Source organism: Lemur catta, chromosome 1 (genome assembly GCF_020740605.2).
Source record: "Lemur catta isolate mLemCat1 chromosome 1, mLemCat1.pri, whole genome shotgun sequence".
Classification (NCBI taxonomy): Eukaryota; Metazoa; Chordata; class Mammalia; order Primates; family Lemuridae; genus Lemur; species Lemur catta.
This window is the reverse complement of record NC_059128.1, coordinates 212,007,230-212,079,026: the sequence shown is the minus strand read 5'-3', so window position 1 is coordinate 212,079,026 and position 71,797 is coordinate 212,007,230. Positions and strand designations below refer to the sequence as shown.

The 71,797-nt window shown below is 43.3% G+C and overlaps 1 protein-coding gene across 4 annotated transcripts; it reads left to right on the top strand.

Annotated features, from left to right (window-relative positions):
* The first annotated feature begins 35,960 nt into the window (after window positions 1–35,960).
* On the top strand, window positions 35,961–59,449 carry BCL6 (BCL6 transcription repressor). Of its 4 annotated transcripts, XM_045539900.1 has the most exons (11): window positions 40,993–43,778; window positions 44,060–45,199; window positions 46,368–46,406; window positions 47,253–47,424; window positions 49,010–49,231; window positions 50,924–51,895; window positions 52,717–52,901; window positions 54,332–54,499; window positions 55,573–55,703; window positions 55,820–55,957; window positions 58,234–59,449. In XM_045539900.1, the coding sequence occupies exons 4-11, from the start codon at window positions 47,264–47,266 to the stop codon at window positions 58,375–58,377; spliced, it is 2,121 nt and encodes a 706-aa protein (XP_045395856.1). In that variant the 5' UTR covers window positions 40,993–43,778; window positions 44,060–45,199; window positions 46,368–46,406; window positions 47,253–47,263; the 3' UTR covers window positions 58,378–59,449. The 4 variants fall into 4 exon arrangements, with proteins under 4 accessions (XP_045395857.1, XP_045395860.1, XP_045395856.1 ...); XM_045539901.1 differs by lacking the exons at window positions 40,993–43,778; window positions 44,060–45,199 and adding an exon at window positions 35,961–36,015; XM_045539902.1 differs by lacking the exon at window positions 44,060–45,199.
* Window positions 59,450–71,797: the final 12,348 nt, after the last annotated feature.

The window sequence follows — 71,797 nt, the reverse complement described above, 5'->3', positions numbered from 1 at the left end:
ATGGCATATAGTAGGCATTCGGTAAGTATTTATTGAATGACTATTTAGGGTAAGCCACTTTTTTCATAGTATGACCCATTATTTTTTCCGTGTGTGTCTTTTGTCCATTTTTTAAATTTAGTTTTTATCTGATAAAAATTGCATATATCTCATATGTAATTATTTTATCTTATTTTATTTTAATCAGGCAATGTGTATGCTCTCTGAAGGAATAATCCAAATTAGGAAAAATTTAATTTTTTTCTCAGATGTCAAAACAGTGACCATAAAAACATCAACAGTCCTTCTGAGATCAGCACCAAGCATGGCAAATTTCAGGGCACTGCTGGTGGGTCAACAGAGTGGCTAACTGGACAAAGTCCAGCAGACTTGAGGGCCCAGGAGTCCTCTCCTGTCACCTTCTCACAGAGCCATTTCTGTGAAGTTGTAGAGAAAACAACGACCAATGTTTTTCTTTTCTCCTGAGAAACTTAAAACAATTTTACATGCAGAGGTGCTATGTAACTATGTCATCCAAAACAATGACTATATTGATGTGAAGATTTTTCTTTAGATTTTAAGGCCTTCTGATTATCTTGACTCTCTGAGTGTTAGCAATACCAGATGGATGGGGCTCAGGCAGGCAGTATTCCTGTTTAGCTGCTGAGACATCAGGAGGTATCAGAGATGCACACAGAGTAAGAGCTCTGGGAACTGGGCCCAGAGCCTCAGTGGAAGATTTCAAATCCATGCAGGGTGAGCTCAAGCAAGCCACTTCACTTCCTCAAACCACAGTCCTGTCTTCTACACAATATGAGTCACAACAATTCCTGCTTAACCACCTTATGGTGTAAAGTAACCAGTGTGAGAGTTTCTCCAAGTCTGTAAGACTCCATGCAAATTGCTCAATATATGACTAAAAGCCATTATCTGGGTTCTTAGACTGATTCCTGAAAAGATGAGTGGTCATGTCTGGGTAGACAGTCTCAGCTGAGTCCTTTCACCAAAAGAGTGAAATCAGGGAAGGAAGAATTCCTGTTTTATGACATTTGGTTTTAGTAGTTATTTTTGAAGATTTTTTCATTCATTCAACTACGTATCTACTGAGCACCTACAATGTGCAAGACATTGAACTTCAGATACTACAGGGAGAATAGGCCTGAATGTAACCCAGGTCTTGTCCTCAAAATGCTCACAGAATAGTGGGGAAAACCACACACACACACACACACACACACACACACACAGACACACACATGCCTCTAATACAAGATAGAAGCAGAAGCAGATATGTCAAAAGAAAGATCCCTGGAATGAGGTCAATTAACATGGCCTTTGGCAATTACTTCAGTTCTCTGGGCTTTTGCTTCTTTTTTTGCAATAGTGTAATAATCACAAGGTGATTATGAGGATCAAGATAGGATATTCTTCTTCTTTTTCTGTTTTTAGAGACAGATGGAATCAAGGTGAATAATAACCTTTCTTTTTCTCTTTTTAGAGGCAGAGCCTTGCTATGTTGCCTAGGCAGGAGTGCAGTGGCTATTCACAGGTGTGATCCTGCTACTGATTTACTTGGGAGTTTTGACCTGCTCAGTCCCTGATCTGGGCCAGTTTACCCCTCCTTAGGCAACCCGGTCGTCCCCTGCCAGGACTCTGCCTCTCGGGAGGTCACTATATTGATGCCAGACTTAGTGCAGGCACCTGATTGGCATAGTGAACTCCTGGGCTCAGGTGATCCTCTCACCTCAGCCTCCTCAGTAGCTGGGACTGCAAGCATTCACTGCTTCAGGCAAGACGGGATATTCTTTTGTTTAGGTGCTTTGTAAAGTGTGAATTGCCATTCAAAGTCAGTTTCTTCTTCCCTTTCTTCTCTCCACCTTTGCTTCTACCACTTCCTTCTTTTTTTCCCTCTTGCTCCTCTCCTTTTCTCTACTCTCTTTGCTTTGATAGGAGCCCTGCTGTCTATCAATGAAACATTCTCACAAGTAGCTGATCTAGTCTGATCATTAAAGTGACAGCACAGTTGGAAATCTTTTGATCCAACATGTTTCTTTATTGTAGCACATGATGGCTGAGAGTTGCTGGTAGATCCAACTCTTGCCTGATTTAAGTGACATTTTTTCCAGTCTGTTGCTATACATAGGATGTAGGATGGAATCAAGATGAGTAATAACCTTTATTTCCTAAGGGTTTGCATATAAATAAGGAACAAAGAGTTAGTTAGACACAAAATAAAAAGTACTCTATATTTCAAATCAATTGGTATTTATGAACCAAAATAGACATACCCACAACTTTTGGGTTCAAACTTTCATATTCCAGACAAACCTTGATTTCCTAGAACTTGTGATAGAACATTAAGGCTGAAAGGAATCTTAAAGATCAGATTCTCTGATGTCCATTTTTTTTTCAGGTGATAAACTGAGGCCCAGAAAAGTGTGGGAGATGATGTCACACAACTGAATTAGCAACAATGTGTCTAGAACTAAGATCTCCTGATTCCCGTTCCATTCTCTTCTCCTACTCCATGGTCCAGCCTCCAGGCCCAAGGGGCTGGGCAGCTGCATACTCATTCTTTGTATAAGCCCTCCCCCTTTCTGTTTACATTGGCCTTTCTCCCTTTGGATATTCCCTCTCTCCCGACACACATACCTTCTTTCTGAGTCACACCTCTGACAGCTAAGGCCCTCCAGCCTCAGGGTCATCAAAGCCAAAGCCAGACTTGTGCATAGCCCAGCATACACAAGTGCCTAGTGCTCTACATTTCTGTCGCCACAGTAAGTGCTATCTCGTTTAATCTATACAAAAAGCAATTAGGTGTTATTGCTCTATTTTACAGACTAGTCAACTAAAGTTCAAAGAACTGTATTACTTGCTGCAGATCACACAGCTAGAAAGCAGTAGGGACAGGGTTTAAATCAGATCTGTCTAGTGCCATCACTGGTTATTGCCTTTTTGCCTCTTCAGTATAGCCTTGACCTTGGGAAAGGGAACCCAGTGGTTTAAGGTAATACCAAGGGGTAATTGACTCTTAGCTCTTTTGCTGGGGTAGATGACACTGTGATCCTGGACTCCTGGACATTTCTGCATCCCTTAACTACATACTAGTGGTGAGAACTAACACAAGTCACTTTCTTCCTTCTCAAGTAGGATAAGTGATAATACCTCCCTAGCACAGCTGTGAAAATTAAGGATTAGAATAGATACTGTTTGAGAATGTACCAGGCAGTCTGTAAAGGACTATAGAACTATTAGGTTTCATATATGATTCATGTTTTTCTTAATCCAAATGTTAATTATTAATCTAATATTATTTACACTATTTTATTGAAGCCTTCTCACATACTTTAAGTAGTCTATATATAATAAACGCATAAATAATTGAAATATGTTACTAGATTTTTATATCTGACTTCTTACCACAAGAGAGGAAGTTGATTTGTTGCTTATAATGTCATCATATCATTCCTTTCATCTAGACAAAAAGCAAAATCACTGTTTCCATCTTAACAAACATTTCTTGAGTACGTGCCAGAGACTGGGATAAGTATTCTATTCTCCATCATCTCATTTAATTCTTCAAGAAGTAAATACTATTGGTATATCTATTTTAGAGATGAGGAAACTAAAGCCCAAAGCATCTGAGTAACTTGACTAAGGTCACATAACTGTTAAGTGACAAAGACAAGATTTTAAAAGTATATATGGTGTATTTGATATTATTTTATACCACCTCTGTTAAAATAAAACTTTCAAAAGATCTTCAGTGGTTTCTAATCAAGGTTTCCAGCACAATAGAACATACACAAAATATTAAAAGCTAGCTAGTGTGTGTGTGCGTGTATGTGTGTGTGTGTGTGTGTGTGTGTATGTGTGAGTGTATGTGTAAGGGGAAGTGGAGAGGGAATAGTCAGGAATACGTAAGAAAACTTAAGCTAAAGAAAATCGCCATAATGGATCAAAGAATGTAGCCCTGTACTTCATATAGTGAGATACTTGCACAATTATTAACTGACCCATTTGCCCAAAATGATTGATCATTTACTATGTGCAGAGACACATGTTCCAGTTTTAGACAATAAGGAACACATAGTCACAGAGCCTTCCTCTTAGACCTCAGAGATTCCTGGATAAATTGTTAGATAAGCACCTGTACACTTAAATTATTTTGTGTAAATAATTTACGCTTAAGTAAATTGCCTCTGGGGTGTGCTAAAAAATTGGTTCCCATCCAAACCACCCTTTTATATAACTGCTTAAGGAAAGGAATAAGGGAGAATGTGCAACTTCAGGGAATATGAGAACAGAATTTGAAGCAGAAGATGATGAGTTACTTATATTGGTCAAGACATTGGGACACTTTCATCTTCAGTGGAACTTTAAGCTCTTCACAAAAAAAATTCCAATGTCCTGAAAACTAGACAAAGCAAACTGGGCCTCTGATTCCCCAAGGTTCAGATTAAGTGCCCCCTTCTTCCGTGGAGGACAAGAGGAATGAGAGACTGGGTTTTCATTACAGATAACCCCAGAATTTAGTCAATAACAATTTCTTTTGAAGCCCTTTAAGAAACCTGGGAAAAGCCGGATTAAAGGTACCCAGTAGGCCAAGCAGGAGAGAAGGGAAATACCTATAGCTGATTTCATTGTGCATAGCACTTACTGTTGCAGATCACAGCAAGGGAGAGTGGCCAGTGGTGCTGAGCAACACCAAGCTGGAGGGCCTTGTCAAAATTTCTTCTCTCTGCCACTCTGGTAAAATGGTTTTGGGTTCCTTCTCACAGCATGCATGCATCTCCTGCCTCAGAAAGCAGAAACAGCCTTGGAATCAGAAGCCATTGAAGTTCACATCCCAACCCATCCAAGTAACAGCTGTTATCACAGACGGGTTACCTCACCTCCCCATGTGAGTTTCTTCCTTGGTGAATGGGCCTCATCTCTACCACGTAGCCTTCTTCCTAGGGCTACTAATCCCGCACATGTCATGACCCATGTGAAAGCACACTGGGAGACAATCGAGTTTCCCAAACATGAAGAAATATATTACTTAAAATCCAAAAGGTCACTACCCATTCATAAATGAAAACAAATATTAAACTAGTGAATGATGTGCATAAATCCACAGACACATGCCTGGCCCATATAGTATGAAACCCAAATTCCCCAAGTGGCTTTCAAGGTGCTCCTTAAGCTATTTCCAACCTTTTTCTCCTGGATTGTCTCAGTCTATCCTCTTTACGTCTCCTACACTTCTGTCAGATTAATCGCCCAGTGACTCAGGAGTTCAGAGTCTTGTCCTCTAATACCTTTATTTATTTGTTGGGCTATTTCTATCTCCTGGAATGCCTTTCTTCTGCATGTCTATGTGTCCAGACCTGCTCGAATGCAGCCTTCTTCAGAAAAGAAGCCTTCCCTGATTTTCTCTGTTGTAAGTCATTTCTCCCTTAATCTGAGCGTTTTTATTTGTACCTTATATTCTAGTAGTTTATCTTCTCATGAGTTTACTGGTTCCTTGAGAGCAAGGATTATGCCTGAGAGCTAAAGGATAGCATTTATTGACCACTTAACACACATCATCTCCTTTAATCCTCACAGCTAACTGAGGATGTTGATACTGGTGTTTTCCTCATTTTACAAATGAGGAAACAGAGGCCCAGAGAGTTGCCTAAGTTCACAGCTATTAAGTGGTTACAAAAAGTTGGAAACTTGGGATTTTGAGTCTAAATCCTTAATTGTTAACATCCATGCCTCCACTTATTGTATGTGTTCAGCATAGGAAGTGCTTAATAAATACTTATTAATTGAATGAATGAACAAATAGATGAATAAAGAAAGGGTGAGTCTTCTGTATGAATATTCCCACTCCATGCAGAGGACCTCACATCTCCTTTCAGATTGTGACTGCTGAGTTAATGACTGAAAGAATTGGTACTAGAGCACATGTCTGGGAATGCTGAGTTCAGAAAACCCTCAGAGAAAAGTCATTCACTCATTTTTCAACAGACATGAGTCCTGTTCTTTGGGGGCTTTCATTTTGGTAAGATGAGGATTGACTGGTGTTTTCTCAAATCTAGGAGGGAGTAGATGTTGGCAGAGTAAAGATTACTCAACTTCAGGGAATGACCAACAGAACATTCAGAAGTGTTAATTCTGAGTGTCAATTAGTTTCCCCTTAAAGAGGAAACTGAGTTGAAGATCACGAAAAATAACTAGGTGACTCACACATCAAAATAGGAAGCTCTATCTGGTAAGGAAGATGGTGGCATTGAGGTGGCAGAAACCACAAAGATCTTCCTCAAACACTTACCACACGGTAGACTTCACTCTTGCTTCCTGGGCTACTGTCTGTGTAGTAAAGGACCTGTCCACTGGCCAGGACTCGATAGAGGCAGTGCAGCATTGTGTTAGGAGACCCTAGACCCTGGAGTCACTGCCTAGCTCTGAGCAAAGGCTCCCTCAGGTAGCAGCTATGCAAACTTGGACATTTGTAAAAGTAGAGATAACCATTCCTCATTCACTGAGTTAAGACCAGAGTTAATACCTGTAAAACATATAGAACAGTGCCTGGCTTATAGTAAGCACTGACTAAAAGTTAGCTATTTTTACTGGGCTTCTATCACTGACTCTATTTGTTTGTATATTTGGACTTAAGAATCCTCAATGATTTTAGATGGAAGAGAAGATGTTCACATTTCACTTGGATATGAAATAAGAGTATAAATCATACATCTTATATCTTATAACAACTTTATTCACAAGATGACAGTTCTCCCATCAGCCCATGGACTGGCTTCTCTAAACTGCCATATAATTGTCCTCTGTAACAGAACTCCATGTGGACCAGTATGTTTTATGTTTATGGATTTTCACCCAAGACTCTAATAGCAGCAATAGAATGATCCTGCTAAAACCATACAGTTACATTTTCTTTTACTTTACCAGACCATTGTACTTATCAGAACCTATTACCTATTTTTGGTATATAAATATTGCTTTAACTTAGAAAATAGATATTTCTCTATTAAGGCAAATGCTGATTTAATCCATGTTATCTATTAAAAACATCAAAATGTATATTTTAAAAACATATACATTAAAGAAAAAATTTGTGCAAAGAATTTATAACCTAATGCTGGACCTAGCACTACCACAAAAAAAATTCTGACTTTAAATTTTGCAGATAGTCTTTCATATAAACATGTTTTAGTACAATTTTAAAAATTATGACTGGTGAATAACATTTCAGAATGTTATTTTTAATTTCTTTATGTTTACATATCAACTTATGGTTACACTGCATTACATTTATGTTTACATTGCAACTTATGACCTGATGCTACAGGCTTAGTTTGCCTTATTGTCTATAAGATACATTAAATATGAAGAACACACCAATAAATGGGGGAGATATGTCATAAATTGACTGATGAAATAAACTAAACTAATAGCCAAGGAATTCTGCCCACCCAAAATCTCAAGTTTATTCCACATCAGCGCCAGCCATATAATAGGTTTAGGGTTTTTTGGTGGCTGTGGCATAGAATGGGATTGAAGTAGTCTAGAGAAGGTGATGGCCATGGTGAAAATAGCACAGACTTTGGAGCCAGGAAGACTGGGATCCAAATCTTAGCTGTGTGTCTTCTGAAGCTCAGTTTATCCATGAAAAACAATCATAATACACCAACCTTACAGAGTCCTTGGGAATATTTGAGCTAATAATATATGTAAAGTACCTGGAACATAGCAAATGCTCAGTGACTAGCAGTTCTTATCATGGGGATCATTTTGATATATTTGCATGCGGATACATAAGGCAGTGTTTGCTGTGTATTTATTTGTTGTGCATTGATATTTTAAAAGGTATGTTAGCAATCCTTACTCCACAAGGTTGCCAGCTGACTTGTTTCTCTGTTCCACAAAACTTTCTATAGTTCCTGCTCCAATGCACCTTAGAGAAACCATCACACTTGGCACATAGTCAGCATATTATCGTTGATAATGAAGAGTAGAGCACATCACTAGGAGTTGGGAAACTTGTTTTAGTTCTGGCTTCGTCTCAAAAGGGCTCTGTGACCTTGAGTTAGTTGCCCACCCTCACTAGGCCTCAGTTTCCTAGTTTTAAGATGAGGGAATCAGATAATATTTCCACTGGGAAACTTCGAGTTCTAAAACTGTATTAGGAACCTAATTCTATGATTTTCTGACTTAGGCCTAGGCTCAAGATAAGAGAAAGGAAGAAAACCTATAAAAATGTCTAAGGTGCTGGAAAACAATCATTGTCCATTTCGTGCCCAAAAAAGTATGATATTGACCTGATTTTCACATGATCTCTTAAAAGCTAAAATCAAAGTAAGTCAGATCTAGCTCCTTTCTCTGTGACCAAGAAAGGCTTCCAACACCAGCCTTCATCATGAATGCCTAACTGTCATTTATAAATAGTTCTCTAGTCTTGCCAATAGATGTGCACTATGTGCAACACACAATTTTGTCTGCTCATTCTGCTGACCAGGGACTTACATAGAACATAGGCTATGGTCATGAACCCCTATTTGCATCCATTGAGGTTGCTAACCACGCATAGCCTCGAATATCATTGATAAATGCTATCTTGCTGTGATAAATTCCTTCCTATAATTGAACCAATAAATTAGTCCAAGTTTAAACTGTCCAACTTCTAAATATGACCAACCATGGAATAGGCCACTTTGGAAGGCAGAGAGTTCCTTTCCCTGGAGATAGCTAAGCAGAAGCTGGATGGAAAGTTTGGTAGGTGTGTTATGTTGGAGATTCGGATAGGGAATAATCTCTAAAGTCTTTCTGAACCCAACAATTTTATTACTCTCTGGTTCTATTCACCCTTACCAGGCCAACTCTGGGAATGTCAGTAATGGGTTTTATCTTTAGATGTATTTTTAAAAAAATGAGTTGCACTGCCCTATTAGGGAAGAGAGATAAGTCAGCTCTGTACATGGGCTAATAGAGTCTTTTAACTCTAAAGACACCAAGACTCTGAGCCATGGGGTTCTGCATAATGCAATTTGATTAAATATAGATGGCAGCATTGTGAAAAAAAGTTCAGTAGCGGTAACCAACACGCCCAAACCTGCACCTGGCAAACATGAGGGGGAAAGATCACCTTCCTGGTATTTGCTGTGGTATCTGACAATTACTTGCCTGCTTACTTCTCCCTGAATCCTCTGAGAACTACTTGATCCCTGAACCCTGCTCAGTTTGTGCCCAGTTCAGTGCCAGTGGCTAAATGAATTATTCTATAACTCAGTCCAGTTGTTTTCCTCTTGGCGTGCTGCCTGCTCCAACTCAGAAGTTAAAAGGTTGCACTTCCTTAAAATGCAGTATTTCCCAACAGAATCTGCATCAATCAACCGATTAGTACAATTACGCATGCACTGCTCAAGGCTCAACACTGGCTAATGATCTCTGGCTCTGTCTTATGCAAGGCTGGTCTTTCCTTGATCCAGCTGAGAATCAACCACTTGAAAGGAGATGCACGGGGTAGACTGAAATGCAACAGGAAGAACATCGTGTCAAATTGCCATAGTCGTACAGAAGGCAGCATTTGCAGCATCTGTCTATATCTGGTAAGACAGTTGAGTCTCGGTTTGAACTGTGGGGTGTGGAGAATGACTCAGGATTTAAGGAATGACATGGTGGAGGAGCTACTGAAGAGGTTTCCTGCCCTAAATCTCACTTCTTGGGCTCTTTAGAAGGCTCTGTTCCCCTCCACTGACACACACACACCTCATTTTCCTGATTGCCATGACTGGGTCTGTGTTGATTTGGCCAGATTAAGGAGTAGCATAGTTCATTGCTAGTAGGCATGGCAGCTGGGTCTGTGTGGGTAAAGAAGGACTCAAAATCTGTACAGGACTCACCCTGGCTTCAGGCATAATCTGAGAGAGGCCCATCCCTAGAAGGATTGTACCTGAAAGGCCAGGTCCGTGCTTGTTAACGCAGGGCAGGGTGCGAAGCCTGGCTTGCTCCAGTGTTCTTTCTCGGGAGTCACAGGTGGGCGGCAACACCACCACTTAGAGAGCAGGGCTCATGTTTCTGCTCCTACCTGCTCCTGCTCCAGTCTGGGGGTGCCGTGACCTTCTCTGTTTAAAAAAAGCTATTTGGCTCTGAAGTGAGTGTCATTAATGATCATCCTGTTAAAGCAGCACCAAGGACTGGTTTCTTGGAAGACAATTTTTCCCCAGGTGGGGTTGGGGGCGTGGAGCTCAGGTGGTAATGCAATGAGGAGGGGAATGGCTGTAAACACAGATGAAGCCTGGCTCCCTCGTCCCTGCTGCCCACCCCCCACTCCCCCGTTGCTAAGGTTCCTAAGTTTCATAGAAGACAATTTTCCACCACCTGGGATTGGGGGGTGGGGGGGATTGAGGGGCGTGGCACCCAGTCCCTAACAGGGGGGTGGGGACAGCAATGTTAAAGAATACAATTGTATCCCTCTCTCCCCTCTCTCCTCTGCCTTCATCTCTGTCTTTCCTTCCGTTGTTTAGGCTGTGGTATATATTCAAGCAGGGGATTTAAATGTCTGATGTGGTCACCAGAGAAGTCCAAACATAAGATGTTTGCATCTGTTGGTGAAAAAAGGGAAGTGATACTAACTATTTGGCTAGGGGTGACATCAAAGAGAAGCCTGTATTCTGTTCCCTACAGTGTGGCTGGAATTTTTTTTACTCCAAGAAGAAAATTAAAAAACAGAGCTTTCCAGGAAAATAGTGACTTTTTTTTTGGTCCTCTTATCTTTTCCCCATCTATTCAGAAATATAATTGGATACCTGGAGATTAATTTTGTTTTGAGGAGAAGCCTAATGTCATTGGGAACTAATACTGAATTACAATTAATGAAAATAATTATATTCAAATGTTTTTATACCCATTCTCTCGACCTTTGAACAACCCAGTAGGGTTTGAAAGGACACATAGAAACATTACCCCCGTTTTTCATGGAAAAAAACCAGGGCCTTGCTCAGGTGAGATGCCTTGCCCCAGACCATACACCTGATATTTAGCATCAAAATATAGTCTCCACTTTTCTGACTTTAGCTTCAGTATGTTTTTATCTACATCTCTACATTTACTCTTTTAAGATTAAATCTTCAGATTCTAGAATTGGGTTCATGGAGTTACTAAAAGCCTAAGAAAAATGTAGCTTTGAAAAGGTTGTATTCTCATCCTTCTTTCTCAGCCCTATGTCCGACTACCAAGAAAAAGTATTTTTTTTTAAGGCTCATTTGAAAATTCACTGGTCCATGATGACTTGACTAGTGCCAGTAATAAAGTCCTGTATATCTAAACCACACACTTTTTTATTTTTCTTGGCTCATTACTTGTCTTAGCTGAGTGGCCAGCTATGTGTAAGCTGGAGTGGCAGGAAGGTTTTCTGGGAGCACTGACTGGTTATAAAGTTTCTGTGGAGCTCCAGGAAGCAACGTTAGGCAAGCACATCTCTCTTATCAGTGAGAGGTGCAAGAGACAGAGCAAATATTTAGGCCATCGACACTGGTCAAGAGCCTTGGCTAAGAGTCTACAGTTTGGTCACAGCCTGAATCACCCCTGGCATCCTGGGAAGAGAAGCGCTGGCTGTTGATCAGAGTGCGCTGTGGGCACTCCAGGGTCTTGAAGAAAACTTATTTAGTGTGCCTGTCTGTGGGAGAAACACTTCAGCTCCACCAAATAAGGGTGAGATTAAAGGGACATTTCTTCCCTCTTTCTTCCTTTCAATCATTATCAGCATCATAAAATCAACCAAGGGCGTGACCTTAGAGAAATCAGGTGTGGTGGAGAGCACACTTCAAGAGGAGCACAAAGCCCCTGGTCCCTCCAGGCTCTGTGTGGTCTTAGACGAGGGATTTGAACTTGTGGCCTTCAGTGTCCCCATTTGTCAAATGGCGAGTTGGACTACAAGCCTTTAACACTTCCAGGCCTGATATTCTCTGATTCCATCTACCTTGTCTCTTCCCTATAATTAGCTCTATAATGAATTTAAGTGCCTCCAATACATCATCTTGAGTTTTATAAGAGGAAAAAAAGGGCTAGGCAAAGTACAAAAGTAATGAATGCTAAATTTTTTTTTTTTTTTTTTTTGAGACAGAGTCTCACTTTGCTGCCTGGGCTAGAGTGAGTGCTGTGGCGTCAGCCTAGCTCACAGCAACCTCAAACTCCTGGGCTTAATTAAGCAATCCAACTGCCTCAGCCTCCCGAGTAGCTGGGACTATAGGCATGCGCCACCATGCCCGGCTAATTTTTTCTATATATATTTTTAGTTGTCCAGATAATTTTTATTTCTATTTTTAGTAGAGATGGAGTCTCACTCAGGCTGGTCTCGAACTTCTGACCTCGAGCAATCCACCCGCCTCGGCCTCCCAGAGGGCTAGGATTATAGGCATGAGCCACCACGCCCGGCCATGAATACTAAATATTAACAAAGAATTTTTGGTTTGAATACCTGTTTAGTATATAAAATTAAAAAGCAAATAAATGAAAGTAAAAATAAAACCTCTCATTATCCCATCATTCAGAAATTATGAACATTTTGGTGAATTCCTTTCTTAATGTACTATATATATACATATATATATAAGTTATATATGAAATAGTTTTTCATTGCAATTTCAAATGATTTTTTTAGGATTTATTGTCACTATATATCTTTGACCTTATATCAGTACCAGAAGATCTAATTCCTATAATAAATCCATTATTTCACATGGATTTATGGTTCTATTTTCCTGATTGAATCCTGACTAGTACAGTGAGTTGCTGAAACTCCTAAAAGTTGTCAAGTCTGGGTTTTGGTATTGGCTTCTCCACCTAGACATTTTCCAGGAAAGGATTTTGAAGCATTGGACAATGTGTTCCAAAACAGCTCTGGAGTTTTAAAAAAATTCAGCCATTTACTGTTACATTTAACATTTAGTGAACATAGACTATACATCTGACCTGTGCTGAGTGACATACACATATTATATTATTTAATTCTAATTCCCTGGGGATAGGTATATCATTTATATCATTGTCCCCATTTATAGATGAGGAAACTGGGATTCAGGGAAGTTACATGGGCCAAAGTTGCATAGCTAATAGCTAATACGTGGCAAAATCATGATTCAGATGCAGGTGGTTTGTTTACAGAGCCCACACTCTGGATTCAAAGTTAAGTCACTCACTGACACACCAAGGGGGAGAGGCCTGATCTGGTGGGAGGGCAGGGTCTAGGGTAGCTGCTTGCATGGCGGGAGTACATAAGCTTGTGGGAGAGTCCCGGTGAAGAAAGCAGTAGGTATGCTGGAAGGAGCACTAGACTTGGAGTCAAACGGGTGTGGGCTCCCACATGCTAGCCATGTGTGACCCTGGACATGTCACTTTCCTGTCTGAGCATCAGTGCTCTCATATTACAGATGTCAGGGAACATAGAGTGGAGATAACGGTATCAGTCTTACAGATGAGGATTGTGGTGAGGATTGAGAAGAACATGTGAAAGCACCTGGCATGCTTTCAGGCACATAGTAAATGCTAATAGAGTTTAACTGACTCTGAATCTGAGAAGAAAACTTTCAAGTTGTGACATTGTTTTGAATCTTGGATGGAATGCACTTCGTATGTGATTTTGAACAAGATACTTGGGCCTTTCTAGGCCCAAGTTCCTCATCTTTCTAGGAGGTGGTTGAACTAGATGATCTCAACAATCTGTCTAGGATTCTAGGCCTCCAGTTTGTCTTAAGAGGAAGGAATGTGGCAGATGGTGTCTTCTCTTCTCATATCAGTCTGGCACGGAGCCTAAGTCCTCAGAGTACAGTGTGTTTTCTCCCTTGGTCCCTCTGCCCTGTGGATATTCTCGACTAGATCCAAGCCCTTGGAACTTTCTGCAATGTTTAAGGTCTGATGAAAATCATAAATATTTCTTAGAAGGAAGGGTGAAGCCGGTGTCTCTGACAGCCAGGATCCTGCTGGTTTTATTAGCCCTTCTAGGAAAGGAGGGCTCACAGCTTTATGGGTTTCCCAATGATGAAGGAAAATAATGCCTTGACTTGCTCCAAAGAATACAGTTGGGAAATCACTAATCCAGATGATTTCTTGGGTCTCTTACACTCTATTGTTTTGTGATTCAGCTGTAAGATAACAAGTTAATTAGCTTATCTGGAAGTCTCCTAGACACTAAGCATGGTGCAGAGTAGAACGAGGGTATGGTTCACACTGTAAAGATGCTAGTCTCCTGCTAGTCTGCCTCCACCAGCGAAACATAAACGAATAGTTGAAGGGGAGGGGCAAGTTTTGGTAGGATCTCCCAGAAAGGTTAATCAACGTTTCTCCTATCTCCCTGGCCACTCCCCATTTTCCTTGGCTGGTGACTCTTCTCCTCCCAAACCTCTAAGCAAGGAGTCCCAGGGTCCAGTCATTGGACCTCTTCTTATTCTGCGCTCATTTCCTTGGGGATATTATTCAGTTTCACAGTTTTAATGAAATCTTACACCCTGACAACTCCTGAATTTCTGTCCCTGGTTTAGACTTCTCTACAGAACTCTAGACTCAGAAATTCAGTTGCCTGCTCAGTCATCGGCTTTTGAATGTCTATTAGGCTTCTCTTACTGAACACATCCAAATTGGAGTTCCTGATATGCCCCTCTATTCCTTCAGATATGCTCTACCTGCAGCCTTTCTTATCTTAGTAAATAACAATTCCATCGGTTACAATCACTCAGACCCACGAGCTTGGAACCATGTTTGAATCCTATTTCTCCACAACCTCCATCCCATCTACAGGTAATACTATTGGCTCTGTATGCAAACATTCCTCACCATTTTGTAATCCAAGCCACCATCGTTTCTCTCCAGGATTATTATAATAGCTTCCCAAATGACCTCTGTGCTTCCATGTTGCTATTCTCAACAGAGTAGCCAGAGAGATTCTGTGAAAATAAAATTCCAAACGGTTCTCTCCTTCACCTCTTCTCAGTCTTTAATCAAATGTCACCTGCTCGGTGAAGCTTTTCCCAGCCATCCCATCTCAAGTTACACCCTTGCTTTCACATATGTCCAATCACTCTTCCCTGCTTTTTTTTTCTTTTTCAGCATTTATTACCATCAAAAATATCATACATATTTACTATTGAATGTATTGTTTATTTCTCCCTGCTAGAAGGAAATTCCACAAGGGCAGTGGAACACAGTGTAGAGTATTCAGTAAATATTAGTTGAAGAAATGGGTGGGGTGATTGGCCAATGGCTTCATGGAGAAGCCTGGGTTTGAGCCATGCTTTGGGCCACAGAGAAGATCTGAGCAAACAGAGACACTGAGAAAAAAGTGCTCAGGGAAGAGGGACTGAGCAAAGGCCTGGGAAGGGCCCAGTGGGGATGAGGGCTGGATTAACTGACCCGTTCTCCATTAGCCTTTACCTTCCTGGTTTTATTTCTTCCAGAATACTTATTGTCTGTCTCTTAGTATGTGGCAGAAATCCCATGGCTGCTTGGTATGATAGAAAGCCCATGCATGAAATTCAGAGTCATAGACCTGAAGCTAGAAGCATAATGCCGGACTGGCCACCTAACCTCCCTGACCCTCTGCCATCTGTCTGAGAAGGGTAACAACACTGGCCTGTGTTTCTCATGGGGCTGTTGTGAAGATCACATGAGGTAACAAACGTCAATGTGCTTCACACTGTGATAGTTCAACAATTGTAGTGGGAATTAGTAAACTGTGTGAGTGTGTGGCTGAAATAATTACTCAGTCATATGCAGATTATCCACCTCAGTGGTAAGGAAATGGGGAGAGGGGGCTCCAAGTCGGTGACTAATTCAGAGATCCTGCATCATCCAGCCATCTTTCCCATATGAGAGGGTGACAAGACACAGACTAGAAAATGTCCCTTCCTGAGGATGTGGCTAGCGTCCAAATGAGGTGCTGCTTATTCTCTGTGCACCTGGGGATTATTCTTCTCCTTTCATCCTAGGTACATGTATGAGGTAGATATTAGCATCCCCTTCTTTAGAGGTAAGAAAGCCAAAACTCAGAGAATTTAAAGTGACTTGCACATGGTCACACAGGTATTTGGTGTGGCAGTGACAGTGCTACTTTAGTTGCCTGAATTTGTGCAAGTGAATAATACACCAATCTAACATCAGGGGCTCAGGCAGATAACAGATTGAGCTAGTAAATAAACATGATTCCAAAAGTGAAAAGGAAGGTCAGCGTGTATCTAAACCTATAAATTCTATGGAAAGAAGAGTCTTACCTAGATCCCAAAGGAAGAATTAAACTGGTGTCATTGTTTGAAATTCTTAAAAAAATAAAATAAAAAATAAACCTGTGAATTCAAACTATTATTTAGGCTACTGTCTTGTGCTATGGATGCTTCCTGCCAGCAGTACATGGTAACAATTTAGAAGAAATCAGGATTTGGAGCTAAATTTTTAGTAAGAGCATAAGAATAATATAGCTGGGAGCAGTGTCCACTGGTTTTCTAAGCATTAGAATTTTTTTTTAAAAACAGTAGTATAGGACAGGGACAGTGGCTCATGCCTATAATTATAGCACTTTGAGAGGCCAAGGCAGGATGATTGCTGGAGCTCAGGAGTTTGAGACCAATGTGAACAAGAGCGAGACCCCATCTCTATGGAAAACAGAAATATTAGCTGGGCTCTGGTGCGCAGCTGTAGTCCCAGCTACTTAGGAGGCTGAGGCAGGAGGATTGCTTGAGCCCAGGAGTTTGAGGTTGCAGTGAGCTATGATGACACCACTGCACTCTATCTAGCCCGGGTGACAGAGCAGGACTCTGTCTCAAAAGAAAAAAAAAAGCAGCGATATAAGAAATGACATGATTTTTTAAATGATTAGCAATCCAAGTCTAGATTTTAACTGGTGACACTTTTGCAGAAACTTACCTTCTGCTTGTCACATAATGGGGCTTAATGAATGTTCACTGAATATATGCATGTATGTGTATGTGTACATATAACATGTATGGTAATGGTACTGTTTTGGTAATTATGTGTGTACATTCATTTGTACAGAGAATGAATGTATAAATAGGTGGATACTAGGCCCAGGTGCCAGAGAAATGCCTCCCCAAATAGCCTGTAATCATGTATAGGATGCTCACAAAATATTTACTTTAAAAATTTATGTACTAGAAAATTAATAGAGCACCTACTGAGTGCTGATAAAAGGAAATGGGAGGCATATCTCTTTGCATTTGCCTCAGATAGCCATTTTTGTAGTTAAGAAACACTTGGATTTGGAGGTTGAAAGAGACCGTTTTCCCTTTGATGTGAATCTCCAATCACAGAGTGGAGGGGTAGAAGAGGCCTAGATCATCCAGTGAACTAGCCATTTTAGATTGCAAAACTGAGCTACAGGCCGGGCATGGTGGCTCAAGCCTGTAATCCTAGCACTCTGGAAGGCTGAGGCGGGAGGATTGCTTGAGCTTAAGGAGTTTGAGACCAGCCTGAGCAAGAGCTAAACCTTGGCTCTACTAAAAGTAGAAAACTTAGCCGGGCATCAGGCATGCACCTATAGTCCTAGCTATTCAGGAGGCTAAGGCAGGAGGATCACTTGAGCCCAGGAGTTTGAGGTTGCAGTGAACTATGAGGATGTCACTGCACTCTATCCAGGGCAACAGAGTGAGACTGTCTCAAAAAAAAAAAAAAAATGAGCTGCATAAAGGAGAGTTACACAGTGATTCATAGGCAAACTTTAAAAATAAATAAATAAATAAAAACACTTCTCCCTAGCCACCACTCTTTTCTGCAGGTGCTATGGAAACCCTAAGAAATGGGTCTTTGCAAGGATGCAGGGAATTTGGTGAGATAGTATAAAGTCAAGAGAATGGGCTCTGGATTTAGTTTAACCTGTGTTTAAACCCCCTTCATCTGCTTATTGGCTCTTTGATCTCAGGGAGGGTATTAGTATTCGGAACCTCTGGCTTCTGACTTATGAAATGAAGATACCTGTGCCATGTGTCTCCTGTCAGAATGAAATGAGCTTATGTCGTAAGGTGCTCAGCAGAGTGAGCACCAGCTCACAATGTTTCTCAAGATTTCATTCCTCTCTATGACCACAACTACTTTCTTGGCCTCTAACTTCCTGGGCACCCTTGGGCAAAGCACATGCTGTCTCTTCCTTCCTCCTCATCTGCCACATTCCAGTGTTGGACCAGATGATCTCTAAGGTTCCACTAAATAAGTCTAACAATCTAGTCCTATTTTTTTTTTTTTTACCTGAAGGCTGGAAGAGCTGGGCAGTATATAAAACATTCTACTTTCTACACATTTATATTTACAAGCCATTTACTGTGCTTTACCACATTTAATCCTCAAAGAATACCTGTAAGGTAGCAGTTGCTTTCCCCTTTCAGAAATGAGCAAATCAAGGCAAGAGGCACAGCAAGAAAAAATCCCATACGTCTGGTTGGCAACTAGCATGCAGTGAAGACTCTTTTGAAAGGCTTGACAATAGCACTCAAAAAAAAAAAAAAAAAAAAACTGGGCCCTTTATTATACCCTTGGCCTTGAAAATCAAGTGTAAACTTCCCAATTTTCACTTCATCCATTCTCCCTCCTCTTGCACTAAAAGCTTCAGTCATCTTATCTCTCCTTTTTGTTGTCTCTTTTAAATGTTGCCATTCTGGGCTGAGGTCATGACTCCTAGGAGCCCTAATCAAATCCGGAAGACAACAGGATTAAACACAGAGTCGTCAGTACCTGGTTCCAGGACTGAACTTGTACAAACAAAGCCGATGTTTGGAGATCCAGCTCTTGCTGCCTGAGGCTGTGGGGCTGGCTGTGAATTTTTACCCAGCTCCTACTTGATCGCTTTCCTTAGCATTTGACATACTTGCCACTGGATCCTTGATAAAGCCAGTCTCTCTAACACTAATTTATATTTTCACTAGAGGGCCTAGAGCTATGTCTTACACAATGGGTATTCACTGAAATGGAGATGGCATTGCCTCCAGGGCGGTCCAGGATTGCATCAAGAGGTTTAGCAATTGCACGGAACTGCTAGGCAGCCCTGAGTACATGGTCAGCCTTATTCCTAGCCTTTCCCACATAGATTCACAAAGCCCGCTTTCACCTAATGCCCAATAATGCAATTAGCTTTTTGGAAACTGAAGCCGGCTTTTATATTTAAATGTTGGTTTTCACTATACAGGGAAGGTTGGCCACACACAGGAGTGACTGGAAGATTTTGGCAGAGATATTAATTGGGATTTTCCATTCTCAGAGAAGCTACACGTGCCAATGCACAGGTAATACTTTATCCTCGGGGTTCCCAGGGACCAAAGAGTGGGCAAATATGAAACTGAACACTAACATGCCTCACAGGGAATCACTAACATTCTCAAAAAATGTCAAGTGGAGGCAGAATTGAACGGTTTCCCCTCTTGAAATGTGACAGCATCTACCTTTTAGGGATATTGAGATGAAATTAGAATATATATGAAAATGCTAGCACTGGGCTTTGCTCAGAGTAGTGAATAGAGTAATGAAAGTACTTAGGTGGTAGGACTCTTGTCTGAAGTTAAACAACCAGGTTTTGAACCTCACTCTGTAGCTTCCTAGCCCAGTGCCTTCCCCATTCTGGGTCCCAATATCCTTATGTTTCTAAGAAATAATAATCACACATACTTCACAGAGTCACAATGGAAAACAAGGAATAGCTGAGAAAGTTCTTTGCAAACTGGAAAGCTTTCTAAACAAAATAAAGCATTATTAGATGTTTGCCCAGTCTCTGTGCCATGGTTCCAGCTCTTCTTTTTGTCTGAAAAGCCCTCCCTCCCTACAATCCCTCTCTTTAATCTTCCAGTTGAAGTTCTAACCTCCATTCATAAGGCAGTAGAGCATAATGGCTAAGAGCAAAGACTTCAGATTGCTAGAGTTCAAATCCTAGCTCTGCTCTCTTTAGCTGTTTGACCTTGGGTAAGCTACTTAACCTTTCTGTACTTCAGTTTGCAGTCTATAACAACAACAACACACATTTTATAAGCTCATTGTAAGGATTAAATAAATTAACAAGTGTAAAGTACTTTGAACAGTATAATACTAAGTACTATATATCAATAAAATGTTAACTATTATTATTTCAAGGCCATGCTTACTGTTTTGATATCTATTATTCCAAGGACATATTCATTATTTACATTATTTTATTATTATGTTCTAACCATACCCCTCCAAGAAACTTTGCTAGGTCTCTAAAGCAATTGTGTTCTCATATTCGACCAAAGTATATTGGTTGTAGCTCAGTGACAGACCTGGTCATTGCTTGTGTGTTTGTTTATAGCTGCCCATGCACTAACCTTGGAACCCTGAGTGACAGAGGCTTCCTCTTTAACATCTGTACATATGATGAGTGCACATCAAATATTTCTTGAATTGGATGGAAAGTATACAAGTGTGTACATATGAATAAACCTAAATATATTGGACAATAGCTAATAATGCTCGCTACACAAAAGCTGTATTTTAAACACTGAACAAAATTACATTTTGTACTACACCTGACACATAGGATATGTTCAATAAGTGTGTTCACTTGGAAGGATAAAAAGACTAATAAAAGTGCATAAAGTCCAATGAAGGTCTCAGTCTATTGAATCCCTCTCATTCAAAACATGTATTAGAAAAAGTTGTTTATCTTAGGTGCCAGACCTGAATTGGGATACCATGGAGAAGAAAAAAATAGTTCCTGACCTTTAGGCACTCACATTCAAGAGGAGAGACAGTGTAATTATTAAATAATGACAAGGGGACCCAGGTGCTAAGTGGGGTAGGATGGAGCTGCACAGGAATGTGCCTTCAGCTTCTCAGTCATCTCTCTAGGATTTAGACCTCCTCCACATGTAATTGCCCAGGTAAATGCATTTGGTGTGACCGCACCTTCTCTTCCAAAAAGTAAGAAATCAGGGGAAAATGCTCCAAGTTAACAAAAGGAAGGAGGGAACAAGTTAGTTATAAGTGTGTGGTGGTTCATATACAGCAGGTGAGAATATAAAATAAGGAGGTGACATCATAAGCCATATCTATAGAACTATATATTATACAGAGCCTTATCAGTCTCAACCATTTTGATGTCAAATGTTGACAAAATGTTGTGAAACAACAAAACAGTACTGGCCCCGGAAAAGGGAGACTTTCCCACAAACCCCATTTCCACCAATGACTTTACTTCTTTAGGTCCCAATTTTGCTGTCAATTGAGAAATGAATTTGAACTTGAGTAATATTTCTAAGGACTGTTCTACTTGTAATGTTTTTCAGCTCTATCTTTTAACACCTGGTCTGATATGAAAGTAAATTCTTTCTCCTACCTTCAAATACTATCTCTATGTTGATGAATCCCAAATTTATATCTGGATGCCAGATGTCTCTTTTGAATTCAGGTCTTGAATACCCAATTGCCTATGTTGACATCTATCTTAGAGATATCTCAGGCATACCATGCTCAAAACAAAAGTTTTGAACAATTCCCTTCCCCTCCCCCTACAAAGATTTTCCTTTGCAGTGTTTCTTACTTGGTGAATGAAACACATTCACCTAGCTGACCAATCCAGAAACCTGGGTTTCATTCCTGATTCTTCTCTTTCCTCTACCACACACTCCTGCTCAATCCAATCTATTGTTAAATCCTGTCAATTCAAAAAGTATGTCTCAAATCTTTCTACACCTTACCATCTTACACTTCCACCTCCCTTTTTCAAGCTACCGTCATCTCTCACCAGGACTCCTGCAATAGCCTCTTAAAGGATCTACTCTTGCCCCTTTCTAATTCATTTTCCACAACATAGGTGGGATGGTTTTCTTAAAACATAAATCACATCATGTCGCCACCCTTAAATGACTTCTTGGTGCACTTAGAATAAACTACAAATGTCTGGCCCTGGTCTATGAAGCCCTACATAATCTAGCTCCTGATTCTCTCTCCAACTGCATCTTCCACCATGCTGGCCTCTTTCAGGTTTCTGAACACGTCATGGTTTTACCCACTTTAGTGTTTTTTGACCTATGTTCCCTCTGCCTGGCACACTTCCCAGTCACTCTTGTCTGGCTAACCCATCCTTCTTTTTAAAATCTCAGCTTAAAGTTTACTTTGCCAGAGAGCTCTGTATGTGAAGGTAAATTATGTCCTTCCCTCATCTCATAACACCTTGCTTATTTCCTGTATCTCAGTTACTATCGTACTTTATAATAAAATAATCATCTGTGAATTTACTTGTGTAATGCTTGTCTACCTAACTAGACTATAAGCTCCCCTAGAAATGGGTCTGTATTGTTCTTTGTATATGCAAAGTCTAGCCCAGTGCTTAGTATACAGTAGGTGCTCAATCACAATTGCTGGTTAAGTTTATCACTTTTGCAGCTGTGTATTATTGGTAAGACCTGATAATGTGAATACGTGTTTATTCCATACTGAAAAAGTACAACCAAATGGATGATTAAATAAGGAAATATAGCTGGATATATCCTGTTTCTCCAACTTTTTCAGTTCTTAACCCCTAGAAACTTGTAGCACTCCTCCATTCTCTTACTGAGTTTACAGGCTTGAGAAGAGAAGTTTGGTATGATGTTTCTTTTGCTTTGCTCCCCCCTAGACATATTTAGCTTTGTACAGGAATGTGGTTTCCAAAGGTATGGTTGGGTGAGCAGTGTTGGGAGCAGGATGGGTGGAAAGGGGGAAAAAGGAACCAGATGGAGATGGAGGAGGTGGACATGGACCTCAGCATGGACGTAGACCCAGCAATGTCCCGTGCTCAGCATAGACCTTGCCAGCATTCCTGACTTTGTTCCAGCTCACTCGTTTTGGAGTTGTTAATGTTTATTTCTAAACTTTATTTTACTTTATTTATTTTTATGTTTAAGATTGCAGTTTTTAAGCCATTTACATCAGCATTCTCTCCTCTTACCTCTAGGAATCCAAAAATACATGAGCTGTTGATCATGGGCTTAGTGCCGGCAAAACTGGCAAGTCTGGGCAGGCAGCTCCCCCAGAGTTTTCTCTAGGAGTTTTCTCTTGCCCCCAGCACCCACCACGGCTGGGCCCTCTGGAGGTTGTTGTGCTCCTATTCCTGCGGAGACCACTGGATTTTTTTGTTCCATTTAGGTACCTATTGTTATGGACTACAGGAAGTAGGATATGCGTTTTTGAGTCGTTTTCTTTTTTTTAAACTCTAACAAAAGTCTGTTGCTTCATTTGCTTGACTGTTGCCTTGTTTAGTTACTAGCGTGAAGCCCTTACTCCTCTCTGGCCCCCATGTTCATGTTTTCTTTCCTCCTTATCAAGACCAGCTTGCTCCCAATCCCTTCTTGTGTTCACGTCGACGTTCACAGGATCCACTCTGCATTTGTTGCACGTATAGGAGAGATAGACTTTGGGATTCTGTCAGCAGGATGGAGTTGGACCAGGGCTTTTCCTGCCATTGAGGCCTTTGGTAGAAAGTTATCCTAACTCCTTGTTTTGATAATTCACCAATTAACTCAATTGCTTGCATAGTTTATAAATAGCCACCCTGTTGATCCTAGAAAACAGCACTGATCAATTTGGATTTTGCTCATACCCTTTTCTTAGACTGAAGTATCTCAAAACAATTGATTTTTTTCCCATTTGGGTACAGAAGGGCGGGGAGGAGCTAAGGTAAAAGGAGAGAAAGAGGAAGAAGGTACTGAAAAGGAGGATCTAATACTGGATTTCGGTTCCCACTACTGGGAAATGGTTCATTTCCAATTCTGCATTTCAAGAACAAAAAGACTTTCTGATGGTCTTTTTAATTCTCTTTGAATCAGTATGAATCCTTAGCAGCAATTTATGTCTTCCTGTACTTTAAGGGTTAAAATATTTTGGGAAGTGAAATAATCATATTTGAGGATGGTTACAGGACAGGATACTTTAAATACATTGTTCCCCAGATATAATCTGAATCTCAGAATCTGTTACTGAATAACCTGATAGCTTTATTTAACTGTGACAGTTCACTCATTAGTTGGTCCGTTTGTTCATTCAGCAATCACTTTGAAGTGTGCATTATAGCATTATAATTTTTCATCGTACTTGATTCTCATGAACTCTATGATGTACTCCCTTAAAAGAAATTACCATTTTAGAGAACAAGAAACTGAGACCCACAGAAATTAGTCAGTTGTGGAGATTTAACTGGAACCCAGATCCTCAGATTCACATTGAATTCTCTTTCAGTTCTACCTTCTTCAATTTAATCAACATTTCTGGGCCAACCATGGTGGTTCATGCCTGTAATCCTAGCACTTTGGGAGGCAAAGGAGGGAGGATCACTTGTCGAACTTGATCACAAGTTCAAGACCAGCCTGGACAACATAGCTAGACCCCATCTCTACAAAAAAATAGAAAAATTAGTTGGACATAGTGATGTGTGCCTGTAGTCCCAGCTACTCAGGAGACTAAAGCAGGAGGATAGCTTGAGCCCAAGTGTTTGAGGTTGCTGTAAGCTATGATGACTCCACTGTACTCTACCTCAGGAAACAAAGTGAGAAATTGTCTCAAAAAAAAAAAAGAAAGAAAGAAAGAAAAGAAAACCAACAAAGCCATTTTCTAAGTGAATACTATTTACTGCACACAATTCTAAGAAAACAAAAATGAAGTACCCCTGTCTTTGAGGAGCTTACAGCATATCAGGGAATGGCAGAGATCAAGGCATGGGTGTAGAGTGGAAGAATGGTGCATGGGTCCTTGGAGAATGCTGAGGACATGGTGTAGAAAACTGTGGCAGAAGGATGGAAAGAAGCAAAAGAATCTCAGTTATTTGATTTATTGATTTACTACCACATCATCAAGTCTTCTTGATATGTCTACCTAAATCACGGCCTTTATTAACATCATTAATCTTTTTCTGTCCCATTTTCTATTGAGCATTTTGCTGGCATTTTAGTGCCAGTGCCTCCAAAGGGCAAGGCTGGTCTTAACAACTTGATTTTTTTTTTTTTTTTTTTTGAGACAGTCTCACTCTGTCACCCAGGCTAGCCGTGGCGTCAGCCTAGGTCACAGCAACCTCAAACTCCTGGGACCAAGGGATCCTCCTGTCTCAGCCTCCCAAGTAGCTGAGACTACAGGCATGAGCCACCATGCCTGGCTAATTTTTTCTATTTTTAGTTGTCTGTTTAATTTCTTTCTATTTTTAGTAGAGACAGGGTCTCACTCTTGCTCAGGCTGGTCTAGAACTCCTGAGCTCAAATGATCCTCCCGCCTCAGCCTCCTAGAGTGCTAGGATTACAGGCATGAGCCACCACGCCCAGCCACAACTCGATGCTTAGACACGGAAAGCTGCTGGACTTCAACTAATTTTAAAATTGCTAAAATTTTGTCTGGTGGCATGTGCCATTATGCAACTCTGGTGGCATGTGCCATTATATCACCTTGTCCTTGCCTGGACAAAGAAAAGAAATGGTTACAACTCCTGGCAGATAGACCCAAACCTGAGGCAGGCTGGGCCTTGGTTAACGAGGGTACTGTGGAAACTGGCCTGAATGCAGAGCTGGAAGCGGGAGATATCGCCTGTTAGTTCATTACCCAAAGGTCTGGGATGCTCAGAGGGCTGAGGTGAACTTGGTTGAATAGGCATCAGATCTGCTAGGTGTCCAGTTCCTGCTAGGGATGGTGTTGGGTTTTAGAGTCCAGACTGTGGACATCACTTGAGGTTGTATGCTTCAGAGTAGCATGATGCTGGATGATCTATCTGTTTATGGTAGAACCTGACAGTTACTAAACACAAGAAGATATAGAAATCAGGGTTCAGGCTCTCCAAAGAGAGGGCTCATGAGAGTTAAGCAGGAGCCTAGGCCTGGAGTACCAGACAGGGCTCTAGTCTCACTGGAGAATTGGGTATTCTCAGCACAAAGCTCTTGTTATGTGGACTGAGACAACATGGAGATGGTGGTGGTAGAGAAAGTGGAGGTTCTTGGTGTGTCCCGGGCACTTGCAGATCTTCCCATATTAGGTATTGGGTATTATGGGATGGCACATTGAGGTGGCTGGGTTATACTCCGTTCCAATCAATACTGGATAAAACAAAGAGGCTGAACCTGTCCAGAGGAGTCAATGCCTCACAGTGATGTGTGAGTAGGATCAGGGAACAGCCTCTGAGATGAAGCTGTAAAGATTTACTGGGCTCAGAATCAGGACATTTGGGGGTCAATTCTAACTCAGGGACAATCTCTCACATAACCTGAAACAAGTTTCAGAACCTTTCTGGGCCTTTGTTTCCTTGGTCGACTGTGTGCCCCCTGGGGTCAGGTCCCATGTTTTATTCATATTTGTTTAGTAGCATCTAGCACAGTGTCTATTTCATAGAAGATAGTCAATAAAATGTATGCTGTTTGAATAAGTGAAGATGTAACTGAATCAAATGAGATGAGCATGAGGAATCACATCAGTGGTTTAAGGGAGAAGGGGCTTATCAGAACCATGGTCCTTACTCTCAGCCTTTGGATTCTGACATCGACCACCATGCCCTTTGAGATCAATGGTCCACATAATGGGTCTTCTTAATGGCTTTGTAATTCTCTGATTTTAAAAAACTGAGAAAGTTTATTAAGAATTTTTTTTCCTCAGCGGTCACCAGCCAAACGTTATAAAAAACAAAAACAAATTACTTGTAGCCTCAAAATCATCCTCAAAAAAGTCTATTTACCAGGAAAGCTTGTAAGTGGCCTTACAGAGATAGCACAGAACCAGGAAACCCTTTGACATTTGCAAATGCCGTGAAACGCCAACAAACAAGACAATCACACTAAGATCAAGGGGGAAGGAAATAGATTAAAAACATATAGAATTTATTTCATCTCATTATGGTCAATGTGCTCAGAAGGGGTGATATTTTGTTGGGGTGGAGACAGACGTCTCTTGAGTGAAAGGTCTTCTCCAAGAATATGTGAGCACTTTTCACTTTTGCTAAAGATGTGGGTGTCTCCAACTTTAAGTGAAATATTTAAAACTGTGAATTAGGGGACGAATTGTTTTCATTTAAAAGAATTCATTTGGGGCTTTTTATATCTTGAGTGTGTGCTTGTGAGATAGATAATAGATAGATGGATGGATAGATATTAAACATTTTGGAAGATAAAGAAAAGAATAAGGGAGAAAAAAAGCACTCATAAACTATTATAACTACCCTAAGACAGCCAGTGTAAATATTTTTGTAAATTGTGCACTCTTTCTTTATACCCAATCTATTTTCTATGAAGAATATTTTTAAAAAATTATTGTGAATATAATACACGCATGTTATATACACATACAATATGCATATATGTATGTACATATTCTAGTTTTCTTTTACGTGTTACCATAAGTACTTTTCAATTCTAATTTTTTAGAATTATATGTCTTATAATTCTTGTAACAATTTTCCATTCAACACCCTTTTCCCTAATCCAGTCATGATAGAACATGTAGGTTGTTCACATTTTTTGTTGTTAGATATAATGCTAGGATACATATATTCATTCAAAGATTTTTTTCCTGCATGTTGAATTATGCCTTGAGGATAGATTCCTAGAAGTGGAATTACTGGGTCAAAAGATATGACTATACTTATGATTCCAGATACATGTGACCAAATAGATCTCTGAGAATCATGCTAATAGACACAGTAAGACCAAATCTCACTGCATTTCACCAAAAGTTATTTAAATGTCAGCTTCCATAGTGGATATAAGTGTTGGCTCAAAGATCTTATAACTACTTGGCAGAGAGGCTGACAGAGGTAGGAAAAGGTAAAGAGAAGAAGGAAAGAGACACAACTCAAGTGCAGCATTAGAACTAGAAGTCATTGACAACTGACAATTGGTTAGAAATTAATAAAGCACTTTTGAAATGTACATCAATGTAATGGCAGTCCTCGGTTTACTAAAGTGGATACTGCAAAGAAATAAATAATTCAGGGTGGACTGGTTGATAGGAATCCATTCTACCACTGATTTGCCAAGTGGTCTTTGCAAATCATTTCCTTCTCTGGACCTTTCTGATCTGTAGAACTGGTTAAGTTGAAAGATGAGGATAGAGGCTTTCAGAATTTATAGTATGTTGTTGTACTCAGATAGTGAAGATAAACTCATAAAGTTACAGGGTCTGTTCCTCGGTTCTTCTTTAGACACCCCAAGTTACAACTCTGATGAAATCTACAGTTCTACTGGAGTTGTGCAGTGAAATAGCAGACACTCTAGGGCTCTCTCAACTTCAGCAATGAATCCTCAAGTTCATATGTTTCATATGAACTGATGGCAAGATCTTTGAGGGCCTTGTTTCCATGGAGGGTTTCCACAGGGAAGTGTTCAATATGCAGATTGACGAGATGGCTTGAGTCATCTACCCCTATGACGACATTTGCCCTTGGTGGCTTCCTAGTGTTCTTCTGAGAGTTTTTTATCCGGATGATGGCATACGGAAATGAACTAAATTGCTTTCAATTTAGTAAACTAAAAGAATAAATGAAGTGACCCCATTTCCCTGACTCTATTCTAGGAAAATGATTAAGTGGGAAGCAGGACCTCTCAGATTTCAAGAGAGGCCTGGGTCACTTTTTTGGAGGTTTCTGGTATTGAAAAAAAATAATGATATACTCTGCTACCTACATATATATTTTCTCCAGGTAATAGACTTTATTTTTAAGAAGTGGTTTAGATTAACAGAAAAATCGAGAGGATAGACAGAGAATAACCTTGTATCTGGTTTCTCCTATTATTAACACCATACATTTGTAACAATGAAACAATTATTAGTACATTATTATTAACTAAAGTCCATCATTGATTAACATTTAAGTTTACCTTATAGGTTTTTCTGTATTATGATTCCATCCAGGAATCTATATTACATTGTCATGTTTCCTTAGGCTACCCTTGGCTGTGATGGTTTCTCAGACTTTCCTTGTTTTTGATGATCCTGATGGTTTTGAGGATTATTGGTTTTTTGGAGGATGCCCCTCTAACAGAATTTGTCTCATGTTTTTCTTATGATTATTCTAGGGTTGTGGGAGTGAGACTACAGAGATAAAGAACCATTTTCATCACATTCTATCAAGGGTACACACTATTGACATAATTTATCATTGTTGATGTTGACCTTGATCACCTGGCTGAGAGAGTGTTTGTTGGGTTTTTCCATGTTAAGTTACCCTCCCCAACCCCGTTTCCATACTGTGCTCTTTGGAAGGAAGTTACTCTGTGCAGCCCACACTGACAGAGTGGAGATTTATGCTCCCATTCTTTGAGGGCAGCATATCTATATAAATTATTTGGAATTCTTCTGTATAGGATATTTGTCTCTGTTCTCCTCCATTTGTTAATTTGCTTAACTATTTATGTCAGTATGGACTCATTAATTTTTATTTTATACTTTTGGTTATAATGCAAAATACTATTCTATTTGGTTGCTCAAACTGTTTCAGCTTTGGCCATTGGGAGTTCTTCTGGTGGCTCCTGTGTCTTTTTGAAATATCCCCCATCAATGTAGTTTTGTTTTGTTTTATTTTTGAGCAATTCCTTACTTTATGGAGCTGCAAGATGTTCCATTCTCATTTTGTATATTTCCTGCCCTAGTCCTAGACTCAACCATTTCTCCAAGGAGCTTTGGTTTAGAACTAGGGCATCAAAATTCTGGACCTAGCTCTGTAAGTGATGTGGTGTATGTGGCAAATGAATTCTGTCTGGGCTTCAGTTTTCAAGGATATAAAATCAGTAGCAGTGGATTGGATAATGGCTAAGGACTCTCCCAGTTCTGGCATATTGTATCTCTCAATAGTTTTACATTGAGAAAATGTAATTGGCTCCACCCATCTTTGTACATAGGCCCAATATTCCAGAAAGTCTAAGCCAGTGAGGGATGGGCGGTGAGAAGGTCACTGCTAGTAAGTAACAGTCATTTTATTATTTCCTGAGCATGCAGACATCTGTTAAAGGCCTTAGGTTGTCTAGACAATCAAGTTTTAGAAACTTTGGAACTTTCCTTTTAAAGATTGGAGATCAAGAAAGCATAAGAAATATTGATGATAAGAATCTCTTTCATTGCTTTCAAGTTTGTTCTGATAAAGACTTCTCTTTCTCTCTCTCTCTCTTTTTTTTTTTTGGTAAGGGCAAACTCCTCATTTGTTATTTCCTCTGACTTGAAATAATTACCTTTAATGCAGTGATGACTGCATTACCAGAAATCTCTCTCTAGATTTTTCTTATCTTTCTTTCTTTGTGTGTGTGTGTGTGCATGTGTGTATGTGAATGCTATGACACATTATTCACATCCACATGCAGCCCAGTGGCTTAAAGACTACCCAGTGTACAAATGACATCTCCTTCCTATCATTGACTGGGACCTCTTCCAAAAACAAACAAACAAAAAAACTATAGGGTAGAAAAGACACTCGGAACTGTCAAGTCTTATTATAAAATGCTGGAGATCAAAAGTACAAGGTCTTAGAACCTGCCTCCTCAAGCAACTCTTAACATTTAAAATCTTCAATTGGCTTTTGGACCCAATCAGCATAATCCCAGACTTTGGTCTACAATTGGTTAAAAATTGATAGAGGTGAGGATTCCGGGACTGCCTTCTTTACCTAGAAGTTTACATTTTAACCCCTTCCCTCAGTCCAGGCACACATGCACACACGGCTCCTTTCCATCTCCCCCAACTAAAAGTGAAGTAAAGTTAAGTATTTAGATGTAAAGGTATACAACTTGGAGCAGTCAGGCAGCCTGCACATCCTTGGGGTTATTCCTTCACACTGCTGAGGGAACGGAGTCCTCACAAGTGTCTTTGCTCAATGTCCCATAAGGAGTTCCAGGCAGAGCTGTAATTAGAAACCAAGGTTTTTTTGGCAACAAATCCAGTTTTTTTCTTCTCCCTACACTGTGCCCCTGTGGAGTTACATTTTTGTGCGTGTGTCTCTGTATGTACATAGGTTAAACAGACACTGACATGTAGGAAACATGCACCAAGTGTCTGTAGTCTGACCTCAGGGAACAGTTTAATGACTCGGATTTCAGGCAGCTGAAAGGTTTCTGCGGGTGGAGGTTGAAATAAACAAGAAAAGCCACTGTGGAGATGTGAATGGAAAAGTACCAAGCCCTCCCTCCCTCCCTCCGCACATTCTTCCGCTCTCCAGCTCTCCCTGCAGTCAAGTCGGCTTCAGATAGGCTTCTGCATGGTCAGGTGTACAGAGGGCGGTGTGGAGAAGAAAGAAAAAAAATGCAGGCACAACACGCAAATCAAGTTTTTCCACTTCTAGCCTTAGGTAGTAGAGACAGCGAAGTACAGCAGCCAGCAGCCTGGCGGGAGGGTGGGCCAGCCACCCTGAGTTTACAAACACTCAAGTGCTTTCCTCCTCGTATCCCTCTCATAGTCCAGCTGCTGCTTTCCCTCATGCTAAGGTTTTATAGGAAGTGAAAACCCTGCTATTCAAAACAGTAATTGAATGCAATAAACAAACGATTGTGTACCCCACCCTCACCACTTCTTTATTTAAAGCTCCTGATATTTATTGCCATTTTAAATAAGTGAGAAAAGTGTGGAAAATCAGTGTTTGGGGGAAAACTCGAAGTCAGGATGAAAAGTTTTCTAAAGGAAAAAAAAATCTCAGAATAATAAAGGCTAAAAAGGCAGCATATGGATCAAAATTAAGCAATGATACTTCCTTTTTAGAAGGTAGTGGCTAGAAACCATCTTTTTAAAAATGTCTCAAAACTTTCTGTTCAATTTTGTTAAAATATATCAAGAAACCCCTTCCTTTCTCCAAAGATATTATAGAGAGCTTGTTTATAATAGTTCCAAATGAAGGATTTGAAATAAAATGGACAGGCAAATTTTAACAAGTCAGATAACATCTCCCATACTCATTAAAAGTAATGCCAAGTACTGCAGCGTAGGTGACAAGCATCAACAAACCCAAATGACCATCAAAACTCATGTGCTCATCATGATTTGGAGTTCCTTCTGAGAACCAGTTTACAGCTTTCACGGAACCCAAAGCAGCCTTGAGCCTTGCTTTCCTCAAATTCTGCATGAAAACAAGATACCCACCTCCAAACCCAAGTTGTGAGGTTGCCCTGATCCTCTAAAATGACACAAGACCATCAAACCATACAAATCCATTTTCTGTTGTGTTCCCTGGATCACACACCCTCCCGTGAGGGGCCAGCCTGTGCTCTTGAAAGAAGAAAGCCTGGAGGAGTTGAGAGATTAATCTGCAAAATTCCTTCCAGTTCTAAAATCTATAATCTATGATGTGATACTTTAAAAACCTACTAAAGTACCAGAGGTTGCTGACAGGTGAAACTAACTTCCTGTTTTGAGCCCCCTTAGAAAGAGGACGGAACAGTGTTTACACCAAGGATAGGTTCCTTTTCAGCTACGGCTGAATTGTGAGGCAGGTTTTTCGAGGGGAACTGGATGTGAAATCTGTTCCTTTCCTTAAATAGATGTAATATTAGCACCCGGCTATTTTATTTTGTAATAAAGCTTATATTTACTCAGCAGCTGTGATCAGGAACCTATTCCTACGCCCAGTCCACGGGGCAAAGAGGCTGGCCTGGTCCTTTATTCTGAGTACTAACAACCAGTAACCATTAAATCACGGGGCCAGTTGATATGTAGTACCTCCAAGTCTGCAGCAATCATTCGGAAGACCCCGGCTATGGGCTATGGAACTCTCTTTAGAGCTTCTTAAGGGTGATTTAAAAGAATTTGAATATATTCAAGCCAGCCTTTCTTTAATCCTATAACATAGTGCTGCTGGAGTGAGGGAGGTCCACAAACTGATGCCACCTGGATACTGAAGGGGTGAGATCAAGAATGAGACAAGGAAGGATATTCTGGAAGAAATGTAATTGGTATGAAATTTGATAAAGTTACTTTCCTGGGAACCGAAAAGAAATTGAGAGGTGGGTGCACAATTTTCCTCACCGTTCATTCAATTGAAGGAAAAAGAAACTCACCTAAAATTAAGTGTCTAGAATGTTTTCAATAATCCTTTTTCCCCCTTTCTTTCTTTCTAACGGGTCTCCTGTTCTGGTCAATTTCTTTCAATGTAAACACACTGATTTGTCAAAAAGCAGAAGTAGAAATGTGGGACTCTGGCACTTGGTCCCACAAATAATGTGCTGAGAAGGTTTGAGGTCCCTGGTGATGGGGTAAATTATCTATAAAGCAGGCCTGGTGGGTTCCCCCTCCAGGGGCTTTGAGCAGAGAATTTAAGAAGGCTGGGGTATGAGAAGGGTGAAGTTCTTCCCTGCCCCCATGCTGGCTGTTTCTACTGACTTAGGGAGATTTCCCTTTGCTCTGCAGCGCCCCCATGGGGCTAAGAGTGGAGTGGCAAAGGGAACTCAGGAGGGACAAGCTGTTGTGTTTAAGGGGGGGGGGGGTGTGGATAAGGCAGGTTGGCAGCTTTGACCAAAAAAAAATGACCAAAAATTATAAAAGTCAACTTATTATTGTAGGACCAATTATGGGGAAGAGCCATAAAATTCACATTCCAAACCATACAGATATATCTGAGAAACTCTAAAGTGATAATTTCTCATAAAAGAAAAAGAATCACACATATATATACACACAAAAAAAATCACTTCAGCAAAATTGGGGTGTCATTTTGAATCCAGTGGGGTTCATTTAAAACTCTTTGAAAATGGAGGGCGAAGAGGACTCAAATAAAAAAGTAAACTGTCTGCTTTCTGGAAGAATAAATCCGAACTTGACAGTATCATGTGTCTTTGGGGGTAAGATGTTCATTTCAACCACAGTGACAGGATTAGGCCTATGTATATTTTTCAAAATTTCTTCACAAGATAGGCTTTTCTGCAGAGGCTGCGGTAATCCATCTGTCAATATGTATTAAAATATTCAGATTTCACAGGGACAGGAACTGAGGCAGATTTCCTAAGCTCCAGCCCCCTGTGGAAAATAATCAGCCTCTTTGCACCTTCACTGGTTCTAAAACCTACAACGCAGCCTTTAAAAAGGGGTGTGAGGTACATCGACCACACCATCTTCAGCAATAAATGAAACTTCTTATGAGACTGTCAGTGAAAGAGACCCCAAATATCCCAGCACACAGCCAGCCATCCTTCATAGCTCTGCTCACCTCTCCATTATAAACCCAAATTTGAGGTTCGGATAGGTACATTATTTGGGGAGATACCTTTATTAGAAATTAGTAGGTGAAGCGAGTTTTCGGAATCCTTAAGAATTCATCTGTAATTTAATGAGTCACTTGAAGGACTCTCATAGCCAAGGCTCAGAACAGCCTGACCTTTGAAAGCTGCGTCTGGTCCAAACATTTTGGGTTAATTCTTGAGGAATCTGAAATATTATTTTCCCCTCACACCCTTCTTTTAAGAGAGAGACATAAAAGAAACAAGAGTCTCCCTCATTCAGGGATGAGTAGGAGGGGAAAAAACCCCAACCAACATTTAAATAGGGAAACTGGCAGTTTTGAACAAACAAACTAGGGCTCACAATGAAATGATTCTGCACGGCATTTGCTTTTAAAAAGAAAGAAAGAAAAAAAAAAAGAGAGAAAGATTTCCCTTTCCTCCTCCTCCCCCCAACTCAGCTCGAGAGCTAAGAGGATTGTGCTGCGTGCAGAGTGTTGTAGTTGTAGCACAGTCCGTTCTAAATACACGCAGTATCTGTGATACTGGCACGGCAGGCCTGTAGAATTCTCTCCGGCTGATCTCTTAAACACAAACTGAAGGGATTTTTTACAACGACCTTGAAATGAGCCTGGAAAAAAAATATCAAGACCTTAAGAAAAAGCAAAACACAAACATGTATTTGGCTCACAGAATTTTGTAGAACACACACGTACACATACCCAAGCACGCATATACGCTTCCTGCAACAAGAAATTTCCTAAGAGTCAACAATAACAGAAAGAGTAAACCCACCACTTGCTGTCCTGGAAAGAAACAAACCAAACCAAAACAAGTCCTTTAAACATTTCTCTCAAGTGCAGGAGAAACTCACTTCAGTACAAGTCCAAGAAGAAAAAGAAAATTGCACCAAAGAGAAAAAAAAAAAGTGAGGGTTGGGATTGTCACATACGACCAAAAAATTCAAGCTTCTTTCAATAGTACCAGTATTGAAATAATACATCTTCTTTAAAACTCTTGAGAAAGATAGGGAAAGAAAACACACACACAAAATCCAACCGATGCCGGATCCTACGATTTACGTAACACAACAAACTTGCAAAAGGCAAAAATCAGAAGCAAAAATCCGAAAGTCATCAAAATACAGCAACCCCAAATCCCAAGTCACCACACCAAAAAGAATAAAACCCCAAGACAAAACAAAAGCAAAAAAACCCCGTTCCAAATAAAAATAAAGCAAATGAACCCACCGAAAACTGCTTGGCAAATATTTTTCTCGTGGTGCCTAATATTCTAGCTGGAAAGAGCTGTGGTGTTTATTGTTTTTTTCTCTTACTCGCCTCTCTAAACCTACTATATATAACGTACTTTTTCCAACGGTTCGAACCTCTCGCTCCCTTTTGTGTATTTAGCTCGAGGAGCTGAGTTTATGGGTAAGAGAGGAGGAATGAGCCCCGGACCCCGGGAAAGCAAAGCGCACTCCCCCTCTTATGTCACCGAATAGCAAATTAGTTCTCAGAATTCCAGAGGCCGAGCTTTGCTACAGCAAAGTCGCCGACGTCACAGAGGAGGCGCCCACGTGACGGTGGCGGAGCAGGCCGTACCATCGTCTCGGGCCCGGGGAGGGAGGGCCGCTTTCTGGCCCCTCGAACCCTGAACCGCAACCTCGAAATCCGAGACGCCCAGCCCGTGAAGACCTCGAAATATGCTGGACAGTGGAAAAACACTGTGGCTTTGAGGGCTTTTTATGGGACAGGAGAGGTAAAAATCTCGGAGAGCTGACACTGAGTCCTCCCCTGCCACGTAGCAATGGTAAAGTCCGCAGCTCAAATTCCGAGAATTGAGCTCTGTTGATTCTTAGAACTGGGGTTCTTAGAAGTGGTGATGCAAGAAGTTTCTAGGAAAGGCCGGACACCAGGTGATTATTGCTGTTGCTGCCGCCGCCGCTGCTGCTGCTGCTGCTGCCGCCGCCGCCGCCGCCGTTACCGCTGCCGCCGCCGCCGCTGCTCATGATCATTATTTTACCTTTTAATTCTTTTTTTTTTTCCGCTCTTGCCAAATGCTTTGGCTCCAAGTTTTCTATGTGTATCTATTGATATAAATGTATATATTTATTTATTCTAGCTGTCAGGTGTTAAAATAAATGCCGAAGATTAGTCCCATGTCTCTCCCACTCTAGGATATAGATTTTTATCTATTTATTATTATTGTTTTTGTTGTCTTTGAGTGAATCGGCCGGTTTGGGGAGGCTTTGCCACCCTCCCTTACGTTGTTTTGGTTTTTGAAAAGGAGGTGGAGGAGAGGAAGGAGGAGAGTTAGGGGGCGGCCGGAGCAGAGAGGACGAGACAGTATTGGGGGGTGATTCGGGCAAGTCTGGGGGCTGTCTGGCCCCAGGCGGCGAAGAGGACGCGCGCTCGCGCCCTCGCTCTCTGCTGCTGCTGCTTGCGTACGGCTTGTGCTCTCTCTGGATTCGTGCGGCTGCGTTTTTCCCCTCTTTTCTCGCTTGCAAACTGCTTTCCTGCTCCCTTGCTCCTGCCTGCCCTGCCCTCCCTCCTCTGTTTCCTCGCCTCTTCTTCCTTCCCTGCTCTTGTCCTTCTGGGTAACTCCGGGAGGCGAGGAGAGAGGCTGCCCGCTCGCTGCTCGCCCCGCTGGCTCCCTTTCGCCGGCCTCGGTCCTTAAGATTCCCTGCCTTCGAGGCGAGCCGAGATTTGGGAGGAAAAATGCAAGCGAACTCCTCGGTTTTTTTTTTTTTTTGGTCATAAAACCAGATGAGATGAAGTGTCGTGTCTACTATTTCCTTTCAGAGCCGTCATCTTCCTAACGAGAGACGAGTGTTTTGGTGTCCTCTTCCCCTGCATTTAGGAAGGTTTAGCTTGCATGGGGGCGGGGATGTTGAATACTTTGAAAATTATTCTTTCTTGGTTGTAGTCGAGGGAGTCGGGAACCCCGGCGCGCTCTTTTCTGCCCATTCCGAGGAGAGAGGCTGATGGCGGGACAGGGATTTTGCGGGTGGGTGGGAAAGGGGTGCGCATTTGCACCTGCGGTGCCTCTCGGCGTGCGTGAAGCCGTGACAGGACAGCCTAGGAGAGCGAGAAGGTGGCGGGATTTCTGGCGGCCGAGGTGTTTGTATTTTGGGCGCTGCGTGACTCTGTGTTGGCTCCCAATGGCTGTTCCCTCCCTTTCCTAAATTTTATTTTATTTTTCCCATGGTGCAAGCTCTGTAAAAAGGAAACTGCGGACTTGGGCGTAGTGGACGCCGGGCTTGAGATTCCCGAGGACGCTGGGCGAGGGGAAAGACAACAGAGCCCCAGCCCGCGTCCCTTACATGCAAGACCCGGGAGGAGAGAAGGGCACTTTGTGGCTCTAGCTGGGGGGCCCCGCGCGGGAGGAGCGGGTGCGGGCGCGAAAGGGAGATCTTTGTGAGTGATTTTGCAAAAATAGATTGCGAGGTTGGTTGGATTTGCAACCTGTGGCTCTCCTTGAGGGACTAGGAATGGGGGAAGGCGGCGGCGGCCCAGGGCGGGAGCCGGTAGGGAGTTGGAGGCTTGGAAATCGGCTGCGATCGAGGGCAGCTGGAGCTAGGGGCCACCCCGCCTGCAGGATGTAGTAACCGTGGTAAATGTCTTGAGAACTGTGGGTTGCGTTGCCTTTATGATGCCATGTTATAGGAACCCTGATGAAAAATGGAACTAGTGTTTCAATTATGAGTTTTAAAGCTCCCCCTGGGAAGCAAGAACACAACCCTACCGATTAAAAAAAAATGAAAAAAAGACCTTCTGTGGTGTGCCCCCTCACGCAATGGTTAAGAGTTGGAGTTGGGGGTGGTGGATGTCCTGACAGTTGAGGGGAAGTGACCCCAAACCAGGTGCTGAAAGTCCAAAGCTGTTATAGGGTCCCTGACCATCTCAGAGAGCCATTCACCGCTTCCCCCCGCCCCAGGAAACTGATTTAATCTTTTATGGACTTGAAAAAATTAGTTTATAGTTTCCAGGAGGAATATCTTGTAACGCTTTACTTTTTTTTTTTTCCTTCTGTAAGTAAAGTGTCAGTAGATGCGTTTTTACAGTCCGGAAAAAAAAAAAGTGGGGCAGGAGAGAGGGAACCAGGGAGAGGGCTGTTTAGAAATACAGTTTGTGGCTCTGAGCGCTGCCACTGGCTTCCTCTGCAGAGACTGCCAGTTTCCCTTTTTCTTTGCAAGGTGTGTGTGGTTTTAATAAATAACTTAAAAAAAAATAAAAGGGGGCCCGGCAAGATCCATCAGGAGACAGGTATCTATTTTGCTCACTATTTACTACCAAGAGCCCTTGGCACTGGAACAGAACCTCGTAAATCTACAGCCCAAGTTGAAGTTCATCTGGCCCTAGTCCACACGCTATTCCTGGAGGTAGCAAACATGAGCTCAAAGGAGCGAGGTGAAATCACATTCTTGCTTTAAAATACATACTTTTTTTTTTAAAGAAGAAAAGATATTTGTCTCTGGGGGAGGAGGAAACGGAGAGAAAGTACCAGGAGATGGGGCATTCCCTTGCTATGACTGCAGTTGAGTCTTCAGGCCAAAATAGAAACCTGTAGATGGGAAATATCCTCCCCCCCCACCCCAAGTTTATAAATAGAAGTTTCCAGTATCCTATTTGGAAGATTTTCCAATACTGCAGACTCAAGTATTGGCTGATTTTAAGGGTCTGTTGATAGTGACAATAAAGCTACATGCTGTTCATAAAAACTAAGTGACTTGAGGAGACAGCCAGGAAAAGTGGGAATTTTCCAATTGTTCTTTTCCTCCTCTGTTTTGAAGAATTTTACCCTGATGCTTTCTTGAAAAGGCTGTCTGATTTGTCCTGGGTTAGGTGGACAGGATGGGACTCTAGATTCTTAAACTGTCGTTTGCTGAGCCCTTGAAGAGTTCCAGTTAATAGGTTGAGTAAATGGTAGCCATGGCTAGATGTCAAAACCCTTCTTCCTTCCCTCTCTCCCCTGCCGGGTAGCCACACTCACAACCCACTTTGTTGTGAAAAACTTAAGAGATTCAGAGGAGGTAGGACGGCAGCGCCACCCCCCGGTGGGTGAAATTATTGGCAAAAGTCAAATATTTGAAAAATACTGTGAAATGGCCTTATGAGGCATTCCCCCCACCCCTGAGAGATTAAAAAAAAAATTAGGAGTGATAAAACTAACTTTTTAAAAAAGGACTTTGTAATTGACCTCTCAAATAGAGAAGAAAATGTTGCTTTCCAGCTAGGATGGTGTCATAATAGACAACGTAGTTCCAGTAATTTGGGGTGGGGAGTGAGCCTGATTGGCTTTAAGTACAAGAGTTCTCCAGGTGGAGGTAGCCTGCCTTTCCCCTTTGGACTTGACTTCTCAGGGAATCTGAATTCTGCCGCCTGTCTGACATTGAGAAAAGGCGGAATGTTTTGGTGTGAAAACCACAGTGGCTGGAAGTACTGTTTTGCCAGCGGTGGTGGTGGTGTACGTGCGGGTGTGGTGGTGGTGGTGGTGGTGGTGGGGAGAGGTTTGTGGATGGCGTGGAGCAATGGTACGCTGGTCTGTAGCCCTCTGGGAGTCAAAGGAGCATGGTGCATGCTGGTTTACAGCACTGCGCAACAAGTGGGACCGCTGCCGCAGCGATCCGAGCGACGGTGCTGTGTAGTGGCAGTGCCTGGTCGGTTTATCTTCGTCTCAGTGGAAGCCAGGAACGGCTCCTCCCAACCCTCTCGGTCTCCCAGTCCGAGACTAGCAGCGCCCCCCCGGCCCCCGCAGCCCCCGCTTTGCCAGGCTCAGTAAGCCTGGGTGGGACCCAGCCTTAATCCTCCAGGTCCCCCTTCCTCCGTGACGATCAGGAGTTTATTTTCGACTTTCTTTGCTGGTCGGCCAGTGTTTGGCAAGAATCTGTTAATACTGTCGAGTGCCATTCTGCCTTTTGAAGAGAAGTGCACCCTTTATTGCCCTGCCCAGTACATTCAGCTTTTCGGGGGGGAAAAAATCAACTTGTATTACATGAACGCAGCTCCAGATACTGCGTTGTGGTTGCTAGAGGAGGGAGCATCGGAAATAATGGAATTACATCCACAAAATTAAATGTTTTCCAGCTTTGGTTTTGGAGGCAACCACACCACCAGCCCCACCAGACAGAAAAAAGAAGCGGGGGCTGGGGGCATCCGTTGTGGAAGGCTGCGGCCGTGCGGAGGTTCTCGGACGGACTGAGCCCGCCACCTAGTGGTGGGTCTCGATCAAGTTTTCCGCCTGGGGTGGTGGGCAGACTGGTTCCTTTTCGGGCCTCACAGCGTCCTGGCCAGGTGCTAGGTCTGACAGAGGGAGAGCATCCTTCAACGGGGATGGCATACAACCTCCAAAGTTTTGACAAGACATGAAAATTATAAATGCCCCGGATGCTCGCTCCGTCCACCATCACTCAGCGACGGGCATCTATCTCCACTAAGAGAAACCATAAAATAACCCGCTTTGAACACACTGTCTCCCTGTCACTGTGGCCTTTTCCCAGGGGAAGTGGCAGTGGAAGGATGCCATGTAGGCGCCCAGGGGCTTTGGGACTGACAACTCTTGAGGAAACAGACCTGGCTAGGGGGCCTGTTCGTGGTGAGTTAGGGGACCTAACAAGGACCAGATTTTAAGTTTCTGAATTTCAGGTGAGTGACTTAAAGTCCAAGGCGAACTTATCTGTACTTTTAAGTTTGTAAGAGAAGGGGGCAGCAGCCAGAGCCATGATTTTAACCTCTTGGGTCACCTGAGTTGCTAGTGAACGTTGGAAATGGTTCCTCAGCAGCCTGGGAGGAATTTGTTTAAAAAGTATGGCTTAAGATTTTCGGTTAAGGACATGAAAAGCCTGCAGTAGTGCTGAGGGTGGGGGTGGTCTCAAAGCTCGGGGGCTGGGGGGGGCGGTATGTACGTGCTAGCGGGGTCGTTCTGGCCTCCACAGGAGACTTTTAGAGGCCTGCCTCACTTCGGCCGAGGCTCACTTTTGGATCCTTCCCCTGCCTTCTATCCCTTGCCTAGTGGTCTGGCGAGAAACCGGGTGTGTGTGTGTGGTGGGGGAGAGGGTCATGTGGACAGGCAGAGCGTAATTCTCGCAGAATTTGTGCCACAGTAGCTCCTCAGTAAAGTTTTCTTTCCCAGAGCTCGTGACTTAAGATGGCAAACGCGCGTCCGCGTGCTGGCGGCCCCTGGCGGCGGCCGGCGCGCTCACCCGCGGACACGCCGCCGCCTCCCCGCCCGGGTCCGCTGGGACCGAGTTCGGCCTTTCCCACTGCGGGAACCGTCCGAGGCCGCGTCGGAGAACGCGCCTCTGTTCGGGTTGGAAACGAATCTGGGAACGTGTTTGAAGCGCGGTCAAGTTTGACTCATCGCTTTCCAAGGACAGTTAGTGCCTTCCATCTTCATTAACGTGAATAAAGACCTTGGCTGACTTCTGTCCAGATCGGATTTTTAAAGGCATTGTTTGCTTGGGGAGATCATGCCTTTCCCCTCCCCCGCCGTCCTTTTTGCAAAGGTTGAGCCCAGTTGGGCCAGGATGGCCGAGAGATCTCTGCCTGGGGACGTGGTTTGCTGGCGTTGTCTGCGGGCCCTTTTGGAAGGCTGTCTCTGGGCATAGTATGGGGAGCGTCCCTTTGCAGCTTCTCTTCAGATCTTGATGATAAAACACATCCCTCTATTTTATTGCATTTCCTAGAAGCTTGCAGGCTTGCAAGAGCGCTGTTGGCAGGAAACGTGATAGAAATGAAAGTCAGGACATAATGTGCCCGAACACCTCGGTTACCCAAAGCGGCTGCCGAGGCCATCGCGTTATCAAATTCGCTTTTATCTACTGTCGCCTTCCCCGCCCTCCCGCCCCAGTCAAGAGGCAAAGAGTGTTTCCCCCTAAGAACAAAAACAACTCCGCGGTTTGACCCCATCCCCTGCTGTCGGACCACTGTGACTAGATCCTTGCAGTTTGTTGGCTGAGCGGCTGCTGGGACCGGTAATCCTCCAGCAGGAGCCCCGATGCGAGTTTCACTGCGGCAGTTCCAGCCTTATTAAAATTCCTTGTTCCTGTCCCTAAACAGTGCTTTGCACTTTCAAATTCACCATTTGAGTTTTCAGCGAGTTATTGGAGTTATTAGATTACCAATAACCCAACGGCTGGCCTGGATAGAGGGGAGGGGGAAGGGCGGAGGGCATTCTCCAAATCGGGAAGCTCTGGCCAAACTAGGTCAATGGGAAGGAGGGGCGGGGCGAGACGGGGGTTGTTGGTTTCAAGCCTTAACAGAGGGCTCTCTCTAGCGTTAGGCAGTGGTAAAAACGCTCAGGTTTGAGCTCCCGGAACCACCGGGCCTCCTAGTTTCCAATAAGTCCATTTGTTTAATTTTAATTTCCCAGATTCTCACCCCCACCCCAGAATTAAATTCCAGCCGTCTCTTTCACCATTATCCAACTGGGCAGAGGAATGAGAGAGCCTCAAAGTAGGATTTTGAGACCGAAAAGGCCAAGTCTTTACGGACAGACTCTGACCCTTCCTCGGTCGCAGACGGGATGCACGGCGCAGTGTGGCGCCACCCGCTAGTTTCAGGGCTGCGGCCTGTGAGGCTGAGTCTTTCGCTGTCCCCTGACAGCGCCTTCCACAGCCCGCTATCGAGACCCATTTGGAGTTGGCGCCCAGGGGTTTTAACTCCCAGGGAGGCCGCGGGAAGGGGAGGCAATTTTGGACTACGCGAGTGCGCGCGCTGGGGTCGGCGCCCCGGCCTCCGCCGAGTCCAAACCGTGTCTCTACTGTTTCGGGGAAATCGGACTTGGAAATCCCTAAACCTGGCCAGGGTCGGCCTGGCAGCTCCTATTCTAAATACTTTAGGCGGAAACTAAGTCGAGCTGGGTTCCCGTTCTTGCCAACGTAGGCGGAAGGGACTTTCGGTTTAGTTTTCCTCCAACTTGGCTGGGGCGTGCAGGATGGAGACCCTAAGCCCTAGGGACTCCATCTTTTTCGCCTTGACACCTCGCCTAACCATCCCCTCAAGGGGGGAGGGGGGTGGCGGGGCGGGGAGAGGCAAAAAGAGAAAAAAGGAACGACACACTAGGCCAACAAACGCCGGAATTGGGCAAATTGGAGTCAGGAAATGAGTCTCGGATTGGATCCGAACTCCTGACTTCTAGACCAGCTCTGCTACTAACTTCTCTGATTTCCTCGTTTATAAATTGTTGCGGGGAAGGGGTTGGATTAGATAAACTCTGAGAGTCCTGGACTCAGCGCTGGCGAGGGATTTAGGGGAAAGTGCGCCGTATTCCCTGCGAGCCTTACCCCCACCCCTCCTCCCCCCGGTGAATCCCCGGCGGCCAGCACGGCGCGGGCAGCGATCCTGGCTGCAGTCGGGGCCCGGGTAGCTTCCTGGAAAGTTAGACAGGCAGAGAGTATTCTGTGAAATCCGCAGAGCCGAGATCGACTACGTTCCGGGAATGAGAGGGCTGTGCCATTCCCCTCCCTGCCCCCTGCCTTGACGGCATAACAGGAAAAAAAAAAGGCATACACACAATGTTAGCTATCGAGGTGCCCGAAAAGTTTTATTTGAATGTAACTAAATTAAGGGCCACCACGGTCACACCGGGGAGCCTCCACCGCGCCTTGCAGGGGGCTTCGAGGTGGATGGGAAGTGGTGCCCGCCAGTCGTCCAGAAGTGGGCAGTCTCTGGAAGACAGGTACGGTGTCGTAGGGGTAGGCGAGTCTGCGCAGGCTTGCCCTGGAGCGCAGGGCTTGTGTTTGTGCTCGAGTGTGAGCGAGAGAATGGGGCTGCCTGGTGCCTGCCCACTGGAGGAGGGAGGAAAAAGATGGGGTCTTTCGCATTGGCTCGCTCTCTCGCTCTTAACCTCGTCTCTCTCTTTCCCTCCCTCCCCCTCTCCCCCTGCTTTCCTCCTTCTCTGCTCTTTCTTTTTCATTTTCTGGTTCCTCTGTTTTCTTCTTCAATGGTAATCTCCCGTAGAGAATCTAGTGTAATTGAGTATACACAAGGAAAGCGCAAAAGGAGAGAAAAGGTGTGACGGGTGGAGAAAACAGGTTTAACTCTCCCTTGGTGGTTACTGAGCCAGCAGGGATGGTGGGGTAGGAGTTGGGGTCCAAGGGGTCCAGATCTGGAGCCATGCAGTTGTCAGTTTCTCACTGACAGCCCTGCTCTCTTGGTGATTGTTTTTGTGGGATAATGTTGTGTGTGGCATTGGTGGTATGGCTGGATCTAGTAGATAGGGTTTGTCCAGAATTTTGCTAGAAATTGGCTTTGAGATCTTGGGCAAGGCTTATCCCCTGCAGCCTCAGTTTCCTACCTAGTAAATCAGGGCTGTTAAAAGGATAAGATACAATAATGAGTGGGAAAGGACGAAGTGGTCTGTGAAAACAAAACAAAACAAACATTGGTAGTGCTTCCACACCTGCAGCATGGGGGCTGGGGGGTGAACCCACACACTCAGTAGTTGTGGGACCTGCTAAGACAGAGTTAGCTTACAAAGGAGTGAACTTAGTAAGGACGTGGGCCTCAGTGTATGTGCATTTGTTTTTGGCCAGGCGGAGGCTTAAGGTGAAAAGCTCAAGGACTGGCTGACAGTGGACACAGGGGAATTGTTTGTTTGTTTCAACCCCCATCTGGAGTGAGTCATTGCCACTTGTCATGGTGAAATGGCAAATCTGGGCTTCCTGTGGTTCCAAAAGTCTGTGACTGGAAATCCTCAAGTGAACTGGTCATTGAAGCTGGTTAGAGGACAGCCTAGGTATACCAGAGGTGTTTGAGAATCTCTTCCATGAGGGAAGAAGAGAAAGTTTTTAAATAAACCTCACATGTCTTCTGCATTCTTTTTCAAAGGAGACAGTCATTGAACTGTGGTTAGGACTAAGTTAGTAAATCTCTCTTTCCCTATCTTGAGTTGGGATGAGGAGAGGAGGAGATAGGTTCTTTTGTGTTTTTCTGTCCTCTCCCTTTCCCCATTTCCTTCCCCCAGTGTCCACTCACTCGCATGCACACACTAACCTTGAAGCTGATGAGAGTGTATGACTGGCACTTGGGACCACAGAGAAATGTCAGAGTGTTTGGTTACAGACTCAAGGAAACCTCTCATTTTAGAGTGCTCATTTGGTAAGACTCAGCAGCCTGGAATGGGGCAAAGTGTTTGTGTGGGCTAGGAACTTAAAAATGAGATTCACCCACATCAGGGTGCTGTCTTGCATGTTCTACAGCACGTAGGCTGATTTGGAAAGGGGACAGGAATTTGAGCCAGAAGACCTAGGGCCGGGTCACCAACCATCTACGTGGCCCAACATGACCCCACTGACCTCAAGCCCCTTTACCCGGAAAACAGCTCTAAAAGGCTCTGCTTTTAAGAAAAGGGGGAAAGAGTTCAAATATTGTTTTGTTTTGCAGTCCATGTTCTGTCATAAGGGAGAGTCTTACACCTGTGCTTTTGATGATTTTTTTTTCTTTGGAGAAACCAATTTGGAAGGGCTACATATTTTACTAAATCTCTTTAAGGTTTAGTGCTCCCTGGCTAGTTCTCAGCTAAGCCACACGGTGAAGTCTTTCACCAGCAGAGAGAAGCACAAACTTGGAAGCTGCAGCACTCTGTCTGGTCTTCGACCCAGTAGGGAAGGGAGAGGAAACTTTGAAAAAGAGGGCAAAGTTTCTCAAGGAGCGTGTAGACATGCCATCTCAGGTTGTATGCTGCAGATTCCGTATTCAGTCTGAAGTGTTTCAGACAGGAAATACTGCCTAGCTGTTTGTCCTGAGCAAGCCCCTTGAAGCCCTCCCTGCATCTCAGTTTCATCACCAGTGAAACAGGGATAAAGATATTGACCCTATCAGCCTTGTGGAATCATTCTAAGACTTGAAAGATAATATCTTAGCAGGTTTTGAATAGCGTCCAGTGTTTTTAGGCCCCTTGAAGAATTGTTATCATTAATATTGAAAGAACCACTTTTCTTATTTTTTGTTTCCAATAAACTCAAATGGCCTTCGGCTGGTATAAATTTTTTTCTTTCAGAAAGGAAATATATATGTATATGTATATGGAATTAATGTATGCAGTTATATTCTCGTGCTCAGGGTAAAAACATTATTGCATAGCTTTGGGTGCCTGTTGTTTCCGTAAAAGCAGAGCTGGAAAATGTTTGCTAGCTTGTGGTAAAACTGTACCAACTGGCAGGCTGCAACTATCAAAGCAAAACTAAATGTGTGTGTCCTAAAATAAGACTATAGTGGACAATCTTACACTCATTAAATCAATTTATGTTTGCTTTCTTCTCTGCAGGTTTTAAGCAAAATTTTGGACTGTGAAGCAACGCATTGGGTAAGTAAATCAAATTATATGCTTTAAAATATTGGAGGCAAACTATTTGTTTTGAATTTGCCAATGCATGTGTTTCTGTGATCTTTGCCACTCTTTATTAGATGAGACAAGGACAACACATTTCCTGTGTATCACTCCCAGCCCTCACCTCTTCATTTCTGCATTAGACTGTCTTAACCCTGTTGTATAGTCAGTTATTCTCTTGCTTATTTCTTAGTTCATACTAACTTAGCCACTTACTGTGCACCAACAATGTGACTCAATGTACAAAGTCAAACAACTCTAAAGCCCAATAATGGAGAGAGATGGGTGGTGGCTGGGATAATGAAATGAAATGCTTATGATAATAGCTGTGAGTTTTGAGAACCTACTGCGGATGAGGCACATATCTCTAATTTTCATAACTACATGGGTATTGCTACTCCCCTTTTGGGAAACCAAAGCCCAGAAACAGTAATGAACCTGCTCCAAGTCCCATAGCTGGCAAAAGGCAAGGCTAGCCTGATAACCTTCAAAGCATGGTTTTTCTCCATTGCAACATACTGACTGCCTCTCAATGCTTGGCAGAGTATTTGGTATGTGAGAAAAACACTCAGCAAATATTCATTCCCTTCCCTTTTCCCCTAAAAGGCTTTCTACCCCAACTTGTTGGATAAAGAGAATTCTCCCCATTTTATAGCTATGAAAAATAATACTCAGAGTTGGGTTATGAATTGTTTCAAGATCAAACACAAGGGACCTGAGTTGCATTCTATACCTTAGCAGGCTGAGCCATGTGCTCTGGTACCCCTGATAAGCAGGAAACAGGTTCTGGAAAACAAACAGAATTTTGGCCTCTTTTTTCAGGTGAAGACAAAATGGCCTCTCCGGCTGACAGCTGTATCCAGTTCACCCGCCATGCCAGTGACGTTCTTCTCAACCTTAATCGCCTCCGGAGTCGAGACATCTTGACTGATGTTGTCATTGTGGTGAGCCGTGAGCAGTTCAGAGCCCATAAGACAGTCCTCATGGCCTGCAGGTGAGGCGGCTAGAAGGGGAGGGTGGATGAATAAAAGGGTGGTGATGGTGCTGGCAGCCAGTGGGATAGAACACCTAGGCCTTTTGCTGTGTCTAGGGCGATGCCTCACTTTGTCTCCAGATCTTAGCACATGGCCTGGAACAGTAGACTCCCAGGAAGCAAATGAATGAGTGTACTTTTAGAAAAGAAAGAGTTTCTGTTCTGTGGGCCATAGTGCGGGAAGAAATCACATACTGCCGCAAGAAAGGATGTGTTTGGAACAATCAGGGAGAAGAGCTTCAGTTAACCAGTGAAAAAATGACAAAAGAGTTCAGATTAACTTGCATTGTCTTTAATTAGTTTCAGCAAGTTAATCTGAAACATTTTGCTCTTTTATGCTGTATTTGTCTTGTATTGCAACTGTATTTCCATGGGTGTTCAGAGTATATGTAAGAGTTAGTGAGAATGAGCCATCTAATTCTTCATGTTTGTCAAATATTTCAAGTTTTCAAAGCAATTTTATATCACATCATCTCCTTGGATCTTTTGTGTTATGGATGGCATCTTTACCTCCATTTTGTAGATGATAAAAGGAAGGCACAGGGAGGTGAAATGACATAGAATCAGGGATCTCTATTCCTATTGTAGAACTTATCCAACATCTATTGTAAGCACCAGTTTTTTAATAATGGTGAGAATGGAGGTTTATAGAAACATAAAAATAATAGATAATGTTTAGTGAGTGCTTACTGTGTGCCAGGCATCATTCTATACTCCTTTTACATTTCCATGCTTGCCACAACCCTACAAGGTAGACACTATTGTTCCCCCTCCTTTGAAGATAAGTAAACCAAAGTGCAGAGAAACTAAATATCTCACCCAAGGTTGCACAGCTATTTACTGGTGGAAGTCTGGCTTCACTTCTGGCAATCTACTCAGAAAGAGTAAAATCAAGAATTAAGATGATAGCTCAGAATTCTGGTTTCTAATTGAGTACTGTTTCCTCTAACACACAGTCTGGTATTGGGTGGCATGGCTTGAGGTTTGAGTTGGATCTTCTAGGAATAATTGACCTTCTAAAAATCTATGGACTGTAAGAAAAGTAGAGTATAGGTGTAGGCATATTTTTATTTATTTGTCATTCATACCAAACTTACTTCTAAAAAGTACAAGAGAATTTTTAAAATAAGGATAACGAAATAGAACAAGAAGGGAAATGCTTATCCCAAAGATACAGACTAAGAATAGTTACTGCAAATGAGTCCTAAATTTAACTCTGGTAATCCATGCGATTAAGCGTAAAAGGAAAACAGGCTCTGCGGCTTTAAGAATATCACTTAACCTCTCTGATCTTAGTTCCACATTTGTAAAGGTAGAGAATAATAGTACCTACCCTGCAAGGTTGTGAGGAACACAGGATAATGTATATAAAGTGCTTAATCACTCTCGGCCATTTGGTAAGCTCTCCATAAATGGCAGCTATTATTAATTGCTTTGAAAGTTCTGGAGCTAGGCCCAGGGGAGAGGGGCAGAGCATCAGTGCTGACTGTAATAGATCGCAGATTCTGTATGTCCTACTATGATAGGGCATTTGTTTGTTTTACAGTGGCCTGTTCTACAGCATCTTTACAGATCAGCTGAAATGCAACCTTAATGTGATCAATTTGGATCCTGAGATCAACCCTGAGGGGTTCTGCATCCTCCTGGACTTTATGTACACATCTCGGCTCAATCTGCGGGAAGGGAACATCATGGCTGTGATGGCCACAGCTATGTACCTGCAAATGGAGCATGTTGTGGACACTTGCAGGAAGTTTATCAAAGCCAGGTGAGCTGCTATGCCACCTAGGTGGAAGCCTTGGAAATATAAGGGGTAGTCCCCAATCAGAAACCCTTAATAATACATGCATGCAGAAAAAATAGTCCTCTGTGATATGCTGCTATTGTTGTACACTTTTGCACTTCTTAATTTTTGCACTCCAGGAAGACTTAACTCCTTGCAGCTATACAGATATGTCCTGTGCATTATCACCTCTTGCTTTTTTCCATTCACTTAATATGTCCTTTCCTTCCACCCATCCTGCAAGGCCAAGCTTGGATGACAGCTGTTCCATGGAAGTTGTTTGGATTACCACTCTTCCTCCTTTAGCTCTTCTTTTGTGTTCTGGAGCATTTTGCTTGTGCTTTAGACCTTCCTTCTATTTTAATATTTGCATATATTTTAGTTCTCCTTTAGACTTCTGTTATGACTATTTACATATGTGCCTTAGTTGCCTACCAGACTGTGGGCTGCAAAGGTTGTAGGGCTGCCTTACTCATCTTTTATGTCACCTTGCTCCTGCTAGGGAGGACATTTGTTGAATTTAGTTCACTGGGTCCAACCCTCTACCTGAGGGCTGGTAAAACATGACAATCATTTAAAGGGGAAGAACCTGAGATCTAAAGAAGTGAAGAGCTTTGCTAAGTGGAACAGAGACTCAGGTCTTAACTTTTTCAGAACCATTTGATCTAGCCATGCTAGGGTGATTGCATCTTCACTTAAAAAGAAGGGTTTTCTAGCCTGTGTTTGGACACATCCAGGAGCCAGGAACTCAGTCTTCCCAGAACCACAGAGTCCACCTTGGGTAGAAAGCTCCTCATTATGGCGAGTTGAAATTTGGCTTCTTTGACCTTTACTCATTGATTCTAGCTCTGTTACCTGTGATCATATTGAGCTGGCTTATTCATTTTCCCCACATTATGTCCCTCCAGGTATATGCAGCTATTGCTCTTTAACTCCTATGCGTGATAAATGTGGCAAGATCATCATTGCTGTCATTTATAAGTACTTTCAACAGGTTAGGCTTTGTGCTCAGAGTGGTTAAGTAACTTGCTCCAGGTCACATAGCTGCTAAGTGACACAGCTGGGATTGTGGACCAGGTCTGGCTGCTCTAGAGCCAGGGATTCTTGCACTGGCATTTCTGCCTGTCCTCTATGATAAATTTCCAGTCAGCGTGTAGGGCAAGTCCTTTCTTTGATAGGGCACTAGTTTGTCTGTGACCTTCCAAAAGTGTGGTGCCAGCATTGTGTAAATTCTTCCCTCTCTGTTTCTGTGTGTATAAAAGGGAGTCAGTAATACCTGACTTTCCTTCCTTACAGGATTTTGCGTGAGTGAAATGGGATAGGGCTTTGAAAGCTTTATGTAAACTATAAAATTCTATAACATCAGAAGAGTTATAGGTTTACACACATGCGTAGATATGTGCCTTAAACATATAAGATCATGTCTAAGGAGGCACACATTGTACAGGTGACTCACTTCCCTTCTCTGAGCCTCAGTTTCCCCAACTCAACTGTAAGCTACACTGCTAGACTTCTAGCATCAATGCCTTGTAACTGTATTTCTCTACTCCAGAGCCGCATCCCCTATGTCTAGCTAACTCAAGCACAGATGTGGTTATGTAAGAGTGTCACTGGAAGGTCATCTGTCTAACAGTTCTGATTTGGGGTCCGGTGTCTTTTCTCTTTTTTCTCCCACAGTGAAGCAGAGATGGTTCCTGCCATCAAGCCTCCTCGTGAAGAGTTCTTGAACAGCCGGATGCTGATGCCCCAAGACATTATGGCCTATCGGGGTCGCGAGGTGGTGGAGAACAACCTGCCACTGAGGAACACCCCCGGGTGTGAGAGCAGAGCCTTTGCCCCAAGCCTGTACAGTGGTCTGTCCACACCGCCAGCCTCTTACCCCATGTACAGCCACCTTCCAGTCAGCAGCTTCCTCTTCTCTGATGAGGAGCTGCGGGATGCCCGGATGCCTGTGGCCAACCCCTTCCCCAAGGAGCGGGCCCTCCCCTGCGACAATGCCAGGCCAGTCCCTGGGGAGTACAGCCGGCCGGCCATGGAGGTGTCCCCCAGCGTGTGCCACAGTAACATCTATTCACCCAAGGAGACAGTCCCAGAAGAAGCACGAAATGACATGCACTACAGTGTGGCTGAGGGCCCCAAGCCTGCTGCCCCCTCAGTCCGAAATGCCCCGTACTTCCCCTGTGACAAGGCCAGCAAAGAAGAAGAGAGACCCTCCTCAGAGGATGAGATCGCCCTGCATTTCGAGCCCCCCAATGCACCCCTGAACCGGAAGGGTCTGGTTAGTCCACAGAGCCCCCAGAAATCCGACTGCCAGCCCAACTCGCCCACAGAGTCCTGCAGCAGCAAGAATGCCTGCATCCTCCAGACCTCTGGCTCCCCGCCAGCCAAGAGCCCCACTGACCCCAAAGCCTGCAACTGGAAGAAATACAAGTTCATCGTGCTCAACAGCCTCAACCAGAATGCCAAACCAGAGGGGCCGGAGCAGGCTGAGCTGGGCCGCCTTTCCCCGAGAGCCTACACTGCCCCACCTGCCTGCCAGCCACCCCTGGAGCCTGAGAACCTTGACCTCCAGTCCCCAACCAAGCTCAGTGCCGGCGGGGAGGATTCTACCATCCCACAAGCCAGCCGACTCAATAACATTGTTAACAGGTGATTTCAGAGACAGTCTGGGTCTGAGGGTGGGGGTACCTGGGTAGGCTTCCAGGGTTATTGCTTCTGATGGATGCAAGGGCTGTGTTCTTTTCTTGCCTAAATTGCTGAGCCTGTTAAAGGTGTGGAATGAGTGCCTATTGACTGAATTAGCCTAAGTAAGGAAGTATATTAAGTACTGTATATTTTTTCTTTTTTTCTATTTTTTGGAGGCAGAGTATCACTCTATTCCTGGGCTGCAATGCAGTGGTGTCATCATAGCTCACTGCAGCCTCAAACTCCTGGGCTTAAGCGGTCCTCCTGTCTCAGCTTCACGAGTAGCTAGGACTATAGGCGCATACTACGACACCTGGCTAATTTTTCTATTTTTTGTAGAAATGGAGTCTGGCTCTTGCTTAGGCTGGTCTCAAACTCCTGGCCTCAAGCAGTCCTCCTACCTCAGCCTCCCAAAGTGCTAGGATTACTGGCGTGAGCCACCACACCCGACTTTGTGTATTTTTTCATAGCAAGAGAGATAATATTCTTCTATGGTAGATGAGCATTCCATAAATCCCACAGGTACTTTCTGTGGTCTTGATGTGTTAGGGGACCCTCATGCTCCTCTTGAACTGAGCGGGGCTGTGGGCTGTGTACTGAGGAGAAGAAACTGGGCCCTGGAGTGGGGTTTGGGCTTGGTTTGCGCCTGGTCAGTGAGCTCTCTGCAGACGCTGTTTGGAGGAAGGCTTGAAGATAACTCTGAGACCCAGAGCCCAAGCCCAGGGAGGAGAGGATGGCTTTGAGGCTCTGTCCCAGGTGCTGAGGCTCTCTTTGCTCCCCCACAGGTCCCTGACAGGCTCCCCCCGCAGCAGCAGCGAGAGCCACTCGCCACTCTACATGCACCCCCCCAAGTGCGTGTCCTGCGGCTCTCAGTCCCCGCAGCACGCGGAGATGTGCCTCCACACTGCTGGCCCCACGTTCGCTGAGGAAATGGGAGAGACCCAGTCTGAGTACTCGGATTCCAGCTGTGGTGAGTCCCTTTCCCTCCTTCTCCTTGGCAGGGAGAGGGAACACCCTTCTGCTCTGTGGGTTTTGTGTTTCCATTTTATTTACACGGTCATCTCTAATTGGGAGAAGTCCCCACTTGGAAGTCCGCTGGCAATTAAAATCACCAGCCAATCACCGTATACCTCACAAACTCTTAGGGAACTGGGATGACCAAAGCAAGGGATGGGGTATTAGGGCTCATATGGAGTAATCTTCATTCCAGTAAAGGTAGCTTGTGGGGCTGGCTGTCACTCCTGGAGCTTTCTCCATCCCACTGTACCAAAACTACGGGTACTGATCTGTATGCATGTGAGTTCTCCCTGCTAGACTGCAGCTTTTATAAGGAGAACCATCTGACCTTACTCATTCCTGCATCCTCCATAAGTCCCAGTAGGTCCCTAGCATGGAACTCAGTAAATGTTAGCTGAATTAAAACAGTTGAACTGAATTATGAAATTGAAGCTTCTGGATAGTTGGTGATTGGCATCTTTGCTTTTTACCAGATAAAGTCTAACTCTTCACCCAGCTCTGGCTACAGTAATAAAGCCCAGTAATACCTAAACAGGGTTAAGTCACCATGACATGTCATTTTCAAATTGCTATAACAAAAGAAAAAAATTGGCTGCTTACACCCAGAGGTTTGTCACAAGGTCATGGACCTATAGTTGGGAGAGCAGGGACTGTCCTTGTCCCCTGGCTATTTGCCTTTGCTGTGTGCTCCAGTTCCTTTGCTCTGGGCCTCTGTTTCCACATCCACCCTCATCTCTGGTCTCTCAGTCTCATGGAAGTATTTGGGAGACATGTAGTCCAGACAGGTGCAAGAGTGACCATGGAGTATTCATCGTTAATTCCTCCTTCAGGGACCTCACAGTATGATTGAATTTGAACTCTCTTATATTCCTATAATGCCTTGTGTTTTCATTTGTGTAATATCATATCCTCCTGTGAGGTAGGCAGGACAGAGATTTATTATTTTGACTTTGGAGATAGAGACATAGAAAGAGGCTCAGAGAGGTACAGGTTCTTGGCCCGAGGGCTTCTGTGTATAAATGTAAATAAAACTTTGAAGTGGTTTTTTAAAAAGGTCAGTTCTCAGAGCTCTTGGGAAAAGGAAAAGCTCTGCTGAGCCTTTCTCAAACTGGTGCAGGTCATACGAGTACCTGTGGGTTTGGGCTTCCCTTCTGTACCTTAATATTCAATCTGTCTCCTTTCTCCCTCCTCTGTGGCTGAGACTCTAAATGCTAGGAGAAAGAAATCCCCGCAGGTCCTTTGCTCTGGGGTCCCATGAGTGGTGGGTGGGTGGGGGCTGGGGCGTCCCTTTGGCACAGGGGATAGCTACCGAGGAGAGAGGCCTTAGAGCCCCACCTCCCTTCCTCGAGCTGACTTTGGTGTCCCCCTGCCACCCTCCAACAGAGAACGGGGCCTTCTTCTGCAATGAGTGTGACTGCCGCTTCTCTGAGGAGGCCTCACTCAAGAGGCACACGCTGCAGACCCACAGCGACAAACCCTACAAGTGCGACCGCTGCCAGGCCTCCTTCCGCTACAAGGGCAACCTCGCCAGCCACAAGACCGTCCATACCGGTATGGCCCTGCCCCACGCTACCCGGAGGCAGGACAGGGAGAGCATCTGAGAGAAAGCGGTGTGGGGCCCTGGGGCCTGGCAGGGTGAGGCAGGGAGCAGGCCCCGTCCGGGTTGAACGAGGGGCTTGGCCTTGTCTTTGCTTAGTGGCTCATCCACTCCCTGCATTCTTTGACTTTCCTCTGAGATTCTCTGTCCTGCTTCTCTGCCTTTGCTGGGGTCAGAAGTGTTACTCCCACTGTATAGGTGAAGAAACTAAGCCTGCTAGAGGCAAGGTGGGTTAGGTTTTTGTAAAGCCAGAGGAAAATTAAAGGCCTGTTGATTTCTTCCAAAGATTTATTCTTTATCAACTTACTTTCCTTTACCAGGTAGCTTCTCACAACCTGATTGTTGTCCAACATCTACTCTCTCAGTACGTTAAATCGTTCCGTTATCCCAAAACCTTCCCATGAAGGAAGGCTCAGCCCTTCTGTTGGTTTCCTCTGCCTGAGCATCTGCTCAAACACAAGCCCCACCTCCTTGCAAAGGGAATCCAGCTGTCGTTGCCACAAGCAGAAAAGTATGTTTGTTCTAAAAGAGAAACTGGAGCAGCCTGACTGTATCTCCCTGGTGAGGGAATTGATGATTTAATCAGTCTTATCCAAGACAAGAGCCAGAAGAGCTTTCCTAGGTCATCTAAAGTAGCCCCTCAAGTTCCAGAGAAGGAAACTGAGGCCCAGAGGAGAGTGACTTTTCCAGGCCCCACAGGCAGATAATCCTGATGACAAAGCTGGTTCTATAGTTCAGGCTTCCTGGAACCTTCACCTGTCCTGTCCACACCTGGCGTTGTTTCCGCTCCACCATGCCACCGCTTGTCTCTTGGCCCTGGTCCCCTGCAAGGTGTGCTGGTCTGCGTGAGAGAGGGCTGGCAGGCTAGGGGGCAGGCCCTGGATTCTCTCTCTGACATCCTGCAAGGGGAAGGAAAGTGTGAGTGACCTCAGGGAGGGGCATTTTGCCTTGAAATCCAGGGACCAAGGACTGTGGAGACTTTCCCCACTGAATTTGGCTTTCCTTTTCCTCTTTCTCTCTGTAATAGGTGAGAAACCCTATCGTTGCAACATCTGTGGGGCCCAGTTCAACCGGCCAGCCAACCTGAAAACTCACACTCGAATTCACTCTGGAGAGAAGCCCTACAAATGCGAAACCTGCGGAGCCAGATTTGTACAGGTGAGCAGGGTGGGGTGGAGGAAGGAAGGAGCCCTGGGCCTGTGCGTGCTGCTGAGGGCTTCGCGGAGCCCTGCTGCCCACCCGGCAGACCTTTCACGCTTTGCCCCTCCTTTTAGGTGGCCCACCTCCGTGCCCACGTGCTCATTCACACTGGCGAGAAGCCCTATCCCTGCGAAATCTGTGGCACCCGTTTCCGACACCTTCAGACTCTGAAGAGTCACCTGCGAATCCACACGGGAGAGAAACCTTACCATGTACGTGAGCCTCCTGCGGGCAGTGGCTGGTCTCGGGAGGAAGGGAGCAGGAGGGGTGGGGCGGCGCAACTGTTTGCTCCAGCCTTGAGCACACAGTGGAATGACCAGGGAGGTCATGGTCGGAAGATCTGGATCTGGACCTGATCGTCAGACACCCTGCTTGACCTTGGCCCGAGTCTCAGTGTGAAAATGGGGGTACTGGGCTAGGTGATCCCAGCCTTAGGAAAGAAGCCCCGACTGTGAATACATAGATTTGGAGTCATTCAGTTGTTCCACAAATACTTGTTGAGTGTCTACAGCACACCCCATACTGGGCTATATGTACATTAAAAGGAGCAGTCTTAGGAGTGGGAGGAGAACCAGAAGAATAGTATAAGAATTAATGATGTTATAATGAGAAAAAAACAGAGAGAAGTCCATTTTAAGAAAGAGGAGTGTCCAGGTACTCAGCACAATGCTGTGGACAGGCCACCGGGACTGGACTGTTCTAGAGCAGGGTCTTGGCACCTATGGCCTGCACACCAATGTTCGGACATTCCATGAGCTAAGAATGGTTTTTTCATTAAAAAGAAAAGAATAATATTTTGTGACATACGAAAATTATATGAAATTTAAATTCCAGGGTCCATAAGTAAAGTGTTATTGGAACACAGCCATGCTCATTTGTTTATGTATTGTCTGTGGCTGCTTTGAAGAATTTATGGCATCACTTTAGGTGGTAATGGGCACAAGAACTAGTCAATGAATGGTTAATCCTTATTCCAGATGTTAACCTGCAAAATGTGGTTTTTTGTTCACTTGTTTATCAAGCTTTAGATGAATATCTTCTTCCTTGCTGTTTGTTCTTGGGCAAATTAGTTATCCTCTTAGTACCTTAATTTCTTCATCTATAAAATGAGCCTGATGATAGTACCTACCTCATGTAGTTGTAGTATTAGCTAATTAATTCACTGAAGTGTTCAGGATAGCACACGAATATAGCAAGAGTACAGTAAATATATGCTGTTATGATTTGCTAGAATTTTAGATACATAGGATATCACAGTTGAGAATGACCTTCGGCATGTACTGACCCAGATCAGAAGGAATGTCCAAGCTCAGAGAGAGAAATGACATGCCTGGAACACACAGCACTGGGTGGCATAGATACAATGGACGCTATGTCTCCCGAGACCAGGGCTTTTTACACACTGCCCTACCAGTTTTATTTATTTTTTATTTTTCTAAGTCTATTCCCATTTTCACTTTAAAACATATTCTCTATCTGAACATATTGTATTATGCTTTGTATTTTAGAATAGTTTTAGATGTATAGAAAAGTTGCCAAGATTGTACAGAGGGCTCCATATGCACTCATTTCCCCCTACTATTAACATCTTACATTAGTTTAATGCATTTGTCATAACTAATGAACCAATACTGATACATAATTATAAACTAAAGTTCATATTCTATTTGGATTTTTTTTTCAGTTTTTTACCTAAAAACATCTTTTGTCTTTTCTAAGATCTCATCTAGGTTATCCCATTACATTTAATCATCCATTGTACTTTTAAGAAACTTTTATCTAAACTAAAACTGTTATCACACATTCATTGAATCAAGCAAGAAACAGCTCTATATGCTAATGCTTTATCAGGTTAGCTAAGATATACACCCTAAGAAGGAATATAACTGCATTTTTAAAAGCATATCCTAGACTCCAGAATTTCCATGAATTCAGACTGGTCTAGTCCATTTGTCCAAATGTGTTCAGATTTATTCATAATTTGCCTAAGAGGTATATTCTGCTAGATACTAGGAAGATTATAACATTTAGTGAAACGGGGTCATTATCCTCAATAGTGTTACCCATCTAAGAAGGATCTTAATGCACAAGGATGGTTGCATAGCAAGACTAGAAATCATACAGAGGTTCAAAGGAAAGAGGGATTATTTTTATGGTTGAGAGATTCAGGAAGCTTTAATAATGAGAGGAGTTTGTATCTGAACTGCGTTTTGGGATAAGACTTGAACTTGTGGAGTTGAGGCAGGGAATGACATCTCAAGCAAGGGAAAAGCATGACAGCACTTAGGAAAACAGGGAAGGAACATTTGGACAATGCTTACTTACCTCCTGGCAGAAGCTAGGATTCATATGGGTTCTTAAACTGGACTTTGAGAGGAAAGAACTGCCCCAGCCCTTTGCAAGGAGAATCTCCTTCTCTGGGTATTTGAGCAACGATGGGTTTCTTGGGTTGATGACAGCTAACAGTTTGCCTCTGATTTCCCTCCAGTGCGAGAAGTGTAACCTGCATTTCCGTCACAAAAGCCAGCTGCGACTTCACTTGCGCCAGAAGCATGGCGCCATCACCAACACCAAGGTGCAATACCGCGTGTCGGCCACTGACCTGCCTCCGGAGCTCCCCAAAGCCTGCTGAAGCATGGAGTGTTGACGCTTTCCTCTCCAGCCCCTTCTCAGAATCTACCCAAAGGATACTGTAACACTTTATAATGTTCATCCCATGATGTAGTGCCTCTTTCATCCACTAGTGCAAATCATAGCTGAGGGCAGGGGGTGGGGGGTGGGGCCCGGGGGACTGGGAGCCACGGCAGCTCCCCTTCCCCCACTGCCATAAAACATTAAGAAAATAATAATGCTTTTTCTCCTATGTGTAAGGTGAACCATGTCAGCAAAAAGCAAAATCATTTTATATATCCAAGTGGGGGAGTATGCAAAAGCTCTGACTTGACTTAGTCTGCAAAATGAGGAATGTATATGTTTTGTGGGAACAGACGTTTCTTTTGTATGTAAATGTGCATTCTTTTAAAAGACAAGACTTCGGTGTGTTATCAAAGAGAGGGCTTTAATTTTTTTAACCAAAGGTGAAGGAATATATGGCAGAGTTGTAAATATATAAATATATATATATATAAAATAAATATATATAAACCTAAAAAAGATATATTAAGAATATAAAACTGCGTTAAAGGCTCGATTTTGTATCTGCAGGCAGACACGGATCTGAGAATCTTTATTGAGAAAGAGCACTTAAGAGAATATTTTAAGTATTGCATCTGTATAAGTAAGAAAATATTTTGTCTAAAATGCCTCAGTGTATTTGTATTTTTTTGCAAGTGAAGGTTTACAATTTACAAAGTGTGTATTAAAAAAACAAAAAGAACAAAAAAAAGCTGCAGAAGGAAAAACGTGTAATTTTGTTCTAGTTTTCAGTTTGTATATACCTGTACAACGTGTCCTCACGGTGCCTTTTTTCACGGAAGTTTTCAATGATGGGCGAGTGTGCGCCATCCCTTTTTGAAGTGTAGGCAGACACAGGGACTTGAAGTTGTCACTAACTAATCTCTCTTTGGGAACGTTTGTCTCATCCCATTCTGCGTCATGCTTGTGTTATAACTACTCCGGAGACAGGGTTTGGCTGTGTCTAAACTGCATTACCGCATTGTAAAATATAGCTGTACAAATATAAGAATAAAATGTTGAAAAGTCAAGTTGGCTTGTTTGGGAGGTCTTTCTCTGTGTTGGAATGGGGACTCGAGTAGATCTGACTTCCTCGGCTCGCAGTCTAGTGGGAAAGGCTCCCAGAGGGCAAGGCTGCTGGCTGGTGCGGTCTCAGAAAGGAGCTTCATTTGGGATAAGGCTAGGGCTTGTTCCTGGTCGCTTGGCACAGACCCACACTTGGCTCCCAGTGCCGGGGTGGACTGCAGACTCCAGCCCCTGGTCCTGAGGAGCTCAGGCGGGGGGTTTTGGGTGGGCCACTCACTCAGCTCTAGGCTGAGCTTTTATCATCTTTGAGTCTAGCTCTTCTGACATGCGTAGATATGAGTCTCTTCCTCTGGGTCTTGCTTGGTTTGCTCATTCTGTGAAGTAAGAAGCTTCATTTGCCTCCTAGCTTCATGAACAACTTCTCTCCACGCAGCTCCGTGGGGCAGCGTGAAGGCGTCTGGCCCCTCACGCGTTCGTTCCTCAGCCTCCATGCATTTGGAGTCTTCCTGGTGTCTGCTGGTCATTGACAGACGTCTGTAGACTCAGAAGCTTTACGAATGGCTAGTGGCCAAGCAAACCTCTGTCCCTGAGGAGGTGCTCTTTGTCCAAAGGGCCCTGTGGTAGAACTCAGCCACCTCCTCCTGTGTGACTTGGGACCACCACTTCCTCTCTGGCTGCCCTTCCCAACCTGTCCCTGAGGGGACTGGATCAACCAGACCACTTGTGATTCCGTGATTCAGACATAAGCTCACCCTCACTTGCTTTGGCTCCCAGTTTTATTTTACCTCAAAACACCCCAAGGATCAAGTTTGATTGACAGGACCTGAGAAGAGGGAGGGCAAGTGCTGTTGTGGTCACAGCCCAGAGGAGGAGTCTGCACCTCCTCTTCTTGTTCCTGGGCTGGCGGTGGGGAGGGGACGTGAGGTAGAGCCCTTCCCTGGGGCCGTCGCCGCTGCTTGGACAGTAGTGTCCCTTGACAGTGCCTTTGTAGCAGGCTCCGAGCACGTGCTGGGAAGCCTGTGGGAGCTGACCACCCAAAGCCCCAGAGAGCCTCAGAAAAGCACACCATCCTCTGCCAGCTGCATGGCCTTGCAGCTCAGGTTTCCTTTGAAAAGGACTTTAAAGGACTTGCCAGCTCGAGGCCTCAACTCACCCTGCTCTTTGAAAAGGGAGAAAATGATCCCTCTGCTCCCATAGAAACTTGGCAGAAGAACTTACAAAACAGACGGCTTCAGGAATGACAATTCACAGGCCTGAGAGAAGCCAGCCCCAGGGTCCCTTTGCTCCCAGAGTACCCCCAAGTTTGTTTGGGCGTTGGTAGTGTTTAATAGAGAGTAGGGGGCTGAGGGCAGATAGTGTGAGTGGCATCTAAACAAAAAGGGAGACCAAAGAGCCAGTGACTACAGTCAATCGACAATCAATAATAAGTAAAAAGAAAATGTCTCTAAACAGATAAGCCAGGGCAAAGAGAATGTAGAATTTTTCATTACAAAAGTATGACATGATTGCAACTTTTAACAAATACTTATCTTAGAGGATGAGTGATGTTATTCTCTGCATTGTGGGATTTTTAGAGGAAAGGTTTCTGAGGATAAGGGTGGTGAGTGTGCGTACGGGGTAGGCTCAGAGAGGCAGGGTGCCCAGAATCAAGCAGAGCTATTTAGGAGCTGGAAGGGATGGGGTGGTGAGGAGCACCTCGTTCAAATCTCTCATCTGACCCATGAAGGGACTGAGGCACGAGAGGTGAAGAAATTTGCCCACTGCCACCCCCAGGCTGGGGTGGAGAGTGGAGAACAGGCTCCTGCTCCTTCATGAGGGAAGGAAAAATAGATGCAAGTGTTCCATTTTAGAAATGGGGAAGTGGAGGCAGGGACTTGTCCAAGGTCACACAGCTAAGAAGTACCCAACTAGTAAGAGTTCACACAATCAGCTGTCAGTAGAATTTTAACCAGTTCAATACAATTATTGGGCCTCAGGCTTCTCAGCATATTCCCTTTGGGATCTGGGTTTCCATTTCTAATTCTGTCTCACTTGTAGTAATAATTAATAATAAATTGTCTTCTGTTCTACCAGAGGTATGCTTCTGAAAACAGTAAGAGAATTAGAATGGGGAAGAGAAGCTGAGAGAAGCTGACTCCTGGAGAGTAACTCGGTTGCAGTAATGACAGAGCACCAGGGTGAGGTCGGCAGAACTGGGACAACCTTTCGGAACCAGGTTCTGTGAAGCTTGTCTTTGGGGTTTCTAGCCTTCGTGATTTCTAGGAGATTCCATCCCTCTTGTGACTACTGTATAGTAAGGCCCCTGCCTCCCGCCCTACACTATTGCCATTACTTGGACTGGTCTGTGTGAGCGCCTATTTCCTGGGGCACAATTTACACAGATACCCAGGCCTCCGGGGTATTCGCTGTTAGAAGGACCCTTAAATATTTTTTGACTAGGTCCCAGCTGTTCAATAGTGGAGACTAAGGCATGTTGTGATTCCTCACAAGGTAGGACACAAAAAGTGGTTCACCCAAATACTGTAACTTATTGGAAAGACAGTGCCTCCCCAACCCCCCAAAGCAGAGACAGTAGGCTGCTAAAGGGTACACAGGAGCCCAGCCCTGCCATGGGCATGGTGCCCAGCACACTCAGTACAGCATCCATGCACACCTTCATTGAAAGAAAACTTCAGTGATCACTAAGAGAATGGCCTTCTAGAAAGGCAGATGCCAAGGCAGGAGGACTTTGGAGTCCAGGAAGGGAGGGACCCAGTGGGGCTTGAATCCCCTGGTATACTATGTCGCTCCTCAAGCCCTCGGAGGATAGCCTCCTTGTTAAATGAGTCTGACTCCTTTAACCCTAGGTGACTGGCCACTCAGCCCCTCTAAGAGATGAGTTTCCTGGGCCTTTTTTCCCCTTTTGCACCCCAAGCAGTCAGTTTGGTTATATAACAACCATTCATGGAGTCAGAATCACAGAGTATCATAACTGGAGAGAATTCAGTGATGCTAATTCATTTGCACAGATGAGGAAACCAGGCCCAGAAAGGAAAGGCGACATGCCTAAGACCACACTGAGAATTTTACCACCTGACTCCTGACTCCCAGTAAGGTTTGTAACATGGTCCCTCCCCTTGAAGTGTTTGCAATCCAGTTGGCAAAACAAAGCATGGATGCACACACATGGAAGGAAAATCACAAAGTAGCACCAAAAGATATAAAATTATATCTAATAAATGATGTTCTTAAAAATCCTGGGACTTTGAATAAGGATATGCTCAGAATGGCAACTTGTTTGTTCAGGACAGTATAAGATGGACAGACTTGCTGAGCTGGTGGCCCATGGAAAAGCATCTCAGAGTTTTCATGCATCTCCCACCCTTTCTGTGGAACTACAGTGCCTCCTTCTATCTGGACATGTGCCCTTTGATGTCACCAATAGAAGCCATCCTGTAGGTGTATTAGTTTGCTAGGGCTGCTGTAACCAAATACCATAAACTCTAACAGAAATTTATTGTATGATGTTTTTGGAAGCTGGAAGTCTGAGGTCAAGGAATTAGCAGGGTTGGTTTCTTTTGAGGGCCACAAGGAAAAATCTGTTCCGTGCTTTTCCGCTAGCTTTTGGCGGTTTCTTGGCAATCTTTGGTACTCCTTGACTTGTATTAATAGAAGTGTCACCTCTCTTTACTTTTCACATGGAATTCCCTCTGTGTGCATGTCTCCATGTACAAATTTGTTTGCTTTTTATAAGGATATCAGTCATATTAAGGTCCATCCTAATTGCTTCAACTCACCTAATTACATCTGCAACGACCCTATTTCCAAATGAGGTCACATTCTAAAGTAATAGGGTTAGGACTTCAACCTATGAATTTTGGAAGGAAATACAACTCACAACAGTGACTGTTTACATGAAGAGGGATGGCAACATACCTCGGAAATGGCACCACCATCACTCTTCTTTGCCCTTTCTCCTTGCTGCCAAAGCCCCAGGGGATTAAGACGTGGAGGGCCTTCTCACTGCCAGGCTGTAGGCTTTACACTTGTGCTCTCAGTTGCCCTCATGGCAGCTCACTGAGGTGGGTTTGCTTTACCTCCTACAGATGAGGAGCATGAGGTGCAAAGGCCACGGCACTTGGCCAGGCCGGGCAGTGCTCTCCTTCCCTCTCTAGCTAGTTTTGTCTTTTATATCACTGTGGGGTGTCACCCCAAAAGAGCACTAGAGGACAAAATAATTGTGCTCACTGAGCAACCACATTTTGGTTATGCAGGTGGGAGAAAGCTCTAGATCCAGTAGGACTCTATAAAATAGGAATCACCGAGAGCTTGTACACCAGACTGTCAAGAGCCTTGATAAAAGACCCTTAGCAAGAACCAGAGACTATTATAGTTAATCATGTCTTGAAAAATCATGGAGTGCTTGAGCTTACCCCACTGGATGGTCTAATCCCACAGTTCTCTACCACAGGGAGCTTTTCAACATATTTCTGCCTGCTCCCAGCTGATTCTAACATGCAGCCGTGGGTGAGAACCTCTAATGTAATCCAACTCCTTCATTGAAAAAGAAAGGACATCAAGTCACATTAGGCAAAGATATTCTATAATGACTAGGAGATAACTTCTTAAAGGCCTATGCTGGTGTTACTTCCACTAAAATCACTGCCTTACACTGCCATGATTTTCTATTTCCAGAAACCTTAGTGCAGCCCCTAAGTGACTGCCTTCTTCATATAGCTTCATATACCCAACTACTTCTTTAGTGTGATGCTAGTGGGAGAAAGCTTGGACCAGTGAGTAGAAAACATAAACAGGCAGAACTCAGCTTTACAGAATAAAGGATTTCCCAGCAGATGTCTAAAGATGGAATGGGCTTTGGATGAGCACCTGAGCTCATCACTGAAGGTGATGATGCAGAAGATGTGTAATGAGTTGGCAGCAATGTTGACTTGGGGGAAGAGTTGGACTAAATGTCTCTAAGGTCCCTTTTAAGCTTGAGATTCTATCCTATTAATATTTACAAACTGGTTTTGGTCATGGGAAGCAATGAGGCATATCAGTCCCTGCTATGACTCTCAGGCGAGAAGGACGTGATCATGGCAGTCTGGGACCATTCTGTGTAGTGCTGGCCAGCTCCTGTAACCTGAACTGAGCTGCATTGTGGGGGCCAAGTTGTGTCTACTTCTGCTTTTTGCCAGCATATCCTGGCTTAAGGTTTCATACATACCATTTCCTGGCAGTGAGACTATACCTCATCTCCCACCATTTCTACCTGTCCTTCGGTCAAATGGGGAAACTCACCACTCCCCAAACCTGCGAGGCTTTAGTCTTTGCACACACAGTGCCCTCTGCCTAGTGTGGTCCTTTTCTCTATCTACCCTTACCAGATTTCCTATTCCTTCAAGCCTGTGGATGTCCTCAGTCTGAACAACCGTGAGCATCTGAACAGGTCTGTTGAATGATGGAGTGACGGAGTGAATGCCTGCTCAGGGTTCTAGTTGGTTTATAGCTCTTTTGGCACCTGTATTCTCTGAGGCCACTCTAGTGGTGCAGTCTAACAAACAGCCACAAGGTGGCAGGATAGACCAAGCAGTGAAGGCTCCAGGCACGGCTGTTTCCGGCTGCAAGGAATTAGAAAGGTGTAAATACGGCCAGTGCTATTTTTTTTCAAGTTGGTCTCCTATAGCTTTGTACCTGTCCTCTTTCTAAAATCCTCTTCTTCATCTCAGCAGAGCCATCCAACAGAATTGGCTGGTGGCCCAAGGGTTGTGATTTGAGGTCCTCTGGCTCCCAAATCTCTCCCTTGGAGATCTACTTGGATGTAAGTTTCCACTCTGAATCATTTCTTGGAGTTTCAGTTTTCCAGTCCTTCTTGGAAGTGTGGGAGGTCATATCTCAATTCTTGGGCAAAGAGGCCAATCTGTAATAAAATCCTGGAGGAGGTAGGGGCTTATAATATGATACTAATAATCTAGTATCTACCAAAACTTTGCAGATCATAAAAGGCTTTCATATCCAAGGGCTTGCTTAATCCTCAGCACAATCTTGCTAGTTAAGGAAGAAAAAAGATCCATTTGGCAGATGAAGAAACTGAAGTTCAGCGAAGGGAGCCTAAGAACATATGGCTATTAAGTGGCAGGGGAGAAAGGGACCATTTGTCTTTTGAGTTGCAGTCAGGGAGTCAGCCAGCATAGACAGCATCTCTGCATGCGGATGAATGAACAAAAAGCTGCGCCTATCTTTGCACACCCTTGTGCACAGCTTTTCTGACTGCACAACACAATGCAAGAAGAAAATTTAGGCTTTCAGAATTGGTATTCTCTTAGGGTCAAAACTGCAAATTCTGAGAGATAGAGACGGTTACCCAGGCATGCCATGGAGCTCCCCACCTGCATCAGAGTGTGACCCTGTGCTCTGGATGGCTGGTACCCAGGCTGTTGTTGAGATGCATCAAGCCCCTCCTCACTCCCCGTTTAATGCTGAAGGGCTGCGGAGCTATCCCTTAGGCATTATTCTCCTTATCATATTCAGTGACCCTGGGAAGTTGTGGGCAGGGGACAGAATCAAATCCCTGCTGGACTGGGCCCTGCTGCAGTGAGAGTAAGGGCAAAAACCTTTGGCCTTGATTCAAGACGGGGCTCCACTGTTGACCAGCTATTAGCCTTGGTCAGGAAACGTATTCTCCCTGAGCCTTTGTTTCTGACTATAAATGAAGAGACTGTACAGGATGGTCTCCAGGACCCATTCTGGAAGCTGTGACAAGGACTGTTCCTAAGAAACTGGGTGATGGAGGTAGGAGATCAGTCTCACTAGGGGTGTTCTGGGAATACAAAACACCCATTGAGGCCACACTGTTCTAATTGCTGGGGGCCAGCCCTTTGTTCCCAGTGTTTCCTGCACCCAGTAGGCCAACATTCATAGATCCAGGATTTAGGGTTTCCATATCCATGCCTCCTGATATTTTCACATTCAAAGGGTGCTTATAAAATGACACTAGTTATCAAAAACTTTTAATTTGTTTTTCAGTTCACAAAGGGCTCAAAACTCGTATATATATAGCAATTTGTAACTTTGCTGAGATACGTTTTTTCTTTTTTAAAAAGCATTTATTGTTCTACGTTTAACTTCAAAATTAATACATGTTAAATGCAGAAGAACTCAAAAGAAGGCTGTGATAAAAAAAATAAAACTAAATAATATTTATTGAACACTCACAATGTGCCAGGAACATTTACATTTTTTTATTGTTAAATAATATAGATTCACGGGAAGTTACAAAAATAGTACAGAGAGGTCCTGTGCACCCATCTCCCAGCTTCCCTCAATGGTAAGGTCTTACATAATGATAGTGCAATGTTAAAACTAGGAAGTTGACAGAGTTGGCATAATCCACAGACCTTATTCAGATTTCACCAGTTTTACATATGCACTTGTGTGTGTGTGTGTGTGTCTATGCAATTTTAGTTCCTGTGTACCTTCACATAGGTACACACAGCCACCACCACAATCAAGTTGATGCAAGATGCACAACTGTTCCTTCCCCACTAAGATCCTTTGTGCTACCTCTTTATTGTCATCCCCCCATTCATCCCTAACCCCTGACAACCACTAATCTCTTCTTCATCTCTATAATGTTGTCTTTTTGAGAGTGTTCTATAGAGGGAATATGCAGTATAATAGAGTGGAATAATAATACTAAAGAACATTTATTGAGTATGTACTATGTGCCAGAAACTGTTTTTAATTCTGTACAAATATGAACTTATTTGATCCTCTCCATAACCCATTGCAATGGTCTCTAATACTATTCACACTTTATAGATGTGGAGACTGAGATTATCACCCAGTTTGATGCAGCCAGTAACTGGCAACACTGGGATTAAAATCCATATCTGGCTCTAGAGTGTGAGGTTTTAAGTATAATATTATATGATTTCTCTAAATTGATTCAATATAAATTTTAAAAAATTAAATACAGAAAAGCATAATTAATAAAGATCAACAGTAACCTCTAGTACCAACATACAGACCACATTCTCTAAGAACAATGAAATTAAGTTAAAAATCAATAATAAAAAGGGAACTGGGAAAAATCCTCTTGTTTGTAAAATTAAAAACATGACCTTTAAACTACTCATGGGTCAAAGAAGGAGGGCAGGAGTTTACTTTAACAGAAGAGCTGTGGGTTGACTGATGGCAGGTGCACAGTGCGGGTGTCTATTGTTTCAAGGCTGAAAACACATAAAGATAATACTATTTCTCGCCCAGACTGAATCCATGAGGGTTAGAGCATGTTTTCGTCATCCCAGTAGTCCCAGAACCCCACTTGACACTCAGCACAAAGGAGTCAATGAATGCTTACCTAGTGGATTTAAAAATATACCGCAGTGGACACTTAAGTGCAGACAAAACTGGAAGACTCTGGGGCCACTGGAAGCAAAAATACATCAAAACCAGTAGAGAGATGAATAGAGACAGTAAAAGGGATGGATACCTATGTTAGGACAAGTGAGAGCACTTTGCTTTTCATGGCACCTGTACACAACCAAAATTTCAGCTGTGAACTGGGCTTTTGAGGTCTGCATCTTTGAAATTTTTAGGCAGGCATCTAGAAAACTGATGCTTAGGGAACTGAAATGATTTATCAGGGTTATCATGAGTTTGAAATAAGAACCTAAGTCTTCTGTTTCCCCATAGAGAGTATTATGCCACCCAGAGTAGACACTTGACACTGGAGAATTTTTGCCTAGACTTCCAGGAATCTCTCAAGGCAAAAACACAGAAATGTTTGCAAAGGTTTTCTGGCTTCTACTGAAATCACATTTAGAGATAATCATGTTGTATTAGGGTTCTCCAGAGAAACAGAAACAATAGAAGATATGTATGTGTGTGTATAAATACATATGATTCTCCATATATTTAGATTATAAATGGAGAACCATCTATATCATATGGTTTTCGTGGCTCTCCAGAGAAACAGAACCAACAGGTGAGTTGTGTGTGTGTGTGAGTGTGTGTGTGCGTGTGTGTCTGAAGGCCTGAGAACCAGGAGCCCAGGGCAGGATAAGGTAAATGTACCAGCCCAAAAGTCAGACAGAGAGTGAATTCAAACTTCCTCTGTTACCTTTGTTCTGTTCAGGTTCCCAGTGGGTGGGATGACACTCATGCAGATAGGGGGAGCCATCTGTTTACTCACTTGGGTAATTCAAATAACAATTTCTCCTAGAAACACCCTCACACACACACTGAGAAATAGTGTTTAATCAGATATTTGGGTATCCCATGGCCAAGTCAAGCTGGCACATAAAATTAACCATCACACGTGGGCTGACCCTGCATGTCCTCCCATCACACGTTAACAACTTTTTGAACTTTTAATGAGGTTTCCTCCCTCTTTTGATAATAATTTTCACACAGAGACAGTATTTTAATAATGTCCCAAGGCACTGCCTATGCAGTGGGACACACACACCACACTGAGAAGTCGAAGCTGGGGTGCCGATGCTGCTTGCAGATAGAGGCACTCGCGGACACAGGCTCACAAACGGGGTTCAGATCTGCGTCTCGTAAACCATTACGGACCAAGCTGGAAAGATATTAATGCTACTTAATCTTTTTAAATATTGTAGATACTATAAAACATTATGATCCTTCTGAAATTCAAATATATGCTTTAATCAAATAAATTAAAGATTTTTAATAATAATAACTTGAAAAAAATCAAGGGCAGGAAGAGGTGGGGTGAAGAGAATTTGGAACTTTCATTTAGTAGTTAATATGTTTTTGTGTTGTTTGAAATTTTATGATGAGTTTATGCCTTTAAAACTGTGTCTAGGGGCTGGGCGCGGTGGCTCACGCCTGTAATCCTAGCACTCTGAGAGGACGAGGCGGGAGGATTGCTGGAGATCAGGAGTTCGAGACCAGCCTGAGCAAGAATGAGACCCCGTCTGTACTAAAAAATAGAAAGAAATTATCTGACCAACTAAAAATATATACAGAAAAAAAAATTAGCCGGGCATGGTGGCACATGCCTGCAGTCCCAGCTACTCGGGAGGCTGAGGCAGAAGGATTGCTTAAGTTTGAGGTTCCTGTGAGCTAGGCTGATGCCACAGCACTCTAGCCTGGGCAATAGAGTGAGAATCTGTCTCAAAAACAAAAACAAACAAACAAAAAAAACTGGGCCTAGGCATGAACTTAATAGATAGTCACATAGTCAGTGAGCCAGATTGTGTGGGTCCACATTCTTGGAATTGTCACTTATTAACTATATGAGCTCCAGTAAATTATTTAACCTTTCTGAGTCTCAGTTTCCTCATATGTAAAATGGGGAACATAATTACAGAATCTAGCTCATAGGGCTCCCATGTGCTTAAATGAATCAATGTATGTAAAATACTTAGAAAAACCCACAGTGCATAGTGAGTATTCTATCACTATTAACTTTTATTGTAATTGAGGTATATTAAGAGTCCTCCTTCCCCACCCCCCAACTAGTATTTAATTTGGGGGAAGAGTCTGCTGTTTCCTTGCCCAGTTCCTGGTAGCTCAAGGCCAGGTTGCAGCCTCTGCTATTTCTTGCATCATACAGTCTCCTGGACTCCCGTGTGGAAACTGCAGCCACCCATGAGTTTGGTGTTGTACTCTGACCAGTTTCCATCAGTAGTTCCCCTTGGACATTGAAATCATTCTGGACTGAATCTTAGAGTTTCCTCACCCTGGAATTTGCTCAGTTGCCTTTCAGGGCATGACACAGATTAAGTAACTCTCATGGCTCTTGCACCTGCAGTTTCTACTTTAACATCCCAGAATTTATTCTCCACTGTAAGTTATTTTTAAAGTCCTTCTTTTCCATACCTACCATCATAAATCCACATTAAGATTTTCCTGTCTTCCTATATCATAAAAAAACTAGGTGGGAGATTTAAGGCAAATTTGGTAGATATATCCTGTACGTGTCTGTGTTCATTTGACAAATGCTGATATACAAATGCAGACTTATAAGCATCAGTGTAGCCATTTCTTGCTCATATGAACATTTGTTAGGGAAAAGGATTCATAGAAGTTTTACTGATGATATAAACTCATTCAAAAATTTTAATATTCCAAACCTGAGTATTAATTGCTTTCCAGTATAAACATTGTAAACTGTTTATCTCTCATTTTCTCGTGACACTTAATCCAGTAGGTCTCAATTAGAAATGTACAAAAGAACACTTTCTATGGAGAACACTTTTCAATAACAGAGAGAAGGTTCTTCCCACACCTTCTGCAGAGGGACTTGCAAGGAGCCAGACATATCAGAGCCTAAGGCTAGTGTGTTGTGGGAACAGCATTTTTAGGCACCAGCCAATTTACTGGGAAAAGGAGAGAGAGCAATGCAAGTAAATGGTCCAATATCAATATGCAAATCTGATCACCTAGTTCAGGCTTAAAATAATTTAGTGATTTCACATTCCCTCTAAGAAAAAGTCTTAACTTTTAGATGACATTAAAAAATTCTTCATAATCTAATTCCCCCATTTTTCTCAGAGCTCAACTTTCATCACTCTTCTGTGTGATCCAGATGTACAAAACAATATGGACCTTGCTGCCTGCAATGGCTGTCTGCTGGGGATGGAGAGGACTTCCTAATAGCTCTTGAAAAAGATTCCCCACGGGACCTTGGATTTGCCCTGTAGCACCTTCTATGGTTCTTTGAATGGGGGATACATAGAGCAAGACAGGACATAGCTTGCATTTCCCTTGGATTTGTTTCTTGGTAAGTACATATTATGAACCACTAACTCATTTTAATCAATCTTTTTTTCTGTTTTTGGCTATGGGATGACATATTCCCATCAGTAACACTTGCTGGCAATGCAGGGATTCTTCAGGGGACTAGGGTGAGTGGAGGGCAGATATGTCTCCTCAAGAACACATACTGAAATCTCTGAGGTAGAAGTACAGGTAGTTTTCAAAAGCACCCAGATGATTTTGATGTACCCCCCTTCTCAACTCTTTCCTACTTTGTCATTTTAGGCTCTACATTGATGATTCTTATATTACTGCAATAAGTAAAATTTCAGTAATGAATATTTCACAAAAGTATTTATTAATCTGCACTCCAATTGGAGAGGAGGAGTGGCTCTTTTATCCACCCCTTATCCTCCTTGCCAACTTTGTTTGCAGAATACAGGTGCCCAGTATTATTTTATAAAGGAATATAAATTCTTTATTTTTAAAAGCACTACCTAGATAAAAAAATGTATACTGAAACTTCCAGTGTGTGATGTGGCCACAGATGTAAGTATTTATGCATTACAGAGCTCTTAAATCATGGGTCCTGGAGCAACACAGTGCTCTTCGTAAAAAAGTGAACTAGTAATTGTGCTCAT

What these genes read in the sequence shown, in the direction of transcription:
- BCL6 (XM_045539901.1), top strand. Translation starts at nt 47,264, where the DNA reads ATGGCCTCTCCGGCTGACAGCTGTATCCAGTTCACCCGCCATGCCAGT. An exon ending in ACAGTCCTCATGGCCTGCAG is followed by an intron (nt 47,425 to 49,009) that starts GTGAGGCGGCTA and finishes TTTGTTTTACAG; the next exon opens with TGGCCTGTTCTACAGCATCT. An exon ending in AGGAAGTTTATCAAAGCCAG is followed by an intron (nt 49,232 to 50,923) that starts GTGAGCTGCTAT and finishes TTTCTCCCACAG; the next exon opens with TGAAGCAGAGATGGTTCCTG.